A 72,089-nucleotide genomic window follows, 5' to 3' on the forward strand; every position below is an offset into this window, starting at 1 on the left:
CCACGTTGTGGGGAAGGGGATTATACCTGTTCATTACGAATGTTCAGAGTAAAGCTAGTAGGGAGACATCTTTTCATATGAGGTAGTATTCCGTGCATCACACATGTTCAGAATATAGTTAAAAGTAGAATGATACAGGACATGAATCAAAATTAGAATCATAGAATCGACAATGTCATTAGTTAGCACCCAACATATATGAGGTAGCAATCTGTGCATTACAAATGTTCAGTATATGTAATGTTCATATATGAGGTAGCAATCTGTGCATTACAAATGTTCAGAATATAGGTAGAAATATATACTGCAATAATAGGCAGAGATTCTTTCATAAATGAGGTAGCAATCAGAATATATACTGCAATAATAGGCAGAGATTCTTACAAAAGTGAGGTAGCAATCAGAATCAGTGCATTACAGAGGTTTAAAATACAGGTATCGGGATAGTGCTTTCATATATAGGGTAGCAATCTGCATTACAAGTATTCAGAATCTAGGTAGAATTATAATACTGTAACAATGGGCATTCTTTCATGTATGCGGTAGCAGTTAGAATCAGTGCATTACAGTAGTTTAACATACAGGTAGAGGAATAGTACTGCACTAATCAGCAAAACATCCTTTCACGAGATGTAGTAAACACCTAACTGGGCACAGCAGATAGTTGAGATTAGTCTACAAAGCTGGGTTCTTAGTGCCTGTTCAGCTAATGAAAATTAAAATGATGCCCACCCAAGAGAGACTAGTCAGAAATGGCCGCCGCAAAGCTGGGTTAGAAACAGTAGTCCTCCGTTACCTTCCCCTTCGTGAGTGCAGTGGAGGTGGGGAAATTAGTCCTCTGTCTGTTGCTGTTGCTACGAGCAGGGGGAAGGAATTTCACTTCCTCTCTAAACCAGCAATGCTCCAGCTTGCTGGATGGAATGCTTATCTCTGTGTGGGGGAGTTAATCTGTGGAGCCTCGTGGACAGAGGTACCGGTGAGGATTTATTATTACAGTTTTATGGCTCCAGCCATTTTAAACAAAGGTGGTATTTTAAGTTTTGCAGGCGGGAAGGAGAAAATAAATAAGTACCTTAAGTCTCTGTGTCCCTTTTGAGTCTGCCATCAGTATTTTTCCGGAGCATTGAATTAAACCATAACGTGTCTCAGACTCTTCCGAATGCCTAAATGTGAAAGTAGTGTGTAATTAATCCCCCAAAGCTTAGATCATGGCTCCAGGTCTTGTTAACGTGCGGGCAGTGCAGGTAATTAGCCGGCCTCCAGCAGAGCCGAGGGGGGCAGGCTCCGGTCTTCTGTTGCATCTGCTGCTTTTGTTGGTTGTTGGTCACCGTGCTGCCTTCAGTCGCTCACCTGGGGACCTCCTCCGGTCAGGTCTCTCCCCAGAGCCTGTGTTCTGTCTCCGGTGTTGCGGTGCGGGGGGGTGGGGGAATGCCAAGTCCCTTTTGCACACCCGGTGTCCTCCACCGTGGCCTGGTCGGGAGGGGGGGGGGAGGGGGCACTTGGCAATCCTCCGGCGTCGTTGTAGGTCGTTTGTTGTTGCGCAGCCGGCTTCACTCAGCCATCAGGGAAAAACACTCCCGAGTTTCAGCTGCGGTGGAGCGGGCGGGCGGAGCCGGCTCCGCAGGTTCACGGGCAGGCTCACGGAGCTTTAGCCGCCTCTACGAGGGGGTATGGAGGGCTACTCTCCTAAGCTCATATGCTGCCGAGTATGCCTCTAGGTCTCCAGTGCTGCTGAGGGGTGATTCTGCATTCGCGCCACTGTAAGGGGGGGGGGGGGCTCTCCCAGCCCTTCGGTGTCTTCGGGGGGGGGGGGGGGGCTCTCCCAGCCCTTCGGTGTCTTCGGGGGGAGGGGGGGACCTCTCCCAGCCCTTCGGTGTCTTCGAGCAGTCTCCCAGCACTTTCGCCGCCACTGCTGCCCGCCGGGGGTGCCCTCTTATGCCGCCTTGGCTCTCCCAGCCCTTCGGTGTCTTCGGGGGGGGGGGGGGACCTCTCCCAGCCCTTCGGTGTCTTCGAGCAGTCTCCCAGCGCTTTCGCCGCCACTGCTGCGCGCCGGGGGTGCCCTCTTATGCCGCCTTGGCTCTGAAGCTGGGCTGGAGGCAGGATGGTCCGCAGCGTCGGCTCGGCAGGCTCCCGGGGCGTAAGTCCGCTCACAGGGCTTTTCAGGCTCCAGATCCGGTCCGTAGGCGATCCCGTATACGTTCCGTTACTCTTTCTGCTTTCTTTCCGTCGTGTTGGTGGGTGCTAACCGGGATAAATCCCAACTGGGATCCCAAGCACTGGGAGCTCCTCACAGGAGCTCCTACCTGGCGGCCATATTGGTTGGTCTTTAAAGTTTGCATTGCTGGGTGGTGGTCTATATATGAAGAGGAAGGAACAAGTGACGGTTGGAGAGGGATGACATTTTATCAGAAAGTATTCAGTCGCCCATGGTGAGGTTTTCAATGAGTGTTATTTTAAAGGGATTTTTATATCAATACTTTTTTGTTGATTATGCGAAATTCAGGTCGGATGGCTTTGTGGTATGTGAGAGTAGTCTTTGTTAGGCCATGTTTCGGCTACTGAAGAGGGGGTGTGGTGTGGTTTAGAGAGTATAGCAAAAATGGTGAAGCACTTTTTACTGATGGATCTTGCATTGAAGAGTAAGCATTTAAATTGTTGCGTTTCTTTCCTCTTGATACAAGAGTGCTTTGAGGGCAATGTGCGGTCTAGAATGGCAGCATTAGGGATATTGTAGCACCCATGCAGTCTATTCCACCACAATTTATCAGCTCAAGCTGTTGGTTTACACATTCACTACTGTATGTTTACTACTGCTTCCCACCAGAAAAACATCATTTACTGCACGTAAGAGGGGAGGTATTTGTCTAACAGTTTCCTTTCCACTCTCTTCTGCTTCACGCCAGAATCTTCAGTTTGATCAGCAGGTCTTTTTACAAAGGGGGCTTAAATTCCACAGAAGGAAAAGTTAGAACACGGGGATAAATGAAAGAAGTAAAAGTAGAAGCAATGTAATAGAAAAATATAAATTTTATTTCTATGGCGATTTACAATAAGAATAACAAATGTTTTCTTAATTTTTATACAACATAATTAGCGCTCTGAAATATATAAAATGAGATCTCTTATATTAAAAAGCCATATTATTATAAAATGTAAATGAATGTTGGGAAAGAGAATCTTGTATTTGAATTAGGAAAAGTCCTATTTTCGACCAAAGGTGAACATAGTACACAGACAATAAAACAAATCGAACAGTTGAATTCACTTTTTTTCTTGCACATGTCTGACAGGAATGCACATGAAGAGATTTCCTGCTTTGTGACTTTGCCTGTTGAATCGTTTAGGAATTCCAGATACTGAAATTTTGCACACAAACCGTGTGCTCTAAAACATGTATGCTGCTGTATGGATTCAGAACTGATGATGTGTCCCATCCTGGACCATTTGCAATGAATCCTGAGAAAAGAACAGCTTTTTAAGCATTTTCGCATATTCAGTAGAGTGAATGTTTCTTTTTGCTTCGTAGATAGTTTAGCTTGTAATGTTCTGTAACAGGACATTCAGTTATAAATAATCATAAGAGAAGGCACTTCAGTCTCCTACTGGACTCTTATGAATACAGCAAAACACTAGAACAAACAGCTTTAACACGTCTGCCCTACAAATTTTGATTCCCGCAATTGCCTCCCCCAACAGCATCTTATATATTTAATCACAGCCCTTTCATGTTAGGGGTAGTGCGGAAATTATAAAAGGGGTACAGTCAGTATATGGAAGTACTGAACAGAATAAAAAATATGTGCAAACCGCTGATGTACTATAACGTTTTTGGTTCTTGGGACTGAAGATTTTAGAGGAGTTAATCGTATGGATGACAGCAATATCCAGATTTGCATGGCCAAGTGCAGTTGGCTACAGACACACAAAAAGGTAACAAATTGGAACCCCTCGTTTCCTAGTTACACATGGGTGTCAGATATAGGGTTAATACAGAGGGATCTACATAGCGATGTTTGGCCGAGTCAGGATTTCTACTTGAATGTCCAGTACCGTGATAACATAGGCTTATATCTCTTTAGTATGAGTAACAACACACTTTGAATTATGTGTACACCCGAGCACCTCTCCTTTGGTATATGCGACTGACCAGGTCTTATTAGAGGATCCCATTACAGCACTTATGGAGGAAGCAGTGCTTCTTTTGTAATATGCTTCATCATCATCAATACTACATCCAACAATTAATAGCCATAGTAAAACTTGACGTCCATAAATGATACAATGAAAACACTGATCTTGCAACTACATAATGGCCAGCACTGCTCTTACCAAATGACTGGGGCTACCAGTCTACAGGAAACTGAAAATCGCTAGTCCAGTGAGGTGGATCAAACGACAATCATAAATGCAGACTGGTTTACACAAGACCAGGCCTCAATAGAAGTCAGACGCTGTGTCTCATGACATGATCAATATTATGGGAGACAACCCGAAAGGCTAGGGGAGATCCACTCTTTCCTAACACATGTGCCATCTTGTCAAAGAGGACTTGCTTTCTTTGAAGAGCCATAGAAATAGAACATCACAGTGGAATACTCCCTGTAAGCACCCCATACATCATGATGTAACAGATAAAGGGATGGCATGGGTCTACAGGTTGCCTGTCTGCACTGCTCATCTTAATATCTCCCCACATCTCAGCAATGTAGTAGAAATATCTAAACAGGAACTGGCCTTCTCCAAGACTTTCAAGCTAGTGAATCGTTTTGCTTTAAGGCTGTTGTGAGTAACCTTGCTTTAGTCCTATGGGATTCTCAGAGGCACTGTTCTCCATACCACTCTGGAAATTTAGTGTGATCAATGTATCTCGTTATTCCATCATACTACGTTGGTGTAGCAACCTCGTATTTACCATCACATTTAAGGCATTTCACGGAGTGCGGTCATATGGCTGCCTTATGTCATGATTTGGAGTTTGGTGCCTTGTTCGTTTCTTTTCACAGTGGGATCATCCGACAGGCCTTTGCGCCGCTGCATGTATTTTAAAATCAAGACGGGGAAGAAACATCTAGGAGGGGGGGGTGGGTGGTACTGCATAGGAATCTTGCATGCCGATGTTGAGAAGAGGAAGTTAAGTGCTGATTTAATGGTCTTCTCAAATTTACTATTGATATAGATCAGGGGAAAGAAATAACTGAGGCCACAGTAATAAATTCTCAAAACACTTTTTTTACAAGGACTAACTTCATTTTTACCATTGTTATGGGAGACCAATAACCAGTAGTGGGCTAGCAGAAGAAAGACAAAAGGGTTGTGTTGCCAATGATAATACATTTCAGAAAGTGAACTCTGTGCCCTCTCCTTTCCAGCCCACCTCAATATTAAGCTATGGTGTTGTCTTTAACTAGGGTCTAGTTAGAAAGTGAATTTCAGCCATGGAATTAAAGCACTACTTTTGGGTTTCCGGTACTGTAACCTTAATAAAGAGTTCGGCTAAGTAACTACTGCCCATACGTCAATTGGGGAGCCAGACATAGGTCCATGGTATTGTAACAGGCATTGTGATTTCTACCAGGATTGAAGTGTTCCCGGCAGAACTAGATAGCAGCATTTTGGTACCATGTGCACTGCATGCGTTTTTGAGATGATGCCCCTGAGTAAAAAGAGTGATTGAGGTTCCAAAAAGCAAAACCCACGGATCCCATATTATTGGGTGCAGCGGGTTTGCTCCTCTGTCTGGCAATGAAGACACCATGATACTGCAGGTGGGTAGGCACGGCAAAACTACCAGTGTGAACGCCATCTGAAATGTGGATTTGCGGTACATTCTGGACACACATTGGTTCAAGAAAAAAGATAAGCTTGGGGCTATAAATAACCAGACGCTATTGGCATAAAGTGACTGAATCAAAGTCCATAAACTGGGTAGCATAAACTGAATAGGATTTTTTTCGTCTGCAGTAACTAGGGATGTAAACTACTAGGCCACTACCAGTGTGCCATTGTAGGTGTGGAAATGTGTACAAATGTGTGAATTCTTAGGAAAATTCTTCCCCTTAGCCCTTCGAAGCTGAAATTCTGAGGCAAATGGCTTGTAATCTTGGGGATACTGTCAGGCCATCACTAAGCTAAGACACTTTCAGTCAATAGTGGAAAAAGACACGTTCAACTTGAATGCCCATGTAAAATGAATGGATGTGGGTATGTCGATTGGTAGCTGTGACATACCGCTGGGGAAATAAAAACATTTTAAAAAAAAAAGAGTCTGAAGGTTTTTAAGAAGTAAAAACTGTCGGGCAGTCAACAAATGTTATCTACTCCAAACCAACTTTTAAGCCCTTATGCTTGGTTCTCTCTTCTTTGAAAGTTACTCATTCCAAAAAGATCATCTAGTTCTTATAAAGCACCATCTAGTTCTTATAAAGCACCATCTAGTTCTTATACAACACCATCTAGTCCTTATACAGCACCCATAAATAGTGGAGATCGACACACCGCATTTGCTGTTCGAGCTGTTCGATAGCAACGAATGAAGAGCAAGATGAATATGCATCCCTCTACAGACCATCCTGGAACGGTTTCCAGTTCTTGATCTCAATTGGAGTCCCACTTTCTGGTTCCTTTAAACAGGTTAGCCACCATTCACACCCGACAGCTCGGCCTGTCCTACACATGGTCCCTTCCAACCCTGAGAAGAAATATTTTTTTGCTGCAAATACCACAAGTGCTTGGCAAGACAACCACGTCGCCTTTGAGAAATGTTCTTCACTTGGCAGCAAAACGCCCTCTGTCCAAGGGCACTGGAAGTCCACATGCGTCTCCATTCTTACAGTTACCAACGGAGTTGGAAATAGCAGCTAAGACATCCCCTTCCATGGGGCACAGACTGTCTTCATTTCGCCAATCCATCCTGGCCATCAGCCTACTCTCTCCACTTTGCAAATTATTTTCTCCTCAAAGAGGGGCAGCACGGCATCTTCTTCTGAAATCTCCTGGAAAACAGCGTTGCACTCGAACTCTTGGCTTTCTTTCTTGAAGTAATATCTGCTCAGAAAAAAATAACATCAATTACTGAAACAGTCTTTCCTAGTCGTGCACACTAGACAAAGAAAAGAGGTGAGGGTGGAATATATGCAACTGAAGCAGGGTACGTTTAAAGAGGCCCCCCAATAGGATAGGACTTTGTGAAAATCCATTCCATTTTAATCCAGCTTCTTTCAGTCACCCACTAATAAAGGTACCTCATAAAGCCATCCCAATCATTTTGATTAAGCAATATTATGCACCGAGTTCTCTTCTCCAGTTGTCCTACTCACTTGTAGATGCCTTTTTTGCTGAGTAGATCCTTGAACTCCCGGAGAGTGAGGGTTGGTTCCTTTGTCCTGATCATATAAGGTATTCTCTCTCCACAGAAGTAGTAAACGATAGCAAGCCCTCCCTGTAGATGGCTTTCTGTGTTAACCTTCTTCGCCATTTTGTGCCTGCAAAAGATAAAAGAAGCAGATGGTTAAAATAGAGGTCAACTAAATTGGACAGTTTCTTATTCTGGGTATCCGCACCCGTTGTTCTCTGCCTATGTAAGTATAAAACAAGTGAGATGGTGCCTAAGAGTTACCTTAAAATATTATAGGTCAGATGTGAATAAGCGTTAGAAAAGAGATCCTACAATGATTAACAACAAGTTCACAAGGCTAACCATATACAGAATGTTGGGAATTTGTCTAGCACATTTCTAGGGTGCTACTGCACTTTCAGAATCTAGGCACACTTTGTGTTTGACAGAGACCTTTACACTGGAATGTAAATGACCTCCTGACACTGTATAGGTTTCTGTTTCATATTGTACAGAGGCCGACAAGAACCGGTCATGGGGCTGTTGGTTATGAGTTCAGTTAGTTGCTTCAAAAGGCTTGCCCATATATTTCCTTACGCACTTGTGCATGGTTGCCCTCTGCTCCCGTTAAGGTGGTTACTTTGGAAGTGGATTTCATACAATGTTGTGTACATGTGGACTCATCAAGGTATACTTACTCTTCGGAAATCTTGGCTGTAGAAATGCCAGATGATGGAAGGCTCTCCGGGACCTTTGGCCGCTCTCTTGTTAAAGTGGGCTGCACACACCTGAAATGGTTGCAGAGAGATTAATTATTGCAAGTGTATACAAGGCATTTCACCATTTAAAGTTATGATACTTCTAATCACCCCCCTCCTTCCACCCGGACCCCCACTCCCCCCCCCCCCCCCACCCCACCCCCAATCCGGTCTGGTACAGCTGGTCTTCTAAGTTGTCCCTGCGCACCATGCATTATGTTATCTGTAACAGCCAAAGAGGCCTCACATCCATACTCTTGCACTAAGAGTGGAATCAAAGGGATGCTTCCAGTAGGGGCACAGAACGACGTTTGGCCCCTCATGTCACAAAAAGCTATGTACACTTCAGCAACACAACAGCAAATACTGACAGAGTAGTACAGCAGGTTTATCTATGAAGACCGCCCTCAGTCAAAAGTTATAACTATTAGAAATGAAAAAAAAACGTACGCAGATTCAAAGCCAATGGGCTAAATTTAAAAGCTCCTTTGCTAAATCAGGTCTAACGTCTTCCGCTGGGCTGCCAAACCCACAGAACATCACCGTCTCTTTACTTGTACCACCTTGGCATCAACATTGCACTCTTGCACCACCCTTGCTCTCTGCTCATGTTTTTGTTTTCTTAACAGTGCCTCAAAAACCACACTGTTGCATCACCTAGGCAATGTTCAGTAAGTTGCCCCCTTGTGGCATCTTTAAATGGGAGATGTGAGCCACACCTCAACGGCAGAAGATATTTACATCTGGTATATCTTTCTGAACATTCGAATGTAAATATGTTTACAATCAGCGTCTTCCCCACCCTTAGCTCGAGACTTAATAGGCCCTCAGGTTCACGTTGACAACAAGAGGTATGTACCTGGGTTTCTGCATCTTGGGTGCCTTCTTCTCTTCCACTAGTCGACGCCGGGCCTCTTCTAGCTGGTCAAGGGTGTTTGGTGCGTTGAGGGGAGGCATGGAGGTATCCTGCAGGAAGAGGTGAGCTGGCTGGGACGCAGAGCGGTGGGATGCTTTCTTTACATCTGGGCAGTGGCTGAAAAGGAAAAACAAAAAAAGATAAAGCTCGATCATTATGACCTGCACAGAAGAAACCATAAACATCTCACTTCCATTATATTATTCGTCGTTGGCACATTTTCATGCTAAATGAATGTCATTCGAGCCTCCCGAGAGGGTTTTAGAGTAGGGGTGAAAATGCTGGAGAGCATCTATTCAGACTCCATGCTCTGCTCACCTTGCTGTTGTGTCCCGCTGGTGTTTCTTCACAATCTTGGCACTCTCCAGCACCCACTGCCAGACACTGTGATTGCGCCCCATGTCCTGCTCTGCGGACAGAGGCGTCGTCAGCCCCGTCGATGCCACAGGCTCTTCCGTCCTCTGCGGGAGGGCGCAGGTCTCCGTCTTCCGGCTTCCTTTACCACCCAGAGAGCTGAAAAAAGCAAAGCGCATTTAGGTGGCCATGCTTCTGGCAAGTACAGCTGCATTTCGGAACTACATAGATTTCTTAGGTGGCTCCATAGCGCAAACTAAACTGAACTGTCACTAGGCGCTGAAATCTCACCCTAAGGCCTAGGGCCTAGGCTATCAAACTCCTCCACTCAGACATCCACTTTGGAGCGTAGTATGTTTGGGCATCTTTCATGATGAAGTAGCAGTGTTTAGGCACTGCTTGTTGTAGCTTTTAAGTGGTATTAACAGCGGACTCTCTTTACTCCTGCTCGTGGGTACTCTATTTTTTCATGAGCCACGGGAAGATTGAAATAATGAATTAGCCTTGCCAGAACGAAGAACTGCGATCTACAGGTTGCATTGGCATTTCAGGAGCACGTATTTAACATTCTAAAATATACGGCTAAACAAAACACCTCCTGCACTGCGAAAACTTTACAGCGTCCATATTTGTAGTCTATTAATTACTAGCCGCATAGAAGAGGGTGGGTAAGGCCTGACGTGGTTGGAGTACAACAACAAAACCCAGACATAAAGCAGTTTTTTCTATGTGATAGGAATGTGAATGTACAAACGTAAAACTGTTAGTATGTGCATTATCAATATGTGGAATAAAATAAATGTATTTAACCCGTGTCCTCGAGCCCGACAAGCTTCAAATGTGTATGTCGTGCTTACTTTTTCAAGCACTTTATAGGATAATACAGGAGTTTAATCGCAAAATATTTAAAAATGTATATTATTATGCTGCCTCGCTGTTATAACCAATAACAAAGTAGAAGTGGGGTGCGTCATAATACCGATTTTAGAATAAGTCATGTCGCTCAAAAAACTCCCTGGGGACCCATTAGAACACTTCTTACACTTACCCGCCAGAGATCCGGCTATCCAAGGTGGAGGTTCCAGTTTCTGAACCCTGAGGCGCCTTTGTTCGAAAATGGCAGGCGGATGAGCCAGGCAACCGGAGGTGAACCCCTTGCCCTTTGACCTTCCTCTGGTTGAGGGGAGATTGGGAGCGCGGTGACAGGGTGGCCGGCGTCTTGAGCACCCGCGACAGGTGGTCGTCGAGAATGGACTGTGGGTCATCCTCGCAGGAGGCGGGAGGCAGCACTTCCGGCTTGGCGACTGGCACCTCATATTCATCTTTTTCTTCCTCCTATTGGTTCGACAAAAGCTGGTTAGTAACTGCATCACATCAAGGGGCTTCGCGCTTATCCACCAATCATATCATTGTATATACGTCGCCATCACACTTACTCCTCGCTAACCGTCTACCCATGCCATGTGACCACACGGCTCTCTCGGCGCTCGCGCTTCCATTACAGGCGCGCGCAGTGACGGCCCTCCCTACGCACTGCGATCCCAGCAGGCGCCTCGGTCTCAACAGGCTGTGACATGTCAACCAATGCTGCTGCCAGCGCTGCATGCCAGGGCTTCCAGTCTGTCGAGCTTTCTTGTTATTGGTGCCTCGTTCTGAAAATACTCTTAACCTCGCCCTTCTCTCACTCGTCTCTTTCACCACAGATCCAGTGTCCCATCTACCTGCCGGTAGTTCCTTCGAGTAACCCTTTACCCCTCTCTTTCGTATTTACACTACTGTACAAGTAGTGTTTCAGCACAATCCTCTGTAGGGTAATTATTCCCCCCCCCCCACCGACCCCTCTTTTTATTTATTGTGTTGCTTTAAATCATTGTACCTTAGAATTTTTCCCTACAACTGCCCCGGCCTCAATCCTTTGCAGTCCACGGTGCCCATAAGATACTCCATGTTTCCGGATCCCTCCAGACCACCCCCCCCTTGGCGGCTTTCTGTCTTTTCGACCTCTATAAACTGGCCTCTGATCTCCCCCTCTCACTTTCCTTTCCCCATCTTGGTGACGCAGTCCCACTCACCTCTTTCAACCTTTGCAATCGCTCCTCGAGCCTCTCCTCAGCCTCTCTCTGCTTCTTCACCCGCTCCAACGCTGCTGTCAACTTGGCAGCAAACTCCTCGGGGTTGGCCGGCAACATTTCTGCAGTGGGACGCTTGGTCCTCTGAGGAAAGTTAGGGGGGAGAAAAATTGGGTCAAGTCAGGGTGTCCTTGGAAGAAAGTAATCCATGACCACACAATGGAAAGCACAACAGAGTGTATAGTAACTGCCCAGAGTTCACAAGTTGGCTTCCACACATTGGTACTGCCAACAGTTTTCAGAGACTGGGTGCTATCACCAGTGCAACACCACTAAAGACATAGGGATTGCGACAAGATAAAACCAAAATTTAAAGGCATCATTATTGCTCAATTACCTACTAAACTCAAGGATGGTTATTTTGGGGGCGCTGTAGCACCCTTCCCACCCCTACTTCCGGCACCTATCCTTGCACACCTCTTCATGATTCAACAAAAAAAAAGGGGGAACACTTATATAGTTGGATCTGGTCAGGTAAAATAATATGTGGAAAGTGATGCACTATGCAACAGAGTAGGTGTGGGTTAAAAATTTAGAAATCGCCACCTACATCCCCAGTTGGGAAATTTACAATTACAGATCTCGTACCCAAGTTCAGTTCACCACAACCTCCGCTCCCCAACATCAGTCAGTGAGATACAAGGACCAGAGCCTGGAGTTGGAGGGGAAGACTATACATCAAGCCTCAAGTGTGCATATTGGACCCTTGCGAGCAAAGGTCGTCTCATGGACATGTAGTGAACATCCTGCAAAAGGGATCCCTCGTTAATCACCGCAGCAATCAACACTATTGAACAGCAACTCCATGACTCCACAGCACAAAAGTAAACATTGTAAATCAATACAAGGACTTAGATTTGGCTTTGCTTCGGATGGGATCTGACCAACTCTACACCAGTCCAGCTAGCTTCCAAGAAACTTGGATTCCCACCCTTGGGCAAGTGTCTCCAATTTACAAGTCAAAATGTTCTTATGCGAGTTTGTATGTTAAACTTTTAGCTAATAATCCCCACCACTGAACTTACAGGCACAAATGGGAGAGAAGTCTGCCCATTGGAACTGATGCTTCTGTGAATTTCTCGCTGTTGCTGCTTTTTGCTACGGTACGGCGGCACTCCATCTCTGCAAGAAAGCAAGCTTTGTATTTAATATAAATGTATAAAATACATGCATGGAATTTCACACCATAAATTGGCAAAGACCAGAAGGCACATGGAGAGTCAGAACCAATTATATGTGCCCATTTACCCAAGACAGAAAGACGTGACAACATCATACAATGCAGTAATAGATTCAGAGGGCAGGACAAGAGTAGACATGTCCATATGCATTGGTCACCTTTTATAAGACTTGGGGTAATGATAACGGGCGGGGCACCTAAGAGATGTCAATGAACAAAATGAGCAGGCTGAAGGAATACATGCAATACTATATATATTGGCAAGGAAAGACTATGCCACTTCACTCCCTCAAGATCAAAGGCCTCCTTGACCATTGGGTGCGTGAAGTGGTTGTTGGAGATGCAACCAGTGTTAATATAGGATGTTTATAAAGGCAGGAGAGGCCATTCAGCTCAAAGGGTTTTTTCTTGGGCAGGTAGAAATGCTGATGCAACCCTTGCTTATGGGTGCAAAGGAGGATAAACATGTTACCAGAGTGTATGCTTGAAAGGGTGCATATGCTACTTTTCTTTGCAGGCCCTACATTTAGAAGGCGGAGATACAGGCCTTCTTTATCAGTGGCTAGGACAGAGAGTAAAGGTACTAGCAGGAAGGGAGGTCAGAGAGGATATCCTACTAACAGGTGCAATATAGGATCTTCTTGTTAGGTGTGCAAGTGGATGGAGACTGTCGCAGGTGATTATTAAGTGGAGTATTTAGGCTAAGCAGTGCGGGGACCAACTCTGACATGGCAACTGGTAGAAGTTAACTTGAAGGGGATGGGTCTCGCTCCTTCTGTTAGAGATCTGTACTTACACACTCCCATCCGTTAAGGACATGCTGTCTTCTGTTAAGGCATCGCTTGAGATCTCGCTGTCGTTGATGCTGGCAGCTGGTGCATAATACTGAAAAGGGGGTTCTGTTCTTCGAGCGAAGCATCTGCAAGGAATACAAGATGGGGAGACCTTACAATGTGAATCTGGCAGTACTGCTTTTTTTTTTAAAGCAAGTCTGAGCAACAGTGAACATGAGCCTTCTTCCCGATTACCAGAGGAATACCCAGTTAGTTTTACTCTAGTTGCACACAACATCAATAACCCCAAAAAGAAAAAAAGAAACAATAACAGATTCAAAGAATACAGCCACTGTCGACAGACAGCAGGTTGAGCCTGCACTACCATTTCAACTCCTAAAGATTTTCAAGCTTTACAAAAACAAGTAGTATTTCCGAACCAACCACCAGATGAGGGACTAATGCATGACACGAGATGTAAACCAACACATGCTAGAACATAGCTACACATGTGGCTGTACTTCATGGTCCTGGCACCGGAACCCTCATGAGACCAAGCTACAGATTCTCTAGCGTTCTCAGAGATACTACTGGGTAATCGGAGATGCAACAGCTATCAAGCGTCGGTCCTTCTAAGATTAACTAAAGAACGCCGAAAAGAGTTGAACTGATCAAGACCAAATTACATTGTGGGGTATTCACCATCAGAATGCAAGTTGCGTTGTTCTTGTGAAGAGTGTTTACAGATTTTCTGTGAGCTAGAACATAGTCCGGCTCATAGATCACAATTGGCAACTTGTGGAAGTAAATATGCCAGGCAAGCAAATTATCTACAAGTGCTATTACATTTTGGTCGCACGAACAGTGGCATATTCCTGCTGGTTCCGATTTCACCTCCAGGGGTATTATACCGATTATTCCTACTATGTAATTCTGGAATTCGATGTATAAGATGCTGTAGTCTGCCACGCTGAACATGGTCTCCAAATAATTTGGAGCTTTCCTAACAGGTCAGTGGACTAATGCGCAGATGACATCACTTCCGATATCTTTGCTCACATCTGCCACAAGCGGATTTCAAAGAGTCGCACGGTTTGATGGTTTAGACACAGGAGTGGCAGGAAGTGCCTCTCGTTTCCTGAGGGAGCCTTTACAAAGAAACACACAGCGCTTTGGGCCTTTGTTCTGGTGCCTGGGCAGCACATGGGGGCAACTTCAAAGAAGCCACAGCCGTGCTCATGCAAGACAGATCCGTGGACATGCCTCTGCGTGCTAAGCAAATACTATATTCACCTTGAGCACCCTAACTCCTAAACGAGCCAACAATCATAATCAAACCACTGACCAGGGTTTGTAATAGTCTGCAGCGGAGTGAGAAGATAAGGGCTGATGCAACACTGTTTTAGGGTTTGCGGTGCAGGGGGGACACATGAAATAGGAATATTGAAAATAAAAATGTGAGACACCTCACTTAATCAACCAAGATGGCGAAACTGAATAGTCATTGTAGTGGAACAGGCCTCACATCACAGGTATATCCTATTAGTACAGGGGTGAATGACCGTCCATCTAGGATTCAGTCAATCCATCTCGATTCTGAATGAGTATCCATGGTAACAGTCAGAGCTATGTGGTTTAGTCATGTCACGTCCCTGCTTCAATGTCGGTCGTTTGTTCACAAAGACACACTTTCTCTGTCTTATTGTGGTCTAAAAGGGGGTCTCAGAAACCATCCATGTTTCCCTCAATGTGGTAACTAGGCACATTGTAAAAGGACTGGGGTACGTTACCACCTGTTAACTACAGCTGGCTAATAAGTTTCAGGTTCTGCCAAACATGTGACCCTGAAAAGACCTATAAGGGCACGTGACTGGTTCGACTCGGGTCCTAGTGTTGCGTCAGAGACTCTGGCCTGCTGGGAGATCTCCCAGGCCCCGATAAGACAGCCCTGCGCCTGTATTCAGTTACCCAGCCGCGAGTCCCACCCAAAACACGGGGTCTTGGACAGCAGAGGAGATGAACGGACGTACACCAGCCATGAAAGGGAAGCCTAGCGCCTCCCAAGCTCGGAGACTGTGCAGGATGATAAAAACAAGCTCGGCTCGGCCTGCTTTAATCTGCAAGCCGGCAAAGCAGGGGGTCACAGTGGAAGGAAAAAAATGAATAATGGGGAGGGGCGGGGGGGGGGGGGGGGGAGTTTGGACGAAGGACTAGACTTTGAGTCGCTGCACGTCTCCAGATGAAGAAAAGAGGCATCTCGCGCCGTAATCCAGCATAAGCCTTTCAAAAAAATGTGAAAAAAGGAATCCTTCCTGAAGAAACTGTGATTAAGAGATAAGGTGTCTTTGAAACCTCTCGTATTGTTGGCAGTGGTAGAGTGGGGAGAAAAGTCAGAAGTCTTTGTGCAGGCGGAGGGGGGGTTGCTCTCGCCAGCACATGCGGCTTTCTTTCACATCAAAGGACTGTTGTGTAGGAAGGAAGAGGGGATCTGAGTAGAGCTAACCTTTGACCCCCTACCCCCCTGAAAAAGGAGGGAGATGCCGAGGAATGCTTAAATGCTTATCCAAGTAGAACCTGGTGACGAGATGCGCAGTCGACTAAAAAAATAAGGCGTTTTGCGCCTAAATGGGAATTTGGATTTAAGATCATAGCAGCTTGCCGTTCGTGGCCTCCTTTATTCCACGCTATTGTTCGTGTGTTGAGTCGGTGCGTCTCGAGTAGAGAAGTATTGCTACCTAACGGTTGCAGGTTCAAACCGGGCCTGGGCGGAATGTATCTAGTTGGAGCACCACTTCATAGTTCTGAACCCACATAATATACCAAGTGTCCTCTGCCCTTTGTTATTTTTAAATATCCCGGTGGAGAATCCACAGGAAGACAGCGCTTGGCTGTAAATGCCCAGAGTGTTAGTCTACACGTAGCATTAGCCATCAATGCCCCAACTGTGCACGAATAAACACAAACAACTGCTACACGTCGCTTTTACATGATGTGGAACATCTTGGAGCTTGCCCGCTTGGGAAAAGTGGTTAATATCTTTGAAAGCCATTGGCCAGCTTTGCAAGTTGCCCTAATCTGTGTCCAACCATAGAGCGAAACAAATATTCATTCCCCATGACGACAAAGCAGCCACCACTCCACACCATTCAGTTTTATTGTGTCATTTACCCCCCCCCCCCACCCCCCCACCCCCAATTCAAGTTAATGAAGCACTGGGATGCCCTTGGGTAGCCATGCGCTATACAAGTGCGTATTCATTCATTCATTCATGACTGGCTAGTGAAAACAAGCTTACAGAAGGGGGTATATAAACTGGCCACAATATTACCGCATAGAAACGTATCACACGACAACCAACCTGGTCACCCATTTGAGGGCTTCTCCAAACCTCTGGTAGCCATTCCACTGAGCAAGAAGTGGATATTATCCACGTTTTCCCTGAATGAAGGATAACTTACTCAACACCAGGTGTCAAAGTGGGAATGCTGAAAACTAACTGATTTTAAAATGTGAATAGACAATTCCACCCTGGCTGGGAGGCTTGGGCGCAGCAACTCCAGAGGCCATAGTTTTAGTTCTGCTAAGGGGTTGAGAAGAACACAGTAAATGTATAAGATGGGTGCAGCCTCCCAACAAGATAGATTTTCTTTGAAGTCGTGTTTAAAACTCCCATGCTCTGTTTTAACTATTTACCAGAACCAGGGCCATTTCGCTGTTCAGACAGAGCAGAACTCTTGCACAACCCTCCGGTTAGATTTTGGAGTGTCTGACTGCACATGGTTAACATGTATGCCAGTAAGAATAGGTTTCTCCTATTCCTCATGGTTTTATCTGGATCTGGAACCTCAATGTTATTTTCTGTAATTGCATCTGATATCATCATGTGACATACAGCAACTGGTTATCATTCCAGGCAAAGTAGATTATGTCCAATGTTTTGGTGAGTGAGTGCATTTGGAAAGACATGCTTTTGTAGGCGTTCTAAAACCTCTCTAACATGAAGGTACACCCTCTTACCAACAAAAAAATAATTGGAGGGAAACTGCTTTCTAGGGGAAATAGCACACACTCGATTATGTGCATTATTTAAATGTCCTTGGATTTTGTTCTAATCTAACCTTTCGAGATGAAAAAAAAAGTGGCAGCCACTTTGTCTTTGAGTGCGCCTTTACATTGTAGGAGAGGTTTTGTTGACACCGTGTTCATTCAAAGGACCGCTCAGCTTGGACTCCTGCCACAGTGACCTGCCCTTGACCGAGAGCCATGAAAGTGCCGCCGGTGTGCTCAGCCCAAACCTGCAAAACGTTTATTGTTTTATTTGGCTGCGTGACCGATTACCGAAGGTTTATAACTCCATTTTACAGAGCTGCATCCCCGTGCGGCCCCTTTCATCTCCATGGAAAGGGCCCAGTGAAGGAGAAAACGCACACTGTTAAGCGAAGAGGGCTTTCTTGCAAGGTCCTGGACGCCCTGTACCCCTTCCCGGTATCTTTGCTATTGTTTTCTTTAGATGTAGCCGATAATTATACAACGTGTGGCAGTGGCAGCCACGCGCTGCCAGCAGACGGTGACGCACCGACGTCAAACGCCACTTGGCCGCTTGCAGGTCAGGAGGCGAGCCTTCAATGCAACATGGCGCCTTCCGTTCTCCTCCAACTTTTATATAAACTTTCACAGGCCTAAACTTAACTTCACTTTGATGGAAGTCAATGATGAGGTTAAATCCAAACATTTTTCAAATTATCCCTATTTTCATGCTTATAAATGTTGGCATGTATTTACCAGGCAAAACCCTGCCCTTGCTAAAGAAAAATGGAAGAGGCTATCAAGAGACGCAAAAGAGATTCCAAATTCGAAAACAACTAGAGTTAGTAGTGTTGGCCACCTGCGAGTGATCTGCTCCTGTAACCATTATATGCTGGCGATCCCATGCGTTACTCGCTTTTATTGTATAATAAACAAAATAATGTTTATGGTTACAGCACTCCATTTCACGCTCTACACAGACGGTGGGTGTATTGGTAAAACTACGGTATACATTTATATTTAACCCAGTGTTAACAGCAAGTAGCGTGTTACAAACTAAATGCACAGTAATTCATTAATACCCAGGAAACAAAACGTCATTATTGGACCCAATAGACCAATGGCGAATCAAAGGCACACTTTGAGTGATTCCCATTAGCGGAAGGCAAAATTCTAGAAGGCACCTGCCAAATGCCAGATTCAAAAGGACATAAAAAGAAACCGATTTAAGTCACTAACCAATGGTAAATCAGATGTACAAGGAACAAAAAGCAAAACATTGAAATGAATCTCATTTAATGAAATAAACTAGGTTTTAGAAAGAGCAGTAATCCGAAGAAGAGGCAGTTTCTTACCTTTGATTTTTGGGTGGGATCCGGGTAAAGGCACGACTCAGTTTCCCAATCCTTGCAGCTCCTCCATGGGAAGGGCTTCCAAATTCATCCTCCTCAGCCAACGTTGGAAGACATGACCCAGGTGTAGGGCTTTCAGGTGTTGGGCTATCTTCAGCAGCACGGGCATATTCCCGACAGATGTCCGATCGCATAAAGGAAGGGTAAGCCTCCACTTCCATGACCCTTTGGATTTCCTGCTGTGCCTGGTCAAACAGGCATGGATCCAGCTGCTGGCTGCGCACTCCCTCCTTGACTTGTGCTCGGGTAGTGGTCTTAAGGCGTCCAGAGACCGCTTGGCTATTTTGCACATACCAGCGATAGATAGCTTTAGCAGTTCTGGAGGTTTTCGGCTCCGATGGGTCCATACAACGGAAACCATTGCAGGCAAACCAAAAGCTGAGTAAGTCTCCTTGGCCCTCTCCTTCCAGGTACATTCGAAAGAGGGTTGCTCCATCCTGGTCCTCCAGCAACATATGGAGGGAGCGTCCCCACCGGGAAAGACGGGAGTCCAAAGCAAGACATCCTTCTGCCTCCCGAAGACATAGCCCCTTCATTCCTCCTTGAAGGTCATATCGGGTTTTATGTGGAGCAGGTTTTTCTACCTGTGAAAGAAAGTGCACTTGTTAGTAAGGTACAATGCATTGCTATGCGGAGTCACACAAAACTTGGGAACATGCCTGGGAATAACTCATCAGACTTCACCTCACTTTGCTGAAACAAAGTCTGTGGTGTGGTGCCCATGCACTCAGTGCCTTAAGACAGGTGGCCAGTCAAACAGCTCACACACATATGTATGATGAGTGTAGAGTACTTTTAAACACACCATATATAGTAAAATCACCCGTGCTCATGACAAGGATAAAGTGTAGGACGTCCATGATACCAGAGCACCTCAACTCCGGTCAAGGAGATTCCCAGAACTGTAAAGGGCGCCCAGACTTAAAAGTGTTGTTGGACCATACACATGTAGAAGCACATCTTAAGACTACTTTAGTCATCTGCTGGTGGTCTGTCACCCCTAGCACTTTCTTCCACTGGACAATTCTCAACTTTGCCACCAAAACCCTATAACTTTAAATGCAACTGCCAACTTCAGCTCATAATTATCAAGCAAGAGGTCTCTCCTGAAACCAGGCTCTCTCAAACTGATATTAGCTAGGAAGGCTAAAAATCAGGAACCCCGAAATACCTTTCAGATTCCCTATCATGCAACATTCCCACATGCACTTCCTAATATCCAACTACGGAGATCTCCTATACTGCAGCAAGACCTCCATGTGCTGTACCTAGATTTTAAAACTAAATTTTTTATTAACATTACTTCATGTTTACAGTTAATTTTTTATAAGCATGGCAATCACTCTCCCTATTATAATGAGTTATTATTTATATTTTTTGGGGATTTCACCATCCAACCTTAACTACCACATGACCTTTATCCTTTTCCGAGACAGTTTCGTATGGCTGCTCCTTTAAGAAACCTAAAAAAGTTCAACAAGCAGCATTTAAAGGACTGTCTATAGTGGTAGGTGGATTCACTCATTAAGACTGCCATAAATGCACCAGACACCCCTGCCACATGGGCTTCTTTTATCATATTGGAGTCCGATTCGTACACTGCCATTATGGCCTCCAAAACGATATCTCACAGTATTCAGCTAGATTTACCTTCGAGGGATTGAAACACTTCTACTGCTAATTATTCTGTGTGTCTTAGTATGGTATGTCAAGAAAGCTAAAGCCAAATTGAATGCTATGTCCTTTAGTTAATATCTTCAGAGTCTCACACATTTCAGTAGATACTGAATTATTTACACTATCTTTAACACAATGTCTCATATCCCAAAGTCAGTGTAAGGAGTGTCCAATGCATGCATACCTAAAAGTCTCACAGAATTTCTCTTCATAAGTAACTCTCTCTTATACATTTGTAAGCATATCACAGTTATTTAGTGTGTCACTTCCCCCAGCTGAGAAAAACTGCTTATCACCACCACCACAAATTCTCACCTGGAATTCTCTTGTCTCCTGGCCAGGCACTGGTGGTCGTAGGGAGGTTTCACGAAACACATGCCCGGCATCGGGCAAACACGCCAGCACCCCAGCAGAACTCATGGCTCCTTGCGCAGGTAGGCCTCGATTACCTGGAAAGAGATAAACAATACAAAGTTGAAGTCACATACCACGAATTGGAACTCAGTGGCTGAACAGTGTAGTTTAACTTCATAGCGTTGTACTTATTTGTCTGTACATGCAAGACTCAACAACTGTGCATGACTGATGAAATTCTCCCTGCTAACTAACCTAAAAGGTCTTCACAATCAAGACCTACCAACCTGCAGGTAACCACACAATGGAGTAAGGAATTTAACAAAGATGCCATAACTCTGCTCTTGTAGTCCATTTTAAGAATGTGATGTTTTTCCTACACGACCGAGGGCTTTATTTTGAAGTTTGCAATTGTGGGACACCAGTCAAAAAGCGGTGAGAATTAAGTCTAGACTGTTTAGGGTGTAAATAGGGTCTCTGAATAGGATAGGCGGGACATCTGCCACTTTTTGGGGACTGTCATCCACCAAAATTCAAATACGACCCTATCTACTAACAGTATGGTGTCACCGTGTTAGGGCAGTGTATTTCCATTCTACTTTTGAGCGTCTTACTCACAGCAGCCAATGAACACACTGCTTTCAGTCCTGGACCTCCCTTTTACAAAACATGATGCCGGATCAAGACTACAGCCTGAATAAACCACTAGTTTGTAAATTAAAGCCCGTGACTGAAAACAAGCTGACCCAGTTATACAAAGCCATATGGGAAACCTACAGAAAGACAGAGGAGCCCTAAAGTGCTAGGTGCCTGACCATCAGTGTCCGACGCTTCACGATCATCTCGTTAGCGCAGCATCCATTTTGAGTGTTTACTCAGTAATGGAAATCACAAACCACCACAATGCAGCAATAGCTACAGTTCTAAAAGTTCTCCTAGTTTAACAACTAGGTTTGATACGAGTCAATATGTCAAAATCAACTGGTCACGAGCCACTGACTACATAATCTAAACATTTCTTAGCAGCATAGATCACTTCTGGTGAAGGCCAATCACAAAAATACTCTTTGCCCATCCATTAACCCAATAGTGCCATTTCTTATGGCTGATTATGGGATACACACTCTGGATACCTCTATCAATGCAAAATCTTGTAGTATTTGTCTTTTGAAGCAGCAGTCACATTTCTACTGTCAGTGGGACTTGAGACAAGAAAACTGGCTTCCGCACAACGCTTTCTGAAGACCTTAAGGCCAAGGGGAATTAGCTGAATAAGTTGAAGATTGAAATTTCTTCATGAAGATAGCTATGAAAAGTTCAGATTTTGTCAATCTAGGTTTTGAAAAAGATAGCCTTTCAGTCAATGCTTTCATATGAGACTTTGTATTTTTTCTTTCTTATATTGCTACACCGAATAGATATGATACAGATCTGTTTGTGTGCCAAACTCCTGTGGATGCCTTCTGCTAGTAGCAGAGTTCACCTACATATTCAGAAATGTTACAGCATAAGACATTCCTGTCCAATTGGTACAGCTGAGGCCACACTGCCTGTTCATGTCTGTGCTACTATCGGTTCGTACATGGCCTACTCCACTGTGTATTCTTAAGCATTATTTTAATTAAGTTACTACCGGTGACCGACCCACTACTCTCTAGAAGGAGTTTCAAACCATCAAGTAAAGATGCACACCAACAAGTCTCTCATCAGTATCCTTGCTATCAAATCATACCTATATCCCCATCTGTACTTCTTCCTCTGAGGCATCCATTCTAGTTGTTATCTCTAGGTATGATCATCTGCATGGGCATCTTAACATAGCAAGAATTGCAGTTTGTGACGTTCTTCAATTCCCATGTCGTCTGAAGTCCACAATCTACGGATTTACATTTCTTGGTAAACCGGCATAACTGCAATTGCCACATGGTTGACGACCCTTAGGAGCAGGTGATCTACAGTTCGACTGAAGCAAGGGACTTGGATGGGGCATTTACGTCTAAGCACAAGGAAGTGGGGAAATGTTTGTTTGACCTGTGGTAATTCTCGTTGGTGTTCTTATTTCAGATTAGGATGTAAACCATTTGGTTGTATTGAAGCACGGTGCTGGTTGAACTATAGCCACAGGACAAAGCAACATTTTTATCCGGATCTACAATACATTGTTTCTCCTAAAAATAACACACTCTAGATAATAACGTACCTAACATTGTTGCCTTTAATACATACTAGTTACATTTCTCAGTAGACAGCAGGAGTTGCTACCTCTTCAACCAAGAAGTGTTATTATAGGCCAAATGCGGCAAGACAGCTGCACCCACAGATGTTGCATGTATGCCCCACACTTCATATGCATGGTGTGCGTTTGCCTTTGAGGTGTCACTGCCATCATATGAATGGTTATAGGACTTTAATTGCTGCAATAAGAATGGTATTTCATATATAAGAACTGTCCGCCAATTAGGTTTTTTCCTAGGTGATATTTAACAAATCTACAGGAAAGGGAAGGTATGAACATTGCCTAGCTTTCTTCACGCTGAGAATACGTGAGGAATCCTTTTTGAGCCCTGATGAATTCCTGAGACCAATGAACACCTACAGAGAGGCAGAAACTTGTTGGCAAACCAGAGAGATGCCATGGACATTGCACTCAATAACATCCACTAATTAGAATGTATAGTATTTTCTTCAATACCTAAGGTAACACCTAATAACGGTAATCCCTGTGTTATACCTTAAGGTAATTTTTTGATTATAACCGGAATTTTATCTAGAAGATTATTATATCTCAAGATCTCCCTCAACAACTGAGGTAGAGTCCGCCCTGGTAGTACCATCTTGTCAGGGTGAGGTGGCTGATGATAATGCTTGCAACATTACGTGGGTGAAGTCACCCAATCCAATATCTCAAACGTTTTAGGATTATGTGATCACCTAGGACAGAGAACAGTTAGGCAGATTGAGGATGCTTACAGTGCCCAGGTACACGCCACCGCCAAGCACTATGACGATGCACAATAATGGTGGTGTTAAATTGTAAACAAACATCAACAGGTACCTAAAACTATGACTCCATGTTTGCTCGCATCTTCCCGGTAGGTGCCACAACCCACTGATGTCCTTCCGGTGTGCAAGAATTGGAGAAGCAACGGAATGTGCCAAGCCGGAGGGGAACAAAGGTAACATGCTTATGTCAGGGGCAGAGGACATGACCGTATAATTAAAAATGTTGACAGTACGGATCCCTCTCGCCCTCAAGAAGACTTCAAAGTGCGCCGCAAAAAAATTAAACAAGTATTGCAGAAAGCTCCCGCTCCCTCCCCTGCGGTGATTGCATGTGCACTTGATGGTTCTTCGTTTGATCTCTTGCATGAAACTCCCAATCTCCCGTTTGGACTGTGGCCAGCCCAGTGATTAAATGTAATAATTTAATTACACAAATGGCTGCTCAATTGCAATCTGCACCTTAGCGCGGCGAGATGAAAGGCGTGAGTCAGCCGGGCCGGGCCTGGCACCAGGGCTGCGCAGGTTGCAACAGGCCTCGCCCGCCAGCAGGGCTCGGCGCGCGCCAGGCAGACTTCTACAAGCCCAGAACAAACTCCGGCTTCGTCGAGACCCTCAGTCCGCGTTGTCGATATCAGAGCCACGGATTCAGGACTTCTGGAACGATGATCAGACTGATAAATCGCACGGGCACACCCGTGTGTAGAAGCAGGGTGTGAATGCCCAATACGGCAATCTATAGAGTCCCACAGATCAGAGTATGGGCTGCTTTTTTGGTTGTTTGTGAACCTGTTTTGTAGCTGGGTAGGCAGGTATTACTGTTGATTTCTGGTACGTTGCCACATTCTCACACAAAATATGGCTAGATTCATTTACGGGTAGGGCTATTTTGTCTTTTACATCCTATAGGGGTCTAAAGATTTTGGAATGGTCGCCTCATCCATTATTGATCCTGGCATGTTTCCTCATAGGCATCTATACACACTAAAGTATGTGGATACCACTCTGGTGGACTCAACCAGTATTGGAAGTTCTGAGAGAAGTTATTACTGGATTTAAACAGGGATCCAGACCTATAATAAAAACAGGTCAGGCTATACATATCCTCAGTAATTACCTTTAGTTAGTCGGGTGTCTTGGATGTGGTTTAAGTCAGAATATTTTGGATGCCTGAATAAATGATCATCTACCTGAAGATTTAGTCAACATGTTTCGCCACATTACAAGCCTGTATGGGTCAATGAACTTCTTCAGGGCTCTTACACTCCCTATTATTTATGCTGGTGCCATGCACAATCATAAGGCCAGGGGTGCAGTTCCCTGTAGTAAGACATTTGTCAAGAGGTAAGTCACCCTTCTTAATCCCCTGTCTGTCGCAGTGCTGCTTCTCCTGTTCTCACCATGGTGCAGCAGGCCAGGAATGGACATCAAGAGAAGTATCCAACCAAGTATCCAACCAAATGTGGGACGTCCAGTTTTTAATGGAATAGGCCTCTGAAAGTAGTTTACCCTGATACACTTTGATAGCATCACACTGGAATGTGCTCTACTGGGTGGCAATAGAATGTTTTCTAAAGATTACTTTACCACCTTAAACATTAAATGTCAATTTAACATAAGTATGGGGAGTGGACCTGAGCACAAACACAGCACCCACACCGTTCGTCACCTGTATTAAATTTTATTGTTGGATAGTATTTTTGTATCCTTGCATGCACTTCTCTGTGTACACCTTCTGCCCAAAGATGCCTCCCTCACCAGGGAAACGTGATCTACAAAAGCAAGAACATGTGTTCCTTAGCCAGTTTTCCTAACCCTGCTGACACCAACTGCAGTGCATTCCACAAGGTGGATAATTCCCCATCGAAGTACTATATATTATTGGAAACCATACATCGACCTTTGACCCCCTAGTTGCATGGACAGTAGCCACTTACAACCTTTGGATTTTCTCTTGACTTGCTAACTGCTTGACTATAGCCATCAACCTTGATGCTATCCAGATGCCTCCTAGACTGAGGTATGTTTTCCATCGCCTGATGCGATAATTCAAATAGCATTGACCCTTAATACCTTTTCTGCCTTGAAGAAGTCCAATGTTTTACTGGACGAAAAACATTGGCTGAGGTTTTTATGAATATGACATGCCAACACTAAAGTAAGAAACGATTGGATCGTGCAAAAATTGTTATCAAACTCTGATATATTCTACTGTGAAATTGTACTTTTTTGTTTTTCATGTGATGCAGCTGATCTTGCTTTTGTATTAATGGCAATTTGTTCACATGAGCTTGCTTTGCTCCCTACCTCTCTTGGAAAAAATATTTTCTTGATTGGCTTACATGGGGGTGACAACATAAACATATTTTGAGAAACAGGAGGTAACAAACAGTATTGTTTGCATGTTAAGGCACAAAAATAAACGCACACATAAACCGGTACGATTTGCTGGCCCATTTCATTTCCTGCCTTTGCATACAAGTACTTGTGAGTCTGAGAGGAGACGGATTGCCACTAACCTGGCAAAGATTACCCAGTGAAATACTGTGTGCATATTAATGAATTGTTGTTAGTATTACCCCCTTCACATAGCTTGGCCTTGAATCTAGGCTACTTTTGTTCAGTTCTGAACTGGACTGAAAGAAACTTTGCACTCAGTTTCCTACCCCCACCTCCATCTTAAGACACTGGTCATAAAAACTTGACACTGTCGGAACAAATGACTTTGCAGGACTCCACGACTTTCTTCATTAGAAACCAGCGCGGTCATAGACGTTAAAACAAATAGACGCCCTCCGAATTTCTTCACCTTTTTCGTATCTTTCCAGAAACGTTTAAAGTGCCAATTATATACACGGAACTGCCCTCAAGGTGCTTGGGAGAAAATCAAAATGTGAATTTGCCTAGAACACGACTGGAAGGGTGAAGTTTGCTGTCCATAGGCATTCACTGCTGGGCTTTGTGGGCTGTCAACAGAGGTGCACATTGTAAATTGTCGATTGTGTGGCGAGAACAACTGGGCACTCTATATACTCTATTGGGGCACACATCGATTCAAGGTATCTGCTACAGAATTATGGGTGGACTGTTTTTTTATGCTGGAGGCCTTTTAAGATAGTCAGTGGGTTGAGCATCTGCAGCAAAGACCTGCAGGTCATCGAAAAGTCATTTATATCCCAACAACGCGTTTGTCTTTGGCTCTTTTTCAAGCCACAGAGTTGCGCAATAACAGATTACTGTTACGCCCCCAGACATTATCCATTGCGTTTTTTTATTTCTTAAGGATGAATCTTGTTCTGTACGACCGCCTGAAAGTAGCCAGCGGCCCTCAGCTATTTAAGAGGGAGCAGTCTTGCGGCCACTCGCTCGGGGACAAAGGCCCCAAGTTTATGGTGGGTGGGGGAACGGGGAGGGGTGGGGGTCCCTAATCCGCTACCCTTTGGAAACGCTGATAGAGGCGGTGTGTGCACACCTGCGTGTCACACCTCTGAATGTGCCAAGTCCCCACGGCTGAAAACTACAGCTGTCCTGAGAAGAGCCGGAATCACTTGGGGGAGGGGTGAGAAGTTGAAAGCAGATGGTAGAAGTGTTAGGAACTCCACTGGAAGTGATACATGTGAGGGCGCACGTTCAGAGCAGGCAGAGGCCCCAAAGGGACAACCCGTGACAAAGTTGAGGGCGTTATAAAGGGGCGTATTGGAGAACCAGGTGGCCGGGAGGGCAGAGGGCGCCACTGCGAGAAATACATCTTCACACTCGGCCACATTCCTGCGCCTGCTCCTGTGTTTGGCCCAACAGCCGCCTTTTGCAGAGCATGGCAAGGCCTTCCCTTTTAAAACCATGCTTCTAGGAGCACCCCTTGCTTTGGGTGGGCCTTTGGCCCAGAAGTATTGGATAGGGGGCTGTCACCATATGTGGCGTTTTCCCCTCAAAACATGGGTATAAGAGTACCTTTCCGGGCGCAATCCTTTCCCTACCATTGACTTTTGACATGAAGCACACACGGTCTCTTTGGTGAGAGTGCGACGCAACTAACAAGGTAGCATTCTACACGGTACCAGAAGAAAGACGTGGTCTAGTGGGGAGGGTACCAGACGAAAGGATGTGATCACTTCTTCTGGTCAGGTCCGGTCCACAAAAGACCCACAACTGTGACCAGGTCTAATCCCTTCAGGTCCTGGGACCAAAACTAGATTTGATGTTGGTCAGCTGGTAATTAGCAGGGACAGAAACTTCGTGTTAATGCCCTACGCCCCGCCCCTCCTTTACTGTTCACAGGAAGGGGGTCTGTGTAAAATGTAAGTAAGGATTAGGCAATGGCGCCCGCGTAGCATCACTTCCGAGGCAGGCCTGGGAGGGGGCTGGGCTTGCAGAGTTCGTAAGGGGCTGCGGCGTTTGCTGAGGTGGTGGGAGAGTTGCATGGTTATCAAAAGGCAATGAGTGCGGCAAAGATCCTTAAAAATGGTCGCGAAGTGCCCCGGTTTTGGGTTATCTTGTGAGGGAACTACATGTCCCTGGACTAGGGGGTCTAAATGCAACTCCGGGGGCAAACAAATACCTGGTGGATCGTGATAATCTAGTAAAAAAAACAAAAAAATCCAGCTTAAACGGATCAAAAGTTAATACAAACATGTCAACACGTGTTCACGTGCAACGGAAGGCCCTTTTAAAAAGTTAACTGGCCAACTTCTAGTGTTTTATCTCAGTATTCAACTGTTTACACTGGTACTAATGAGGTGAAATCTTTGCCCACGCATTACCATGTGAAAAAAAAATAATCAAGTAATACTATCAAAGTTATGCTGCATAATGTGCCCCTTTTTTTGCTGCTTAAATTAGTCAACCTTGCCGCATAATTGGGTGATCCTCTGCCGCATGTGGCACTAGGTATAGAAAGGTTATTAACAGTGACACACAGGAAACGACACATAACAAGGAGGCAGCCTTTGAACCCTGTGACAGGTCAGGCTATAATAATGTCAGACTTTGTCAACAAAAGTATGTCACCAGCCTTTCGTCTCTTTTAACATGCCCGAAAGGACCAAACTACGTTTGGAACAGCTTCCAGTTTTGAATAGGCCCCACTCACCCTTAAGATACTAGGTTGTATATTTCATTTCAACCTGTTTGGGAAGACTAGTCTTATACTCTGTGTCATAGGCAAAAAGATCAAACCATGATACCCAGCGCCCATGGGCTCCCCTATGCTGCCATTTATATTAAAGGAAGCAGTCAGTCTCCCTGCGTCTCCTTGGCATAAGACAACTCGCCAGAGTTGAAAATGTATTGCCAAAGACCCCCAAAAGGTGACCACTGAATATATTAAAATATGCCAAGGGAAACAAAAATCTCAATAAACCCTCGGAGTAAAGCATGCAAGTCCATCCGAGGCCACAACACACATCCTGTTATGTCAATGTCCACCCTCATGATGTACGAGACCCCACCCTCATGATGTACGAGACCCCATCTTACAACATCCCACTCATATCATGCACGAGACTACATCCCACCCTCGTGATGTGAGATACCTCAGCCTCCTCACGAGTCTGACTGTCCATGCTGCACAGCCCGGCCCCCCTCGTGTACGCGACCCAGCACCCTACACTTACCTACGGTCTTGTATGTGGCACTTAGTCCTACACTACACTTTAGAAACCACACTTTACCCTCCAATACCAGACGCTGCTTGTCTATGATAGTCCATCTTGAGCACCTGACCATCCTGCTGCACCACAGCCCATCTCTAACACCACAGCCTCCACGTGCACGAGTCCATGATAGTCCATCTTTAACATCCCTGCCTCCCGTGCATGAATCCACTATAGTCCATCCCAGCCTCCCCGTGCACGAGTCCACGATAGTCCATCCCAGCCTCCCCGTGCACGAGTCCACGATAGTCCATCCCAGCCCCCCCCTGCACGAGTCCACGATAGTCCATCCCAGCCTCCCGTGCATGAGTCCACAATAGTCCATCCCAGACTCCCCGTGCACGAGTCTACAATAGTCCTTCCCATCCTCCCCGTGCATGAGTCCACGATAGTCCATCCCAGCCTCCCCGTGCACGAGTCCCCGATAGTCCATCCCAGCCTCCCCATGCACGAGTCCACAATAGTCCATCCCAACCCCCCCCGTGCATGAGTCCACAATAGTCCATCCCAGCCTCCCCGTGCACGAGTCCAAGATAGTCCATCCCAGCCTCCCCATGCATGAGTCCACAATAGTCCTTTCCAGCCTCCCCATGCACAAATCTACGATAGTCCATCCCAGCATCCCCATGCACGAGTCCATGATAGTCCATCCCAGCCTCCCTGTGCACGAGTCCACAATAGTCCATCCCAGCCTCCCTGTGCACAAGTCCACAATAGTCCATCCCAGCCTCCCCGTGCATGAGTCCACAATAGTCTATCCCAGCCTCCCCGTGCAGGAGTCCACGATAGTCCATCCCAGCCTCCCCGTGCATAAATCCACGATAGTCCATCCCAGCCTCCCCGTGCACGAGTCCACAATAGTCCATCCCAGCCTCCCCGTGCATGAGTCCACAATAGTCCATCCCAGCCTCCCCGTGCAGGAGTCCAAGATAGTCCCTCCCAGCCTCCCCGTGCATGAGTCCACGATAGTCCATCCCAGCCTCCCCGTGCACGAGTCCACGATAGTCCATCCCAGCCTTTCCATGCACGAGTCCACAATAGTCCATCCCAACCCCCCGTGCATGAGTCCACAATAGTCCTTCCCATCCTCCCCGTGCATGAGTCCACAATAGTACTTTCCAGCCTCCCTGTGCATGAGTCCACAATAGTCCTTCTCATCCTCCCCGTGCATGAGTCCACAATAGTACTTTCCAGCCTCCCTGTGCATGAGTCCACAATAGTCCTTCCCATCCTCCCCGTGCACGAGTCCACAATAGTCCTTCCAATCCTCCCCGTGCATGAGTCCACAATAGTACTTTCCAGCCTCCCTGTGCATGAGTCCACAATAGTCCTTCCCATCCTCCCCGTGCATGAGTCCACAAAAGTCCTTTCCAGCCTCCCCGTGCATGAGTCCACGATAGTCCATCCCATGTATGAGTCCAGGATAATCCATCTTTACCATACCAGCCTCCCCGCACACCTGGGTGATCATCTCACAGCCGACTCACCTGGAACACGAGTGCCTAATGCCCCACGCCACCATCGTCGCGTACTCTAGTTGACACACCCTCTTCAAGTACAAACTCTTCCCCGCACCGCATCCCCGTCCTCGTGTGCATGAGGACTGTCCTACATCATACGCCCCATCAAGTACAAGACCTCGCCCTTCCATCCTTACACTACCCCTCCTGCCATAACACATCCTACAAAAGACGACCCTCGTCATGCGCATGACAGTGCGTCTGACAGCGCACGACGCTCGTCACGTACACGGCACTCCACGCTACAACACTTCACTTTCCCAGAGCAGAGCCCCCTCCCTTCCTCAGAGTGGACATGAGGTCACCTGACAGTACTGCTTCCCGCACCTGTAACTTGCCCACATCAGGATGCAGAGGTGCGCGGCTGGACCTGTAGGTGGTGAGAAGAAAAGCGCCCCCTTGTAGCCTTCCATCATAATGCTGCGGTGCTTCCCATGCGGGTTACGGGTTTGAATCTAGGTGGGACTGACTAGCCTTTCATCCACCGCGGCGATAAACAGAAAGCCTTTTACTATGGATTACATGCAGCGGTGAGTTGCATGAGTTCCCCGGCTGCGACAGGAAGCACAACCACACATTGCTAAAGATCGGCGCCTGGAGTTGGCCAAAACATTGGTAAACTTGGACCTCATCAAATTCAAAGTCTCTGTGCCTTGAAGAAATACAATGAGTGCCTCCCTGCACGTACACCATTTTTTGTCCAGAGCAGCCTCTAGTCATTTGTAAACACTACGAGTATCCATGACGGACAGACGGGTCAACGAGCCTGCCCCGGAGACCTGGCTGTAACCTGCAAGTCTCAATCACTGCGAACCAGGTCAGGCCCGTTCCGCTCAGCCTTTCATCCTGTCGATGATGATGAAATGAGATTCAACCATGAAAAAAAACACGCTGCTTTTAAATTGTAAGCAACACCACAAACAGCTGGTGACAGCCCTTACACTGGTTGAAAACAATAAACAGGCTTACATGACTTCAACGCTTTCTTTACATTTCAGAAACATTGTGAAAGTTGTGCATTATATCCTGCAATCTCGGCATAAAGAGATGCATCCAGTAACAACAATACATCTAAACATGTCACTGCATTTATTGCAACTGTGCGCTGTACTGGCGAACGCATAAGTAACTTTATACCATACACGTATTGTTTCTAAGCACTGTAATAAACGTAGAACAATAACACTTTTCACGAGCACTTTGATACATTGAAACCGGTTGCTAAAATTTCTAAGACAACACGAAACATTTATTCACACAAAATAGATCGTCTATAGTAATCAAACGGCAAGGCAGTTGAGGGCAGAACACAAAAGAGGATGTCTCCAAGCAAAAGACAAAAAAACACTTGGCTAAACCAAACCCGATGGCCACAGAATGCGAGAAAGAACAGAAAAAAAATCCCAACTCCCGTCGTAAACCATTCTTATGATCCGCATTGTCAGTGCACACTGCTAAATATAACCACATGTTCCAGCACTGGAGCAGAACAAATCAAAACCACTCCTCCACCAACTGCGTGCGAGTCAGGCACACACAGTAAAGTGAAGGCCTCTTGCAGCTGCAAATAAAGTTTTTTGGGGGAATGGGGGCTTTTAAGGGGGAGCACTTGGATTCTCCTGGTTTTAAACTGAGACGACGCGGGGCACCATAGTTTGTAAACGCACATAAGGCATGATGCATGTGTAAAAATAGTTCAGACATTCATCGATGAAAGAGAACTGAGGTTGCACAACTTTGTAACAACTTTTGTGAGGAGATAGAAACGAGTGAGTGTGTGTGTAGGGGGGGGGGGGGGCATGGAGGAATTGATCGAGGCCCAGGGACGGCTAAGGCGCCCAGGGAGGGCGAAGGCGCCCAGAGGGCGACGGCGCACAGGCAGTGTCGACGAAGGCATCGGGTGCCTGGCAGAGCTGTGCAGGGACAGAGCCCATTTCGGCGAACACGGGTCCGAGTGGGAGAGCCGGGTTCTTGGGGGCGGATGGTATTAACATGTCTATTTAGAAATCTTACCTTGATTCCAGCTCGGCGCTTTCCTCCTTTCTGTATTTTTCTTTCCACCACTCCTGTCTCGGAAAAGGAACGAAGCAACGGTTAAGGCAGCTCCTTCATAGCCCACTGGTCCCCAAAAATCCGGAGGGGCTTCTCCCAGCCTGCAATGGAACCATGATCCCGGAGAGCGAGCTGGATGCGAGCTTTGGGGCTCCAAAAAGGGAAGACGGCGGAAAATCCAAGCCTCTGCTGCCTGCTCTGCTTTCCACCTTCCTTGAGACTGGAGTGGGAAGGACTTGAAAACGCTTTCTTCCTCCTCCTCCTCCCCCTCGTTCCTCTGAACTTTTTTTTTTTAATCAAAACCAAAAAGCCTTTTTTTTTTCTCCACTCCCCCGGGGGACAAAGCCAGGAGAACAAAGGGGTGTTATAGCTTTAATGAAACATCACTGGGAAGCCTGCAGGGCTGGGTCCTGGCAGGGGAGAGACAGCCAGGCGGACAGAGAGGGGCGGGGAGACGAAAGAGAGGAGGGGCGCTAGCCCCCCGCCGATCCTCTTACCTTGGTCCAGTCCTGAAGCCGAGTGGGCTGGGGGCTCCTCTGCAGGGCGCTGTGGAGACTTTCGGCTCTCTACCTCCCTGCCAGGACCTGAGGTCTCTGAATTCCTTTCTTGGAGCCACGCTGCCCCCACCCCCTCTGGTTAAAGAAAAAAGGAGCCTTTGAAGCCGGCCTGGCCAATCAGCGGCGGGAGTCTCTGGGAAGCTATTCCTTTCATCCCATCTTCAAAGGGGGCCCTTCAATCATTTGTAACCCTTGAAGTGCTGGGGAGAGGGGAAGCTGGGCAGGGGAGGAGGGAGGGAATGGTATGTGGGACTTTGCAAGTTGCAAGAGCTGTTAACCCCGTGGCTGCCGGAGGCGAGCAGAGGCACAGCGTGGCTAGGGTGGAGCGGGTGACACAGAGAGGGGGAGATCATGTCACAGCGGCCTCCCCCACCACTCTAGGGCTGGAAAAGGCCCAGAGAGGACACGGAGCCCGTGCCGTGAGGCCCTCCCTAGCCCCCTCCTTTAAAAAAAACAAAAAACAACTCGCACTTTAAAATGGCAAACTAACCTTGCTCGGGAGGGGAGGAGGAGCCGGGGTGGGGGGTGTGGGCAGGCTAAGTCACCCTGAACTCCAAGAAGTTTTCCGTGGCCTGCCGGCTGCAGCCTCCCAGTGCTCGTTTCTCTCCCTCTCCAACAAACTGTCGGAAATTGTTACTTGCATGTACACTCGTGAGAGCGCGTGCAGTCACGGCGGATCTCCGTGACCGACGGAACAGCATCCAGATGTGTCTGTAATGGATATGTACCCAGCCAAGCTTCAAAAACAAAATGTCCCTTAAAAGTACTCCTTAAATAAGACTTCATTGCCGCCAAATTTCTGTAATTGAAATATACTTGTACCAAATCATCCAGAACAACTCTTGGTGGTTGAAATGCATTGAGAGATGGCAACACTTCAACCAGCCCCCACTGTCTTGTTCTCCCTGAAATATAATTTTGCAGGACTTTTTTAATCCCTCCCTTCAACTACCCACACGCCCTCAGAAACATCAGTTCCTAGGATGGAGAACAATACCTTATCTTAATGCCTCAACCCGTCCTATCAGAAGGACTAACCCCCACCTATAGGATACAGATATTCACGCTCTACTCTGTTCTTATGATCAACCGCATCACACCCCCTACACAGCGCAGTCAGAAATACTTCCTATTCACTCACTAATTCAGACCATCCCTACCAATACTCACAGAGTGCCTAAACATAATTCCAGAAGTATTGTTGAAAAAAATCCGGGGGATAACCTCACCTTTATTGAACATCTCATGGACATTGTTTTTACCAAATCAGAACGACAAAATACACAAATTTTCCTCGGAGACCTCAACCTCCATTGACTCAGCAGTCAATAGCCTCAAATCTTTCCGCTCACATCTCAACCTCACCCAAATTTGTTGCACCCCACCAATGACAAAGGATCAATTCTAGACTTAACATCTCCAAAGCATAAGCCACCCAGCTAGTAAAGAGCCTTCCCTGTGATTGGTCTGACCATCACATCATCACTTTCCTCTTCAATGAAGCAATAAAACCTTTTGCTACTCAACCACAGAGACCCAAAATTTGGAAAATAAATCAAAAAAATTTAGATGCAGATCTAGACACAAATTCCTGCTTTAACATCCTGCTGCCCACCGTAGGTCTAACAGATGTACAAGATCTGACTGATCACTACTTCTGTTCCATAAACGAGGTTCTAGACAAAGATGCTCCACTACAATGGAAAAAAAACCTCTACAATAGACTCCAAACCATGGTATAATGGCAAACTTAATGAGGACAGAATATCCCTGAGATTAATCGAACGAAGATGGAGGTTAACTCTTTCCTCAGGTCACCTCAAGTTGTTAAGAACAATGAGAAACTCCTACTACAGAAAGATTAGATAATCAAAGGCAATCTTTTTCAGTAATCAACTGGACCAAGCCAAAAACCGCCCCAAAAATTATTTTAACTATTCAAAACACAATCGAAGGGCATACCTCACCCTACCCCCAATCCAACTCAGATTCCATACCCAATTGTGAAGAATTTACCTCCTTCTTCATGCTGAAGACAGAAAACATTAAAGCAGACCTGCTCAACGACTTAACAACCCATTCTGGCATTCACATGGAAATCCCCCCCCCCCCTCAGGAGCCCTACTCATATGCACCTCTAAGTTTTACCTAAAAAACAATGCTTCTTGGGCCTCCTTCACCTCGTGCAGTGAAAATGCGATAGCGAAAATGCTCACTTCTCTGAACCCATCCAACCATTTCACTGACCCCCACCCTGCTAGCCATTTAAAATACTTCATTCCTCTGTTACTGCCTTTGTGGACTAAGATTATGAACACCTCTCTCCAGCAAAGAAGCATCCCGATAACCTTAAACCTGGGCAGGGTTTCCCCCATCCTAAAAAAGCCAACGTCCGATCCGGCGGACCTTAATAACTATTGCCCAATATCGAACATTCCTACGCTGGCCAAACTACTAGAAAAATGTGTTCACACACAGCTCAGCAAGTACATCGATCACTTCAACCTGCTAGATCAATATTAATCCGGCTTCCGCACTGGGCACAGCACTGAAACAGCCTTGACCCACATTATTGAGGACGCTCTAAAAATTCTTGATCAAAATGAAGCCTGTCTGTTAATGTTTCTCGACCTATCCTCAGCTTTTGATACCGTCAAGCATGACAACCGACTAAACCTCCTGAAGCACAGAATGGGGCTATCGGGTTCAGTCCTAAAATGGTTCACCTCATTCCTGCATAATAGATCACAAAGATTCAAGGCTAAGCAATCCTCATCCAATCCCGTCCTAGTCACGTTAGAAGTTCCAAAAGGATCTTTCCTCTCTCCTACTCTCTTTAACTTATTCATGGAACCACTCACCGACATCTTCAGCTCCTCGAATGTTCAATATCACATGTACACGGAGGATACACAAATCTACCTAAAAATCCACTCACCAGAAAGCATCAAATCGCTCAACATGACGCTTCAAAAAACCCAGACCTGGTTAGCTGAAAACCATCTGAAACTAAACACCCTCAAAACAGAATTCTCCTCATCGCTACCTCCAATCAATCGACCAGCATCAGTGTCTGGCTGAAACACCTCACAGCACTCAACTGCCAACCTCTTATCATTGACTCCGCTAAATCACTGGGAGTTACCCTCAACATAAACCTTAACAATCAGAAACACATCAGCAGCACAACAAAAGGAGCAACTTATCAAATGAATATCCTAAGAAAAGTCAAACCCTTCCTTCCCGCAAGTGACCGCAAACTTGCTGTTCAAGCTCTAGTACTCCCCAGAATTGAATATGGGAGTGCTACCCTTTGCGGGCTCCCCAGATTGACGACGGCCCCCCTAAGGGCCTCAATCAACTCGTCTGCCAGACTCATCACTGGCTCCAAAAGAAACTGCCACATCTCCCCAGACTTAAGAGCCCTCAATTGGTTACCTTTTGAAGCTATAGTTCAACTGAAAATCGCATGGATGACACACAAGGCTATTCACCACAATTCTCCGAGCTACCTGGCACAGAAACTGGTACCATCTTGTGGCAAATATACTCCAGAAGAGCTAATAACTTTCTACTAAAACCACAACGATTTTCTAAGAAGAAAACATACACTCAGGCCTTCTCTGAGATTGCCCCTAAGATTTGGAATGCACTACCTCCTGAAACCAGACGGAATCCCTCCACTCTATAGTTCAAAAAAGAAGTGAAAGCTATTCTCCTGTCCAAGTTTACATGAACTATGTTTACATGCTGTCATTCTTTGTATGATGTGCTCGGATCATAATTCTTTTTAATTTCTGTCTGTAATATGAGTTTTAATTGCTATATCTGCTTGTAAAGCTCTTTGATACCCGCAGGGGTCTTGTTCGAGCAATATAAAACCTTAAAAATAAATAAAGTAAATAACACCCAGGCTGTCAGAATACAGTGCAGAAGGAAGTGCCCCTTGGAGTGAATGCATCATGCAGTGCACACCTTCCCAGGGATGTGGGTGTGGGGTGGAAGGAGGTCTTCCTCAGAAGGGCAGACGTTCCTCAAATAGCTGGTGAAATACATTTTCCTAATTATCTGTTGTTTTTTTGTATAGTGAGACCATGACCCTGGACTCAAGGTGACAGCTCTTTATGCCATGGTACAGTGATGTATTATGAACATTATTGGCTGAGTTATCAGTTCACTAGTCCCACAGGTAAGAAAGAGAAATATTAGCATCAAGGAAACACTTAGGGCCAGATGTAGGTAAGTTCCATTTACCGATTCTAAAATACAGAATTTTACCGATTCAGTATTTCAGGATCGGTAAATGGGATGTAGGTAAGTATTCGGTAAAGTGTACCGAATCAGTAATATTCGGTAATTACCGATTTGGTAAATACTAAATCGGTAATTCCCATTCATTCCTATAGGCCTGGAGGCCCATAGGAATGAATAAGAATTACTGAATCGGTATATACCGATTCAGTAATGGGGGAACACATTCAACGGTGGCAGGGTGTCACATTGACACCCTGTTACACCCCTGAATAGTGCATGGGTGCACATGTGGCACACATACATGCCCTAAGGGCATGTATGTCTGCCACATGGCACTTTTGAAAAAGCACAAATTTGCTTTTTCAAAGGTTTTCGATATTTACCATCAACTTTTAATTGGTGGTAAATACCGAATCCTTAACCATGCAATGCACTCATTTGAGTGCTCCCTACATATCAGATTCGGTAATTTACTGATTCGGTATTTTAAGGAATCAGTAATTTACAGATTCCTTAAATTACTGATTCAGTAAATTACCAAATCTGAAATGTAGCCACATACATCTCAATAGCCTAATACCAGTCAGTAACGGTTGAAATTCGGTAATTTCGGCAGTTACCGACCGGTTTTGGGCTACCTACATCTGGCCCTTAACCTTTACCTGATTCAGGCACTGACCTGTTTAGATGATATTTCTAAGAAAGTTCTCTGTTCCAAGTCTCACTTACAAGCCGAGATTGAACTTGCGCATCTGATATTTCGGGGAAGCATTGTCTGAGGGTGGAGGTGTTTTTCAATTCGGGTGTGTCAGCCTGAGGAGTGCTTAGTTTATTAAGAATGTGTTTCCACTGGAGAGTTGACGTGTCAGATATATATGCACGATTCTAATTTTGAGATTTAGAAAGGCAAAGTACACCCTCAGAGGCTAAGCAGAGTGTTTTTAAAAGACTAATACATCTGCTTTATGGGTTAAACTGTGTTGTGGAAACTGTTGTAATTTTTCCAGCCCCAGCTGTCTGAATTTGTGTCCTAGTTTCCCTTGTACTCTGCTTAGGACTGCATGGGCAAATCCTTAGGGGCTATACTCCCGCCACCCCGATTTTTAAAGTTAAAAAGACAAAGCACACCTTCAGAGGCTAAGCAGAGGGTGTTTAAGAGACTGCTGCAGCTGCTTTTTGGTTTCAACTGTATTTGAAAAGTGTATCCAGCACTCATTTTTGATTAGGAAAAAGCGATTAAGTGGGCAAATAGCAGCAAGAGGCTCACATTTGGGGCTTACCTGCAGGGTTAAAACCTGGACCTGCAAAGTGTGGATTGAGCCTGTCTGTCTCCAAGGAGATTCTGGTCTCAGAAGCAGCTTCCCAGCCCCCGGGCCATCAGCCAGTCCTTAAGGTCACATGCCCCTTACATACATTTCTTATTGGTCGTTACACTTCTGCACTGATTGGTTCCTATATCTGGGATTCCTATTGGACTTAGGGCTTAGGGTTAGGGTTCTGATTGGCTGATAGGTTTGGGAGTCTGATTGGCTCCTGAGGCTAGGTTTTCTATTGGGCTTAGGGTTAGGGTTTTGATTAGTTGCTAGGACTGTGATTGGTTGTAGGGACCTGGTCTCCTATTAATCCTAGGGTTTACGCCTAGAGTTGTGATTGGTTAGGGTTAGGACTAGACTTCTCATAGGCCGAAGGTGTCACCAGATCACCAGTGCTATTTAAGCTTGGGGCTCAGTGCGTCTTATGGGCTAAGGGCAAAGAAGACAGGGGCCATTGCCTGTTTGGGACAGGTCGGGCCTAGGACCAGAAGTGCTGCCCTTTTTCCATTCACTAGCGCAAACCTAACCCATCCTCAAACATATTAACACATTAACACACTACCAGCAAATGCACTCGACTCATGTACTACATACAAACCTTAACCACATTTAATTGTCTCATAAACCACCACAAAACTATACAACCCACAAATAAACACCCTTTTAGCCCACCTACCACACAATGGCACCTCTACTCTCCCACAAAACACCACTCTGTCCTATACCACTAACAAATTCACACATCACCAACACAACACAAAGCCACATTCTACATAATTTTAATCCTTCCAGACACACACTCCCTCTTCATACAAACCCCCATCTCTACCCTCTACTTGCCCCTAACGGACCCCTTTCTGTCACCACTAAACCTATACTCAGTCCTAAATCAATTCATACACTAACACCATTGTCCTCTTTTTACCAATAACACAACAAAATAATCCTCACACTACTCTACACATATTACCTCTTCCAGCCATCAATACTAACACAAACACTCATAACATACACTCTTTTCCAAAACACATCACAGGGATGTGAATTTCCTGTAGCCCAATGCCAGAAACATATTGTTTGTGGTCAAGGGCAACACATTTTCTTGTGTATTTTGTTCTTGAGACAAGTAGGCCCAACCCCTGAAGCATAAACCCTTTGGCTTCCAGTTTGCAGTACCACATGATGGATCAAGGAAGAGCGCTGTCTGCAGTTAAGGTAATATCTGTGTCCATACATTAATACTGTTTAAACTTGTCATTATGGTTCATTAATTAAAAGTCTTTAATATTAGGGTGAACACTCTAAGAAAATGTTGCAAGCTCTGATACCACGACTCACAAAGTGGTTCCAGTATCAAAATGTGTACACACGTTTTCAAACTTTAGCAATATGAGGCTATGTATAATGCCCCCAGAATGCCCTATGATTTGATGCAAATATTTGCAGAAGTTTGAAAGTAAGATTGATGATTCTTTGCTTTCAAAATAAAAATTTCATTAAAAAATGTAAGTAGGAAAAAAAACATTTTGCGAAACTACTGCATAATGTTAGGTACCATTTCTTTGCAGCATCATTTAGTAACATGTGCTGATGCATGCTAGTATTTCCCATGAATATCCATAATGGAAAATCAGTGTAACCAGTTTAAATAGGATTATGGGAAACAAAAATAAACAAGCATTGGCAAAGCCAGTAGGTCTGAAATTGGTGAATAGCTTTTTAGTTTTGTCAATGTGTGACTTGTTTTGGCATGGCTTCTGTAAAACCTTATTAGTGTGGGAGCTGCTGGGTCTTCACCACTAAAATAAACATTGGCAAAAACAAAAATTGTTTTTGGTCTCAAAAATCACACACTGCCACATTAGTTACTGGAACTGAACAAAACTACTTTGTGTGCTGATATCCTCCTTGTGAAAGAGTGGAATGCTCTTATTCACAGTGAACCCAGCCGATACAGAGAGAGAGAGAGAGAGAGAGAGAGAGAGAGAGAGAGAGACAGGGACAGACTGTTAGTAAACACAAATGGTCACGTGTTTGCAAGTTCTCTTTCCCTCCAACCACTTTTTTAAATTTCCAACATTTATAAGTATGGTAAAGATTAGAGAAGAGGTGTGGAAAACTCTTAAAACATGCAAGTTAATAGGTTTGCACAGACTGAAAAGGGCATTCTAACACTGGAACTATTGCTTACCACTACCTTTAGCCCCAGTATGTAGATCTGTGGAAACATGGCAGCATAAGGGGATTGCAAGTATTCAAACACTACTATGGTATGAGTGCTGGCATAAACAGAAAGGCTATATCAGAGCTCTTATATAATGAGATTGCTGCCGTAATTTGTTTCCGCCCTACATAGCACCAAAGGGACAAGTGAATCTTGTTACAGGACAAGTAGATTTATGAAGCAATCTGCCCCATGGGCAAGAAGTATTTTATTAAATTCCACACCCCTGACATCACCACCCCCTTTGCCATTCAACTTCCATCACAAAATAGAAACATACACCCACGCCCACTCTCCTGACTACACAAATAATACACATCCTAAACCATCTTTACTGCCAATCTTTCTCGCTTACACATCACCGTACACGAGTACACCAACACAACGATTCTCATTGAAATGCCTCTCATCCATTGCAAAATTCAGTCTTACATCATGACTCACTTGCTGCACCACCACCCATAACTCACACCTCTCCCACCTAAACAGACTCAAACAAAATAAACAACATGCCACTCTTCACAACTTCGCATCTCCATGTCTGTTATATGACAAGGCTACTCTACAGAAACAGCATCTCACCAACTCACTCTAAAACACCATCTACACCACCTATACTCGCACACCCATTCAAAATACCTTCTAAGCCTGCTGGACGAGGAATACAATATAGAAATCAATACGATTGATATCCTCATAGGGCTAATACCAACAATAATGACACACCTGCTACAGGTTTAAAAAATACTCCTCACTCTTCTACTAAACAAAGTCACACCATCACCAAAGCACAATCTCTAAAATGCATACTAATGAATGCTCGCTTACTCGCTAAAAACAGGCATCACATCTAAGACTTACTCACTGACACACAACCTGACTTACTCTTCATAACTGAATCATGGTTGGGAGATGACTTGACTCCATTGTTGCTTTAAAAAATCCCTTTAAGTTATCAAACTATCAACAAAATCGCAAAAGATGAGGTGGACTAGCTGTTATATTCAAGTTAATAATACATCTCACTAAGGCTGCCAACTTTTCCATACCATATTGTGAGGCCCTCTTCACCAATGCAACCCACCACCAACTTCTTCCTGGAACTTTCTTCTGCTTTACAGACCACCCCCTAGCAGTGCAACATTTCCAGGTTAATCTCTAGACTCAGTTTCACACCTGATTACACTACACTCCAACCTATGCATTCTGGGTGACCTCAGCATTTGGTGTGACAAACCCAGTATGCCCCATCCAAAAACCCTCATCACTGGCCTTGACACGCTGAACCTACATCAGATCGTCGAGAAACCCACACACGTCTCTGGACACATCCTAGATGTCGTTTTTTGCAAATCCATAATTAGTTTCCTTTCAAACGATTACTCCAGTCACATGGTCAGACTACCATTTGCTAGCTTTCTAACATAAAACACCACAAAGCAAAACACCTAAAACCACCATATATGCTTCCACCTATCGACCATGGAACAAACTCAATTTTGAATATTAAGAAACACAACTAACATCCAACACAGATCTAGCTAGACACAATAAATTCACTTAAAAACGGTATGAGTGGCTACACAAAGCTTTTGATATCCTAATACCACCCAGAATAACAAAACAGGAGATAAGAAAATAGGCAACTTGGAGAAATACAGAACTGACAGAGATAAAACAGCAAATTAGAAAGCTACAACGCACCTGGCTCAAAACAAAGAGCAATCAAGACAAACTTCTCCTGCAGAAACAATAGACTATACAAGTCAGCTATCAAAAAAGCTATAAAAAAAGGTACCTTTTAGACAGAATTTGAAATGCTAAATGTGCAAATAAAGAATTGTACAACATTTTCACAGATTTTTGTAAACCTTAATGCATAGAAATAACTCATCCCATAACTCAAGAATCCACGGACAAACTTGGCAAATCATTACACAACCAAAGCAAATATGTTGGACTCCAACATAAAAAAGGAAAAAAAACCAGTATCAACCTATTTCCCAAAACACCCTCCAAGAGTAGGCTAACCCAGACTCTCCAGTCCTTCAAGCAAATATAACAAAGTGAATTTATGGATCTGGACAAAGCAAGCAGACCTGCCGGCGGCCCTTCTGACCCATGTTCACCACAAATATTCAAGAACATTCCTCTAACTACCTCTGCTGCCACACAAGTAAGAAGAATCATCAATAATTCCTCAATCAAACCACTTACCCGCTTGATGACTTCAAAACCGTGGTTAAGTATTTTTTTACTTCCTGCTTGCTAGCATTCAGAAATTTCACCTGTCTTCACAGAAGGCAGATCTCAGTGCTGTTGCCCTGCTACTCAACAGCTTCAGAAGATCAGAGCACATAACCCCAGTTCTGGTGACACTGCAGTGCCTTCAATCAAACAATCAATCATGGAATTGTAAGCGCAGTACTCACCCATAAGGGTCTCAAGGAGGTCAGCTCCGCTCAGTCGAAGAGACAGTACATACATTTGCCCTTTATATATTAAATGGTCACAATCTCAGGGTGAGAGGTGAAAGTTATAAGAACAAAAAAAGTTTGGTATTATTGCAATTCTTGCAGGATGAAGTTACTTGAGAGCGGTGTGTAGTGATGAGAGTGAACTCAGGGAAGTTGAAAGGGAGTTTGAGTCAAGAGGACACAGTAGATGGAAGGAAGAATTCTTACTGACGTGTATGGAAGGTTTGGAGTGGCTAAAGTTATAAATGGCCAAAGGAAAGTTGCAAGAGGAAATCTAATGAATTAGGATCTCAAAGAGGGATGTTGGTTACAAGATATTGATTGCATTGAACACTACAAACAACAGCTTTGAATGGGGCTCTGATTTTGTCTTGAGACAGTTATTTTGATGACAATAGTTCAAGGGACGGGTGTATGCCAACTTGCAAAAATGAATAGTTTGTGGGACAGGGGAATGCCAACTTACAAAAATGGCTTACAATGAACGGGATGGAGATCCCTTGAGATGTTGACTTCCTTACAACATGGTGGTAGTTGGGAAGGCCTGACTGAATAGGTTGAGGCAGGTGTTGAAACAGTAGGGGACATGTTCTGTGAGGGCGCACTTGAAAAATTCCAAGGAGAATTTGATCCTCCCGCGGGGGATTTTCTCCTATATAAAGCGGTGACAGGGGCATTCCATGCACACTGGTAAACGGCCTGTCAGAACCACACCAGAACCACATCTACACAACACTTTTCACTATATTTTAAGGGCAGTGGGCACAGTTAAGGCAGTCACCCTATGGAGCGATATGCAGCGACACAATACAACCTCTGGAGACTCTTAGACCCGATGGGAGACAGATCTGGGAATCCCCATACCAAAAAGAGACTGGGGCAATATCTTGGCGAGAGTACCTAAAGTCTCCAGAGACGCACAATTCAAGTTAATTACTTGTCTCTTCATAGGGCATACCTGACCCCAGACCAAATCACCAAGTATTTCCACATGGTGGGAGTGGCCTGCCTGCGAGGTGTGGCCATAGGTGCAGAGTTTAAACACATAGGGCTAGATGTAGGTAATTGCAAATTACCGATTCTAAAATACCGAATTTTACCGATGCAGTATTTTAGAATCTGTAATTGCAATGAAGATAAAAATTCGGTAAAAAATACTGAATCGGTAAGATTCGGTATTTACCGAATCGGTAAGATTCGGTATTTACCAAATCGGTATTTACCGATTCTGTATTTGCCATTGATTCCTATGGGCTTGGAAGCCCATAGGACTGAATGTCAATTACCGAATCGGTAATTACCGATTCGGGAAATTCCGAAAAAGTCAAGGGTGGCAGGGTGTCACTTTGACACCCTGTTGCACCCCTGATTAGTGCTTGTGTGCCATGTGGCACACATATATGCCTTTAGGTCATGTATGTGTGCCACATACATGCCCTGTGTAAATGCACATATTTGCATTTACATAGGAATTTCTTATTTACCACCAACTAATAGTTGGTGATAAATAACAAATCCTTAAAGCCCTATAGCACTGTTTACAGTGCTACCTACATTACAAAATACAGATTCGGTAATTTTACTGAATCGGTAAATTTACCGTATCGGTAAAATTACTGATTCGGTAAAATTACTGAATCTGTATTTTTTCATTCCCTACATCTCAGTATACAAATACCGGTCGGTAACGGCCGAAAATCGGTATTTTCGGCCGTTACTGACCGGTATTTGGATACCTACATCTGGCCCATAGTTTGGGAATGTCCTTCTTTGGTACATTACTGGGAGGAGGTCACAACACTGGTGGCAGACACGGTTTCCAGGAAAGTCCCCTGTACTATGGGTTACTGTATTCTGTGTACTGACAATATCAGGATAAAAGTCCAGCAATAAGCTTACCCTCACTACCCTTCCTTCTCAAAATGGTATTGACTCATGTTAGGGTGAGGGGGAACTTTTGCACTAAAATGATTACTTAGTTAATATTGTTATTTAAAAGAAAAAAGATGACGATTACACTGTAACAATAAGGCCTATAAGGCAAGTGTGCCCACAGGATCCTCACCAGCTTTTCATCCTACCTACAGACAGTAGGTGCAAAAGGAATGCCGTTACCCACGGTATCGTGGAATGTCTCCCAGAGCCATTGCAGCGTAGATTGCAGCTTACAGGAGGCGTTTGAGACAGGTCTCTCAACATCATCGGGGCTTTGAGGCAGACATACAGGCACAGAGAAGGTAGCATCCCTAATCATGAATCAATCCAGTAACCTCATGGCTGTGGCCATATTGCCTAGTAACTTGGTGAATGCAATCTAGACAAAACAGGCATTTGAGTAAGTTTCACTCCACCACTACCCCACGATGTGTGCTGGTGAGCACTCTGCCAGCCATATTTGATGAGGACTGTTACCTTCATATAAGTAGTAAACACGTAGACATGTAATGCTATACCTAATGATTTGTCCTGCTAGTTTTGCGTAACATATTTCGATTCTGTAACTACTACACATATTTTCTTTGTTAACCTTCTGGAAACAGTTCCTCTGTAAATGCTTACATGTATTGAGACAAATTACTGGCCATATGTAAACTGCTTGTGTGTAGTATTATTTGTACTGATGTTACGTACTCTAGTAACCATTTGGGTCATGTTTGAGCTATATAAAACTACGAAAATAATATAATAAATAAATATACAGACTTGGAAATAAGTTGAATATGATTTGATGTTAACTTTGCATTTGAAACTTTGAGCCTAAATGGTAATCTGTATGCAATACTTGTGGGCACAGGTTACTGAGCCCCACAAACACCGCTCTTCAATTAATCGCCCCATCATCTCTCCCTAACTAAATGCAGTAACCACCGTAACTAGCGCACCACAGGCACCCATCTCCCTCTCCTTCTAGCTCATATCCTAACTCTACCCTCTTTCTGCCATTGTCACATCTCCCCTGACCTCCTAGCTTGAGCTTCTAGTCTCTCTGGTTCTTCTATCTAAGAGGACGGTCTAACTGTGACAAGTAGTTTCTCATCTCTCATCCTCATTATTCACACTCAAGTACTGCTCTCCCCATAATCCTCAGCCTAGTGCTAATTCCTTGAAGAACAACGCCTGGGTTGTCAATCTTCTTAAAAGCAACAGCAAACCTAGGCCCAACAGAACAATTCCCACATTGGATGATGATGATCTTAGTCAACTTACTGCATTCTATGGGAACTTTAATGTAACAAACAAACCCACGCATACCCAGGCTCAAGACAGTGCCACCAACTCAACTATCCAGAAACGCATACCTTGCTGATCATTCCCTCCGACCAGGATTAACGGACTTCCCAACCTCATTTAGGTTTCCACTGAACACCCAAACTGTCCTGTATCTAAGACTACTCACTCAACTCTACTATGCATGCTATATAATTGCAGATCCTCAGTAATACACTGCCTGAAGAGTTCAGGCACATTTGTGAACCACAGCCTTGATAGCCTGGTCCTCACAGAACATTGGCTGAATGATGTTTCATACAATGTCCAAGTCAATCTTCGGCCTCCTAATAATTACATTTTCTGTTGGGACCATGAAATAAGACAAGGTGGTGGTGCAGCTGTAACTCATAAGAGCATGCCTAGCTGCAAATTACTTCCCACACTTAATTTTCCTTCCTTCCATGTCTATCTCTTGAAATCAGTGCCCACAAGATCTCCAATCTCAAAATAAATATCATACACCACCCTCCTGGCAAAAAAAACACATTATTCGAGGAATGCATTGAATTTATATAATATGCTTGGAGGCCTTAATCTCCTTTGGAGCCTTCAGCTTTCATTGGTGTGAAGTGAAGAACCGTTTATACCCACTTACTGGGTCTCGGCGGCAGGGGAACCGCCCAAGTCTTCCATACCCTCCTTATATAGACAAGCATTTGCAATGCAATAGGTCTCGCATTATGAAAGTTTGAGTTATTGGTCTTGTAAATGACAATTTTTTTATTTATGTGTTGGTTTTGAAAGAAGCTAAATTAATAGCTTTGTCATTTACAATGCCAATAGTTATAACTTTCGCAAATGTGACACCTATAGCTTTTGTAATGCACCATGTTTTGTATTTACGTGACTTAGATGTATTGATATTACAAATAACCACAGCTTTTAATTTTTAAAAATAATTAATACTTAAATTAAAGTGATTGTAATTTATAATCAAATATGAAGGTGAGCAACCCAATATACCCTTGCGGGCTCGGGCAAAGTAAATTCAAAAGAGAGTTGGCCAGCACGGGGTTTTGTTGATTAGCTAATTTACAGCATTATAGGGACCTGTATTACATCATAAGGGTACCTGGATCTGAAATAAATCAATGGCTGTTTTGGATTTGTTAATTTCTTGAAAAAAGTCCAGTAAAATCAGAACAACACAGTGTTACCACACTAACACTATATATACATTAAATGAAAGAACGAAAAGACCAGGGTTTTGTGTTGTTTGAAAGGTATTATTCAAATCAGGCAGGGTACACACATAGATATTATTTAGATATTCAAGGTATTGGTAGTATCATCCTTAAAAATATCTAAACATTAAGTCCAAACTGCTCAAACATAAATACAGTGATTTCAACCCAATAATCAGAAGAAAATCAAAGAAAGGTAAAAACACAAAATATGCAGAGATGGACTGAAGTAGTCGACGTTTCGGTCTTTTTGAAGATTTTCACAAGACCATCATCAGGACAGAAAGGTTATATATACAATTGATGACCCTTTAGATTTCTTGAATGTACGTCTATAAGTATTTAAGACGACCGCAACACTTTAAATCGTGGCGTTGATTCAGGGCAGACACTGATTCTCAATATCCCAAATATCACTCTTAATTTACATAGGAATGCTGTCTGAGATTTCATCAGAGAATCCAGAATGAGTCGTTTCCCAAAACACTTGTAAATTTCTAATTAGGGTTTTCAAAGGTGGCCGCATCCGAGAGAACTTCGAGCAGGTCCGGTAAGCCTTACCTGCCGGACCTGCTCGAAGTGCTCTAGGATGCGGCCACCTTTGAAAACCCTAATTAGAAATTTACAAGTGTTTTGGGAAACGACTCATTCTGGATTCTCTGATGAAATCTCAGACAGCATTCCTATGTAAATTAAGAGTGATATTTGGGCAATTGAGAATCAGTGTCTGCCCTGAATCAACGCCACGATTTAAAGTGTTGCGGTCGTCTTAAATACTTATAGACGTACATTCAAGAAATCTAAAGGGTCATCAATTGTATATATAACCTTTCTGTCCTGATGATGGTCTTGTGAAAATCTTCAAAAAGACCGAAACGTCGACTACTTCAGTCCATCTCTGCATATTTTGTGTTTTTACCTTTCTTTGATTTTCTTCTGATTATTGGGTTGAAATCACTGTATTTATGTTTGAGCAGTTTGGACTTAATGTTTAGATATTTTTAAGGATGATACTACCAATACCTTGAATATCTAAATAATATCTATGTGTGTACCCTGCCTGATTTGAATAATACCTTTCAAACAACACAAAACCCTGGTCTTTTCGTTCTTTCATTTAATGCATATATAGTGTTAGTGTGGTAACACTGTGTTGTTCTGATTTTACTGGACTTTTTTCAAGAAATTAACAAATCCAAAACAGCCATTGATTTATTTCAGATCCGGGTACCCTTATGATGTAATACAGGTCCCTATAATGCTGTAAATTAGCTAATCAACAAAACCCCTTGCTGGCCAACTCTCTTTTGAATGTAATTTATAATGGCAATAGTTTAAACTTTTGTAAATAACGTTAGTGAAGATTATTTTTAGTGTATTTTATTGTGACGAAAATCCAAGAACAGAAGTGAAATATTAACATCTTTTTGTGACATTTGTAATACAGCTTGAAACATTGAGAGAACATATTTGACCCAGTTGTTGTTGAATTGTTGCACAGATTGATGCTGTGATGGTGCAGAGTGATGTTGTGGTGGCGACGAGTGATGCTGTGGCGTTCAGTGATGCTGTGGTAGCGCATAGTGATGTTGTGGTGCCCCTGAGTGATGCTGTGGAGGCCGTGAGTGATGCTGTGGAGGTGCTGAGTGGTGTTGTGGTGGTGCTGAGTGGTGCTGTGGTGGTGCTGAGTGGTGCTGTGGTGGTGCTGAGTGGTGCTGTGGTGGTGCTGAGTGATAATGTGGTGGTGCTGAGTGATAATGTGGTGGTGCTGAGTGATACTGGGGTGGTGCTGAGTGATACTGGGGTGGTACTGAGTGATGAGGGTGAGGGTGTGTGGGGTGTGAGGGGTGAGGGTGAGTGAGGGTTGTGAGGGTGAGTGAGGGTGAGGGGTGTGAGGGGTGTGAGGGGTGTGAGAGGGTGTGAGGGAGGGTGAGGAGGTGTGTGAGGGTAAGGGGTGTGGGGGTGTGAGGGTGTGGGGGTGTGAGGAAGGGTGAGGGGATGTGAGGGTGAGGGGATGTGAGGGTGAGGGGTTGTGAGGATGAGGGGGTGAGAGGGTGTGTGAGGGTAAGAGGGTGAGTGAGGGTGAGAGGGTAAATGAGGGTGAGAGGGTGGGTGAGGGTGAGTGGGTGAGAGGGGGTGTGAGGGTGAGTGAGGGTAAGGGGGGTGAGGGGATGTGAGGGCGAGGAGGTGTGAGGGTGAGGGGGTGTGAGGGTGAAGATGAGGGGGTGAGAGGGTGTGTGAGGGTGAGAGAGTGTATGAGGGTGAGAGAGTGTGTGAGGGTGAGAGGGTAAGAGGGTGTATGAGGGTGAGAGGGTGTGTGAGGGTGAGAGGGTAAGTGAGGGTGAGAGGGTGTGTGAGGGTGAGAGGGTAAGTGAGGGTGAGAGGGTGTGTGAGGGGTGAGAGGTTGTGTGAGGGTGAGTGGGTGTGTTAGGGGTGAGTGGGTGTGTGAGGGTGAGAGGGGGTGTGAGGGTGAGAGGATGAGGGTGTGTGTGAGGATGAGGGTGTGTGTGAGGGTGAGGGTGTGTGTGAGGGTGAGGTGGTGTGTGAGGGTGAAGGGGTGTGTGAGGGTGAGGGGGTGTGTGAGGGTGAGAGTGTGTGTGAGGGTGAGGGTGAGGGGATATGAGGGTGAGGGGGTATGAGGGTGAGGGGGTATGAGGGTGAGAGCGTTCTGAGGGTGAGGGTGTGAGGGTGAGGGTGTGAGGGTGGGGAGGTGTGTGAGGGTGAGGGGATGAGGTTGAGGGGGTGTGAGGGTGAGGGTGTGTGAGGGGGTGAGGGTGAGTGAGAGTGAGAGGGTTGTGAGTGTGAGGGGGAAGGTGAGGGTGTGAGGGTGAGTGAGTGTCTAGAGGCAAAGCATAGTGGATGTAGCATTGCAGCTAGCAAGTCAAGTGTTTTCATTTGAGTGCCCTGTGCAGGGAGCATCGCTGGAGTACAATGTCTTGCAACTTAGTTAACATGGTATGTCCTGGGATCGGCTTGACTGGTCATACTGATTCATTATAATAAAAAACACACTCGGGAGAAAAACTTAAAAGTGATGTTGGCTTCCGTACATGGTGTAGTACGCTCGGCTGGGTGAGATCTTGCTTAGCTCGGTTGTAAAAGAAATAAACCCTGGTTGCGCTCTATGGAATGCTGTAAAACTAGGAGGCATGGGGAAAATGTTATCGGCTTGACTGTGCATTAGTGAAAGCAAAATGCTCGAGGGCATGCTACATAACTGGGAGGCTTAAGGAAAGTATCATTGTGATCGTATTGTTATAACTAGGAGTGAGGGAAACAAAATCAACTTGAAACTTAGAAGGACAAGCTCTCGGCATTGCGTGGCGGGAGGGTGGGGGGCGGGGGAGCAGGGTAGCGGCGTTCCTTTGAAGTCGGAAGGATGGGAGGGAATGAGCATATGGGGTGTGAGCGATAACGCAAGTAAGAAATGTACAGTCTCTGTGTTACAGAGAAGAAGTGGCAATGTATATGTCCTCGGTAAACTAAGTTTTGGCAAGAAGGAGACTCACTGGGGTGGACGTTAAAGATGTGGGGCAGCGCATGACCAGTCAAGCTGATCCCAGGACGTACCATGTTAACTAAGTTGCAGGACATTGTATGCCATCCATGCTCCCTGAACGGATTTAGGATCTAATCACCCGCCTTGTTACTGCATGCTCACGAGATACTGACTACCAGCTGAGCCCATGCCAGCATACCCATGCGGCCTACAGGTTCCTCTGTCTACAAAGGACTATAGTGCAGAGGTCCACCAAGAGTAGCCTTCGCCACGCAATTTTTCAATAACAACATTTTTTAAATACTACGTTTTTGGACGCACACCGCGACCTGCCAGCTAGTGCAAGAAAACCCCTTTTCCTGAACAAACCCACTTGTTGTTTTATTCATAAACTTTTTTTGTTGCCTTTCTAGCAACACACATCGAGACAGTAGTAACCCCGTTTCCACAGTGATTTTAGACTCTGCCAGGTTGACTCCATAAGCAACACATCGTGGGAAATACCGATTCATTATAATAATAAAAAACACACTTGGAGAAAAACTTAAAAGTGATGTTGGCTTCCGTATATGGTGTAGTACGCTCGGCTGGGTGAGTGCTTGCTTAGCTCGGTTGTAAAAGAAATAAACTCTAGTTGCGCTCGATGGAATGCTGTAAAACTAGGAGGCATGGGGAAAATGTTATCAGCTTGACTGTGCATAAGTGAAAACGAAATGCTCGAGGGCATGCTACATAACTGGGAGGCTTAAGGAAATTATCATCGTGATCGTATCGTTATAACTAGGAGTGAGGGAAACAAAATCTTGGAGAAAAACTTAAAAGTGATGTTGGCTTCCGTACATGGTGTAGTACGCTTGGCTGGGTGAGAGCTTGCTTAGCTCGGTTGTAAAAGAAATAAACCCTGGTTGCGCTCAATGGAATGCTGTAAAACTAGGAGGCATGGGGTAAATGTTATCAGCTTGACTGTGCATAAGTGAAAACGAAATGCTCGAGGGCATGCTACATAACTGGGAGGCTTAAGGAAAGTATCATTGTGATCGTATCGTTATAACTAGGAGTGAGGGAAACAAACTCAACCTGAAACTTAGAAGAACAAGCTCTCGGCATTGCTGTGGCAGGTGTGGGCGGAAAGCGGGGATTAAAAACAAAAATAGGAGAGGCACGCAATAAAGAATCACATAGCAAACAAGCACAGTATCGCTACAAGTACAGCAGCCATCCACTTATACAAACAGAACACCAGTAGGCAGTTAGCCAGAAGGGTCACAAGTTTAAATAGCAAAAGCTCAAGCAGCAATATCGAGAGGTGGTGGGGGCAGGGTTAAGTGGTAGGGAGAGGCGGCTGGGCAGGCTGCGATGGGCTGGTGGGAGGAGAAATGCGAGTAAGTCACGGCCTGGCGGCCAAAGTGAAGTGAATAATTAGAGGAGGAAAAATACCAGAGGCTGGCCGAGCGCACGCTGGGGAAGCCTTTGATGTGGCCTGGCGGCCGTGGAGAAATGCTGCTGGCAGTGGGAGGGTGATTGATGGGAAGGGCAGTGCTGGGGAAGCCTTTGATGTGGCCTGGCGGCCGTGGAGAAATGCTGCTGGCAGTGGGAGGGCTGGGCATGCTCGTCCACAAGGAGTCTCGTGACTCTCGTGCACTGTCCAAGATCCTAGGAAAGGAATGTTTTGGATTGACAACATTAGGTTCGAGTAAACTCGACCTAAAAAAGGAGACACAGGAGCCTTCGTCTGCAGGAGGAACCAAGTTTTATTCGAATAGCCCGGGCTATGGAGTAGAGTCCCAAGCTTGTCGGAGACAAGACAGAGGCGGCTGCTGTTTTACTCTGCAGCTTACAGGCCTTATATACACATTTCCCACCTTAAGAAACCACTTGGGTGGGGGCCTGGCGCCCCGAGTCAAAATGCAGTTACACCATTCTTTGTTCAGGCAGGACGGGGGCAGCAACAGATGGTACAAAAGATTACGAACAGGTCTTGCAAAACAGGATATGTACGTGAGAGAACAGACAGATCTTGAACAACAGGATATGTGAAAGAAACAAGTTCTGGGACGGTGGCGTGACCAAGTCTTGCGAAACAGGATGGATGTGTGCTAGGGTGGTGAGGCCAATTCTTTGTTCCCTTTTTCGAAATTGCCTCAACCACAAGGAGCAGGAAGGGCAGGTTGGTCGTGACAGTTAGAATTTCATCAGACATCAGCAGAAACGACCAGGAGGGTCGCGCAGAGGTGTTTGACACGAAATGGCAATGCAAAAATAATGGAGTCCTGACACAAAATAAATGCTGACAAGAAGGACACTTTTCCTCAGACCCTCTTTTTGCCATTGAGTGGCAAATACTTCTAGGAAACGTCGATATTCATGAGATCATCTGTTTCTTGTTGGGCATCATCTTCATATTGTTGTCCTGAATGTTAGAGGGCTGAGGCTTGAGAGCCTGAGCACACGTTGCACAGAGCATTGGCAGGCACTGAATGCAGAAACAGCAGGAGACTAGGGCAGCCACTCCCAAGGCAAGGAAGATGAGGATGCTCCATCCCCATTGGGAAAGGAGGCACCAGATCCAGCCTGTGAGGGACCAGTTGCCTTCATCCTGATGAATTTCAGTGGAAAGGTGATGCAGACGTTGGATGGCATCATATACTGTGGGTGCGTGATCTGGAATATACACACAGCAGCTGGAGCCAATCAATTTACCCACACCACCATGATCAGCGAGGATGATGTCAGGGACCATACGATTTTGAAGTGTTACAAGGCGGTTTGCCTGCAGCTCTGCAGTGATGTTGGAGAGGGCACCAGCTGTTTCTGTGAGGGTGGTCTCAAGGACCCTGGTCAGTCCTCGTATAGCCCAACTGTTTGCGATGAGGCCCCAGAATGGGAGGAAATCCTTAAAGAAGTTCCCGGCTTCTTGGCCTACTGTATCCTCAGCGGCGCAAAGTGCCCTTCATCAACAGGTGGTAATCTCCATGGGTAGAATACGTTGGTGGAAGGAGGAAGGTCAGATAGTAGGTACCAGACCAGTTACGGGGGAGCCAAGTGTAGGCTGCTGTGCCACAGACAAAATAAGTGTTCGGGGACGCCACCAACTTTGGAGGAGACATAGAGTTTAAAGGTTTAATGATGTCACAGATACTAGCACCACCTTTCTTAGTTTCCAAGCCATGGATGCAGACAAGGCCCCGCACATTTATATCATTCAGAGTGTTTCGTACATCAGGTAGTAGCCTTCTGGCATGAAATTTGGTAAATGTTTGTCGAGAAGTTGAGTTAAATACCACCATCTCACCAAGTTCATCCGTTGGTAATAGCAATGTTGATGAGCCAGTCGGGCAAAAAGGGGTGTTGGTATTGCCAGACCTGTTTCGCCAGAATTCATTTCGAAATATTCCAAGGACAGAATTGGCAGTACCATTGATAGTATAGGTCTCCTGCATCAACATCCACCATGCAAGACAGGACCCAGAAATGGAAAAAATATAAGGAAAGAATGGGACAGGTTATGTCATAGCATGAGGCATCAGTACACATATCCAACAGTTGGAAGTATTTATGATCAGCTGATGATGATTTAACATCTGGACAAAGGTGTTATTGAAAAATTCTGCTCGGCGGGGTAATTCGTGGGCGGGTAACGTGAAATACTGATGCTCTGCAGGAGTCGGGGTAGGAGTTGGTGGGGTAACAGGATAGTAGATCAGTAACATCCAACCGATGATAGACAAGATGATTGGGACAAACAGCGTCATTATGGGGGCCACGAAGCACTTGCCATGTAGGAGACTGACATATCGTTTCTGGACTTGGGTGTATTGGACGGCTGCAATTGTACTAAGCCAGGGACCTGTAGCGGCTGTCTGTGATTGGTGGTTGCTTCACTGAATGCAGGTTCCAAGAGCCCTAGGGGCGTACCTTAGTCTGACATACCAGCACCGGTCTTAGCCGGGAGATCACAGCCCTACAATGCAAGTTATATCGGGTAGAAGTAGGATCAGTATGATCAGGGAATAATTGTTCCTGATGCTGAGCAGAGTGAGGGGAGTGTTCCACCTTTCCCTTTATTATACTGTCTCTCTCTGCTTCTGCAGATGTGAAATGTAATCTAGCATCGCTGAATGGAACAAACGTCTGGACTATTTCTGTCTCTGAGTCTCCTCGTCCTTCTCTCACCCACTGATCATCGGGGAGAGGCAGAGGCACTCATCTGCAGTGCGTCGCGTGGATCCAGTTCTTCCGACCTTCAACTTTCACGGCAGTGCGGGTGGCCAGTAACACCTGACGGGGCTGTGTCCAGCGGGGCTCGAGGCTATTAGTACGTTGAAAGTTGCGAATCAAAACCCAGTCGCCAGGTTGGATAACGTGTCCTGGGCCCTCGCTTTTATCAGGTATGGCCTCATGCACCTGGTGGTAAAGAGTACGAAAGGTGTTAGTCAAACTGTACAGATAGTCAGTCAACAGAGGATATTCAACATCAGACAGTTTCTGGGGCCGTACATAGGCATGCCTCCCGAACACAATTTCATGAGGAGATAGTCTTATCCTGGTATGGGCCGTTGTCCTGACAGACAGCAGAGCCAGGGGCAGAGCATCAACCCAAGTGACACCTGTCTCGGCTACAATCTTAGCCATTTTAGTCTTTAGGATGCCACTGTGCACCTCCACTAGACCTGCTGACTGGGGGTGGTTAGCTGCATGAAATTTTTGTTTAACACCCAGTGCTGAACAGACATACTCCATTATTTGAGCCGTAAAGTGTGTCCTGTTGTCACTCCAGACCAAACAGGGCAAACCAAATTGTGGGAAGTATTCTTTCAATAGTATTTTGGCAGTAGTGATAGCGGTGCAGTCTTTGACAGGGTAGGCCTCCACCCATCGGCTGAAGGTACAGACCACCACCAGGACGTATTTTAAATTGTTACATCTGTCCATCTGGATATAATCCATCTGCAGGGCTTCGAAAGAAAAGGTAGGGGGGATAATCCTCCTCCAGGGGTCACTGTACCCTTTCCCAGGTTGTACATAAGGCAAATCATGCATGTTTTGACCATCCTCTCAGCATATGCTGGTATCTTTGAGTTATACCAGGTGGGTTCCAGCAACTTACATATCCCTTTCGCACTAATGTGAGCAGGGCCATGGGCCCTTGTTACTACCGGTAGCACATGACTGGCAACATCCATTGTCTCTCCATAGTGATCCCTTTACCGCTAAATGCTCCGTCCACATCCTCAGCTCCTCAGGGGTAGCACGGGACTGAATATCGATCACACTCTGTACTGTATCTTCAACCATACCCCCCCTTCCACCCACCTGGCAGGACCTCCCACATACATTCCTTCCTTTTTCTTAAGAGCTGGCTGTCTGGCTGTCTGGTCAGCAAGGGCATTGCCTTTTTCCAACATCATCTGTCACTTTCTTATGCGCTTTGCATTTTATAATAGCTACCTTTCTGCGAAATGTCAGGGAGTCTGATAATCGGTGAATTAGGGGAACATGTTGAATTTTCGTCCCATGTGAGGTAAGGAAATTCCTTTCTTTCCACAGTCTCCCAAAGTTATGAGCCACCCCAAAGGCATACTGACTTTCAGGGTAGATATTAACCGTTATTCCTTTGCTTAACTCACAGGCTCTCGTGAGGGCCACTAATTCTGCAGCCTGAGCAGAACACTGCGGAATCTGAGCTGTTTCTACTACTTGCTCCAATGTCGTGAGGGCGTAGGAGGCTGATGTGTTACCATCTTGCCCTCTGAGACATGATCCGTCCACATACAGTGTACCTTCTGGGTCTGCTATCGGGGTAACCTGTAAGTCAACCCGCCCCTTCGTCGTCTCCTCCTCTGAGCTCAATATACAGTCATGTGGATCTAATCAGGCATCCTGAGTATCCAGTGGGAGTAAGGTGGCAGGATTCAGTACAGTGCATCTCTTGATGTTAATGTGGCTGGAAAAGAGTGTCAATTCATATCCTGTGAGTCGTACGCTAGTGAGGTACTGCGTTTTGCTGTTATTAAGGAGGGTATCCACAGAATGGGGAACCATCAGAGTCAAGGGGGAGTTCATGACGATCCCAGCACTCTGACAGACCATGAGTGCGGCCGCAGCTGTCGCCCGTAGGCATCCTGGGAGAGCCCTCGGAATAGGATCTAATGTGGCTGAAAAAAAGGCACATGGCCAATGGTGACCTCCGAATATCTGGGTCAAGACAGCGCATGCACAGCCGTCTGTCTCATGTACAAAAAGAAAAAATTGTTTGTTATAATCAGGAGTACCAAGGACTGGCGCAGTACACAGAGCTCCTTTTAAATCCTGGAAGGCCTGCGTATGCTCTCTAGTCCATGGAAAGGAACTGTCTGATATGTCTTTAGTGGTGAGAGCAAGAAGAGGTTTGATGGCCGAAAAATTGGAAATCCACTGTCTGCAGTATGAGGTTAGACCTATGGCGAGGCAAGGTGGCGTAACAAACAGTGGGTAGCCTATTTACATGTCGGGCGGAATTTGCAGTAATGAGGAGGTCATCAACATACTGCAGCAGTGTGGAATTATCAGGGAGTCCCAAGGAATCTAGTTGACTTTTGAGAGCTTGACTATAGATACTGGGGCTCTCAGTGAAGCCTTGAGGGTCGCGGCAAAATCTAAAGCTCCACCCACCAAGGTAGAAACCAAAAAAATGTCTGCTGTCAGTATGTATAGGAATACTGAAAAAGGCATTCTTCAGGTCTATGACAGAAAAGTGCGTGGTGTCAGAAGGGACCATCGTCAAGAGGGCTGTAATGTCGGGGATAACAGGGTATTGGGAGATTTTTATTTTGTTAAGGTCTCTTAGGTCAATCACGAATCTGTACATTTTAGGGGAGAGAGCATCTCCATTGGTCTTTTTAAGAACCGGAATAATGGGACTGTTACAGATATTGCCACGTCTCTCCTCCACTACGCCCTTATCCATCAATTCAGACATTATAGTTAAAAGGGCCGCTTCTCCTTCCGCGGGCAGTCGATACTGTCGAAGGCGGGGAAGGAAGGCTGGGCTCAGTACGTACCACATGAGGGGGTATATTGAGACAGCCGACATCAGTGTCTGATGATGCCCAGAGGGAGGAAGGTAAAGACTGCAATTCTGGTGGGAGGGGAACGGACAGATACATATAGGAGGCTGTGGTGGGGCAAATTGTTAGGGATACACCTTGGGGACTACATGATATGATTGCATACAGAGCTTTCAGTAAATCCAGGCCTAATACGTTTTCACTGCAAACTGCTGTGAGGAACAAGGGAGCGTCAACATGTGCGGGGCCAATATCGAGAGGGAGGGGTTCAGAGACAGGGCTGGTCACGGGTGTTCATGCAAAACCCACGGAGACATTCATGTTGCCAGAAAGGGGTACCTCCGGGACTGACAGACGTGCAATAGAAGACCTGGTGGCCCCAGAATCCAGAAGAAAATTCTGATCATTCCCCACAACTGACATTTGAACATACGGGCCCCTTTTATCCACTGGAATTTGCTCTCTAGTAATACCCCTTTCCTGGATTGCCTATGCCTGATAGAACCCTGTCTCATCAACTACATCATAATCATCATTGTAATAAGTGCGTGTTGCTTCATATCCCTCAAACCTATTGGCCGGGCGTTACCGGATTGTTATTGTTATTGTTATTTGGGTTTTGTATAGCGCTGAATCACCGGCAGGTCTCTAGGCGCTTATGACAAATACAATAAGAGATGGGTAGATGGAAAGAAAAAATGCCAGCATAACACCGGCCTAAATAGAACAGAAAGCTTCCTTAAATAAGAGCGTTTTCAGAGATTTCCTGAAGGAAAGAAGATTGGTTTCTCTGCGGAGCGGCTCCGGCAGTCTATTCCACATCTGTGGTAGTTGGACAGAAAGGGATTTACCACCCTTTGTAGCCATTTTAAAACGCGGGCACGACAACAATTGGGAATTAAAAGATCTCAGTACCCTTGTCGGCTTATAGATGTTAAGTCGTTCTTTTATATAGGCAGGCGCGTTCCCATAGATTGCCTTATGGACGATACATAGGCTTTTAAATTCCACCCTTTGCTTCACAGGGAGCCAATGCAATTTATGTAACAAAGGGGAGGCATGCGTCTGTCTGAGTGATCTGAAAATTAGCCGTGCTGCATCGTTCAAAACGACCTGCAGGCTATTGATCAGGTTTTTTGGCAGACCTAGATATAGTGCATTTCCGTAATCAATCCTTGAGACTATAGTTGCCGAAACAATGGTTCAGAGCATATTCAAGGAAAGTATAGGAACTAGCTTGCGTAATTGCCTGATCAGATTGGTACAGGTTCCAACAACAGAGGATACTTGGTTAGTCATCGTTAGCTCATGGTCGATTTTTATACCAAGGCTCTTTACATTAGGGCAAGGTTTTGGGGTGAGACCAAGTTCTTTGGGGCAAAACAGATCACTCCATGGCGAGCTGGCGGTTGATACTACCAGGACCTCTGTCTTTTCAGGGTTTAACTTGAGTAGATTTGCTGTCATCCAGCTCACCGTAAACCTGAGTATATTCTGGGCCTTGGTCTGAGCCGATGTCGTATTATCTATACTCAGCAACAGCTGGGTGTCGTCAGCATAGTTAAAGACTCTGCAGCCCATGTTTACCAGGGAATCTATCAGTGGTTGTAGATAGAGGTTAAAAAGAAGTGGTGATAGTGCCGACCCTTGCGGGACTCCACACTCAAGCACACCCACTTCTGACATGCAATCCACTAATTGAATTCTCTGAGTCCTCCCTGATAGAAAGGACTTCAGCCAATGAAAGGCCAGGTCCTCGATCCCAAATGCAGCCAGTCTGTCCAAGAGCAAGGCATGGCTGACAGTATCAAATGCCGCTGAAAGATCTAAGAGTATCAGGGCACCTGGTTTTTTACTGTCAGCCATGCCTCTAAGCTCGTCCAGCACCTAGAGCATAACTAACTCGGTGCTGTGATGTGCACGGAACCCTGACCGACGCTCCTGGAGAAGATTATGTGACTCCAGGAATGAAGACAGGGATTTTAGCACATGCTGTTCCAAAATTGTGGACAGAAAAGGCAGCTGGGATATTGGCCTCTAGTTTTTCAGGCAGGCCGGGTCAGCCCCTGTTTTTTTTATCAAGGGCTTAACACGGGCCTCCTTAAAACTAGCTGGTAAAAGGCCTATGTCTAGCGAGTTGTTTAAGAGGCAGATGATATGATCTTCTAACACAGGAAGCGCCAGACGGAAAATTCCGGGAGGACAGGGGTCTGCGGGAGAACCTGACTTAGTTGTGTTCATGAGCTGACCAAGAATTGCGGAATCTATTGCTGGAAACCTAGTGATGGTAAAATTCGGAGGAGCCGGGGAGATTTGAGGTGGGGGGGGGGTATTAAGACTGTTCTTCTTAATGTCAGACAAAATTGTTGCCACTTTCTCAAGGAAATAACCTTGGAAGGTATCACAGTCTATAGTTATTTCCACATTTTCCTCTTTCTTGCACAATTCTTTTAAAATTTTAAAAGTCTCTTTCTGTACGTTGGCTGCATTGTTTATGCGAGCTTCAAAGTTTTCCCCTTTTGCTGATATTATAATTTTTTTATAGACATTCAGTGATGTTTTATAGCGTTCACGGTCTATGCTATCTTTTGTCTTCCTCCAACCTCTCTCAAGATGGCGGAGTTTTCTTTTATGCTCCCTCAGGAGCGGGGTAAACCAAGGGGCTATTTTCCCGGCATCTTTTATTTTCTGTACCTTTTCCGGAGCTATCTGATCGATAGCTTGTTTAAGGCTTACCACTATAGAATTGTAGCCCTGGTCTAGGTCACCATCGAGGTGCAATAATTGGGTATGTTTGGGGAGGACGTCTGTTAAAGTCTTTGAAACAATTTTTTTCCAAGGACGCACTTTTTTGGTTTTGAAAGATGGTTTAATCAAGGCGGTGTCCAAGAGAATATCACAACGAAGTAGGTGATGATCAGACCAGATACAGGGTTCAATACTCGTGAGGGCTACATCTGAGACAGAGGTCCAGATTAAATCAAGGGTATGACCCTTAATATGTGTTGGGGCTTCCACAAGTTGTTCTAGACCCAGCGAAGACATTGAGGTCTGTAGCTGACGAGTTAATGGATCTTTGTTTGTGCTATCCCAATGGACATTAAAATCTCCTGTCATCAGGACTTTTTTGTATCGTGTACAGATATCCGATACAATAGGGGGAAAAAAACCCATTAAACACTGAGGTGCAGTGTGGTGGACGATAAACAGTAAGGACAGTGAGACACGAATTGTTCAGGGTGAAATTTACACCAAGTATGTCAGCTGAGTTTATTGTTTCTGCTAAGATTTTGGCAGCTGTTAAATGTTTTTTGAAAATAATTGCCACTCCACCACCTCGGGCATTATCAGGACGGTTGTACCAGATCATATCGTAGCTGCTTGGGAGAGCGGCTATAATATCGGGGGAGGAGTTATCGCCTAACCATGTTTCAGTAAGGGTTAATATGTCAATGGATTCATCCTGTAGGAGGGTAAAAATTTCTAGGTGATGTTTCTGAAATGACCTCGTATTCAGGCTGGCTAGTTTTAAGAGGGGCAGATGGGGCAGGACCTTACCGCAAGGAGATCGTAAGATATTAGTTTCCTTTAGTATAGACAACGTCGTGTGGCTTAAAGGCTGCTCACCTAAGTCAAGTGGCAGTAGTTCTCCGGTAGAGTATAGGAGCCGTGTAGCAGGAGTCCTGGTCCCTGGGCCCGGTCGAGCACGGACGGGCACAGACGGGCAGGACTCTGGCACGACTCCGGCGCAGGTCCGGCGCGTCCGCTGTACGCCTCCGCTGCGCGGAGACATGACCTTTCCTTTATGAGCGCTACTAGAGCGCGTCACCCGCCCGGCCCACACTCAATATTGCCACCAAACCCAGGGATACCGACTCTCGTCGTCAATACTCAGCCGAGAGCGGTCCGCGGGCGGAGGGACTGGGGAGTGGGGAAACAACTAGGGGGCTCCAAAGGGAGCAACAGAAGATCTCTCTAACCTATTCAGTCAGGCCGAAGATTCTGAATATTAAAAGCGTGCAAGGTACACAGTGCAAAGTTTAAAAGCGTGCAAGGTACACAGTACGAAGTACAATTAGAGTTAAAAGAATGCCAGAGATCAGCGGTAGAGTCCTCCTGGCTTCCGCCTCAGGAGGTGAAATGCAGTTGTCAATTAGCACTCACGCCGGTGAATCAGGCTCCTTATGAGCGCTACTAGAGCGCGTCACCCGCCCGGCCCACACTCAATATGGCCGCCAAACCCAGGGATACCGACTCTCTGCGTCAATACTCAGCAGAGAGTGGTTCGCGGGCGGAGGGAGTGGGGAAACATAGGATAGGGGCACCATCCCTGGATCTATGCTCTTTGTCCTGCGAACGGGGTGGGCCATGATCCCTAGTTGGCCTCCCCTCCCTAGGAGCACGAGGACGAGTCTTCCCTGCTCGGATGCTTTCAGCTAATACGGGGCACTCATCTATCCAATGGCCGTACCCTTTACAATAAGCACACTGATCTGTTTGGAGGGCTCCCGTGCGTTGTGGGCCTGAGTGGGTAGACTGGCGAGCCCACGGAGGGGGTTGGGGCTGTGGTCTGAAATTACTGTGGGCAACGGGACCCTGGGGAGGGTAAGCCTGCTATAGAAGTACCTTAGTCTTAAGATCCCTAGCCCTCTTACTTTCCTTTTCTCTATCTTCATTCTCCCTATTCTCGTGATACTGTGCCATAGCCAAGATACCAGTCATATTCTGGGCAGACCATGTACTCTCAACCTTCTTGAGCCTGGCGGAAATCTCAGGAAGCAAGTTGCTGACAAACATATCGACAAATACTGGGCTAGAGCCTGGAATCCGGGGGTCCAAGCCACTATGTCCCTTGTATTCTGTATCAAAACGGGAAAAGAAGTCAGCCACACTTTCATCCTTTAGTTGCCTACAGGCATTTATCTTATCCCAGTTAATGACTGTTTCTGGCAAAAAAAAAAAAGTGTTAATTTATTACTGGGCAAAGTCAGGATGGCAGCTTCTGGCTTAGTCCCCCCTGCCCTTGCGTCTTCCATAGCTTCCAGATTAGACCATTTACCTCCCAGCTCTACTTCATGGTCAGTATGTCGAATCTTATCATAAATTTTAATAGGAACAACCGTACCAAAGAGCAAGCCGATGTCTTCAAGAATAAGTGTACAAGCAGATATGATCTGGTCTAATTCTTTTTGAAAGGCAGCCAGATTTTTTCGAGGATCTGGTAATTGCCCTTTCAACTGCATTACCTCTGACCTTTTCCAAGGGACATGAACCCATAGCCTCCGCCAGTGGGCTTCAACAGGCCCTCGGCCATTATTTTGGGCATCGGTGAGTGCGTTAACAAAGACAGGGGCCGACTCACTCATTGGCATAGCTGTCTCTAGAGGGGGTTTAGGGAAGGCGGTCATATCATGGTAAGCTATCAAAGCATGTAATGATATCAAAAGGAGACCAGCTAGAGGTTGGGTTAATCTGACATTAATATTATTAATTACATAGCGACTCAGTATCGTTTTGCCAAGTGGCAGTGGCACCTGTTGGGTGTCTTTAGAAAGCCCTCACCCACCAACCTAGTTGGTGGCATGCTTCATCATCGGGCCCACCCAGTGACACCTAGCGTGTCCCGGGTGTGCTTCGACGCCTGATTACAGCGGAGCAGGTATGTCACTGTGTGTGCGGTGTAGGGTGTTTAGGTATGTGAAGTTAAAACGGCTTGGCGGATGGTCCCTGGGGTGAGGATACTTTATTAAAAGGGCCTCCGTCAGCGGTTAAAATAAGGCTGTGGGACGTTAGAGGCGGGTTACGACCTCCTACGTCCTTAGAGTGTCAACATGTTTCAGCCAGTGCCTTATACTAATCTGGCTTTCTTCAGGACAATAAAATATGTGTGAGTTAAAATAGGGGTTGTGTAGTGTAGTCTATGTGTCTACACGCCCTAAAGTGTATCTAACTGTGAGAGGGGGGATTCCCTTCTCAAGATCACCTGTACATTTAACATTGAGGACAGGTACAAGACAAACATGGGAGAGAAAGAGTCACTAGAAGGTAATGATCATATATTATGACAGCCGACTTAAATAGCGAATAGTGCAGGCTATGAGCGGCTCAAGTGTAATGATACTGGTGGTATCATTAATGTGGAATCGCACTAGAACTCGAGGGTGAAGTGATTAAAACAGCGGTAAAAATTACTGCAGTGAATGGTGAAGAATTGTGGCGCAAGGACCATGTCTTACGCTTTCAAGGCTTGTTTTTGCTCCAAGGTTATTGAAGTGGCAAGGTGTGGCCCTAGTAGGGAGAAAGAGGTAGGACCACTGGGGTTAGGGGACCTGTGGGAGAAAATTTGGGAAGCGCTTACCTATTGTAGTGATGTACTGCATACTCACAGGATTTCTGGCCAGCACCAGCGTGGGACCTGTTGTGCCTCCTTCGCAGAACCGGTAGTGAATGGCTGCTGTTGCCGGTTTATATACTGTCATAGATTGAATAATTGAGGGCACCTGGGGGAAGAGCAATGGTAGAAAGACTCGCTAGGCGGGTCTAGATAGCGCTCAGGTGTGTTTCTTATTGGCGCGCTGATGCGCGGTATAGTGCCCGGTCTGAAGCGCCTGTGTGGGCGTGTGAGGCTGCCGGGTGCTGGGACGGCCGTGAGTAGCGCATGCGCGGCCGGGAAGTGGTCCGCGCATGCGTAGAAGGCAGTGATCGGCGCATGCGCGGCCGAGAAGTGGTCCGCGCATGCGCCGTAGTGTGTATACCGGTGCGCGAATGGGAGGGTATCCCCGTTCGCACTACCGCTCCGTGACCTGCTGCACTGGCTTATAATAAGTGACAGGGGCAGTATAATATGGCATTATGAATAGCGCTTATGGCCCTGGGTGCTAGTATATGTAAATTAAAATACTGCTCTGTTACCTGCTGCACTGGCTCATGAAAGGTGACGGGGCAGTTTAATGTGGCATTATGAATAGCGCTTAAGGCCCTGGGTGTTCTCAGGTGCTAGTATATGTAAATGGAACACTGTGTGTGACCTATTGCCGTGGCTCCTTGCTGGTGACTGGGGCGAATAACATGGCAAGAGGAATAGCGCTTGAGACACCAGGTTGTTCTCAAGTGTTAGGTTAGCACAGTGTAATGTGGTAGCGCCTTGCCGGGGGGTGATAAAGACCGTCATAGGGTCAGGGAGTTCCAGGGGATAGCATCATTAAGCCCATCCGTGGCTGTGGACAGACGGTATATCCATCTTTGTTCTTTGTTTAATAGTTTTTTGTCATTGTTGATGGGGCTGACTGGTATTTGCTCAATGACTGTCCAGGTGAAGTCATTGGGGGTGTGACAGTGGGTGATGAAGTGGTTTGTCAACTTGCTAATATTTTTCTTGCATCGCATTGTGCTGCGGTGCTCCGTGATCCTGGTCCTCACTTTGCGAGTGGTCATGCCCACATATCTGAGTCCACATCTGCAGGTCAGTAAGTAAATCACATTCTGTGAGTTGCAATTAGTGTGGCTCCTTTGGGACCATACTTTATTCGGTTCCAGGTTCAGGGTTTTGGTGTGGGATGTCAGGTGACAGACACTGCAGTCATTGCATGGGTAGTGTCCGGTTACTTTGGGCATTCCCCACGCATTGAGGATGGTATTGTCGGGTTTAGGTAGTGGTTTGGGTCTGGTACTGACTAGTTGGTCTCTGAGGTTATGGCACCTTTTGTAGGCGAACCTGGGGGGTTCCCATTTCCTTTGTCCTGAATTGATGATTCTCCAGTGCTTTTTTATAATTTTAGCCACTTCATTGGAGGCAGTATTGAAAGTAGTCACACATGTAGTAGGTTGTGTGTCGCTTTCTTTGGTGACGTCTTCAAGTAGTGCGTCACGGTTCTGGTTTCTTGCCCTCTTCTGGGTTTTCTTGATGATCGCCTTAGGGTAACCGCGGTTTTCTAGTTTTTGGGCTAGGTCCGCTGATTGTGTTTTGTAGTCGTTTACATCCGAGCAGTTCCTTCTAATGCGGAGAAACTGGCCAAAGGGTAAGTTTTCTTTTAGGGGCCGGGGATGGAAGCTGTTGAAATGCAGCAGTGAGTTTCTTGCCGTGGGTTTGTAATATGTTGTTGTTGTCAAGGTTCCGCCTTTAGCTGTTATTTGTAGGTCCAAGAAAGCGAGTTGCTGGTTACTGGCTGTGCAGGTGAACTTAAGGTATGGGTCTCTGTTGTTGAGCCATTGCAGGAAGTTGTCTAGTTCAGGTCGTTGCCCGTTCCAGATGACTAATATATCATCGATATATCGGTGCCATTTTTGTATGTGGTTCTTGAACGGGTTGGCTTCCGTGTTTATGTGTGTGCTCTCAAAGTGGTGGACGTAAAGTCCAGCTACACTCGGCGCGAAAACACTGCCCATTGAGGTTCCGTTGGTTTGTAGGTAAAAGGTGCCCTCATATTCAAAGTAGTTTTCTTTTAGGGCAAGGGCTGCACAATTCATGACAAAACTCCTGGGTGTCTGGTATGGCCAGGGGGATTCTTCCAGGATATCATGTAGGACCTGTAAGGTGGCGTCTTGTGGGAGGCTGGTGTATAAGCTTTCCACATCCAGTCCTACCAGTAGCTGTGTCTCGGGGTCAAAGGAGATGTTATCGATGACCTGTAAAAGGTGTTTGGTGTCCCTAATGTAAGTGGGGTTTTTTTGTACCAGGGGGTTTAGGTAGAAGTCACAATATCTTGAGAGTGGCTCTAGAACGGAGTTGATGCCCGATACAATTGGTCTGCCCGGTGGTGGAATTACCCCTTTATGTACCTTAGGTACTGTGTAGAAGTATGGGGTTCTGGTGTTATCCGGGCAGAGATATTCGGCCTCCTGTTTGGAGATGTGTTCGTCATCTGCTGCCCTTTTGACAAGGTTGTGCACTGTATTGCGTAGTTGTTCTGTGGGGTCCTGCTCCAGTCTGCGGTAGTTCCGGCTGTCGCTGAGTAATCTCCGACATTCCGCATCGTAGTCTGTTTTGTCCAATAGCACGATGCCACCCCCTTTGTCTGCTGGTTTGATTACCAGAGTGGGGTTATTTTGCAGGCGTTGTATCGTCTGTCTATCTTCCCATGACATGTTATTGTAGTGGTTGGTCGGGGTGAGTTTTTCAATGTCATTGTAAACCGCTTGCTCGAAGGTCGTTATTTCTGCTGGCACGGTGGATGGTGGAGGGACAAAGGTGGATTTCACTCTGAGTCCTGTGGTGTTGGGGTTCTCATCTGGTTGGAGGGCATCTTGGTTTGCCTTTTCAAAAAAGGACTTCAGTTTCAATTTCCTGAAGAATTGAGCTAATTCCGCTTGTAATTTAAACTTGTCCAGTCGTGTGGTCGGTACAAAAGACAGGCCTCTCTCCAGTGCTGCAATCTCTTTGCAGGATAGTGGGGTGCTGGACAGGTTGAATACCAATGAAGGCTGGCTAGTAGGATTGTCTACCTGCTTGTTCCCGGAGTTGCTTCCCTCGCCTTCTGGCGTGTGTTGGAACTCACCGGGTTTTCGTCTTCCCAGTGTACCTGTGCGTTGTTGTGTTGGGTTGTTCTTCTGCGGCCCCGGGGTCTCTGGCCCCGTCCTAAAAAAGGAAAGGTGTTGCCCTGGTTGCCCGCAAAAAACGGCATTGGCCCCTGGGGGTACATGTTTGGGAAACCGAAGTAGGGGTTTTGCATATGGCCTAAGTTAGGTGGGAAACCCAAAAATTGGTTTGGTTGTCCTCCTCGCCAGTGGTTGGGCCATCGTTGTCCTCTTCGTCCTCTGCCTCCTCGTTTTTGTGATCCGCTGCTGGAGTCACTGGAGACGGAGCTGCGTCCCCTGAGGAGTTGGGTGTGTTGGTTTCCTTGGCTGGAGGGGTGTAGTTCTCCTCTGAGTATGGGTATACTTTGGCATAGGAGAATTTTTTGAGGTCTTTCTCAAATTTTTTGAATTTCGCCTGGGTCAGGTAGTCTTTGTACTCGTTTATCTCCCGGTTCTGGTCATCAAGTTTCTTTTTGAAAGATGTTATAGTGGCTTTAAAATGTCTTTCTGTCTCTTCTATCTCAATGGATAGGATGTCTGACAAACGTTTGGCGGTTTTTAAGATGAGAATCATCCAGTCTCTGGTGCAGTGCCATGCGATCTGTGCCCAGTCCTTCCTGAACGTAGGGTCGTCAAGGAAGATCCTGGGTGCATTAGATACCAGTAGCCCCCTTGGTGCAGAGTTGGTTCGAAGGTATTGGGCTAGTATTGTACCGTGGAGGATGGTGCGTATCCTGTTGCGCTTCTTTTCTGTTAAGGTCTCGCAGTCCGTGGTCTGTGCGATTGTGTTAGAGATGTTAAAATCAGTTTGGAATGACGGGTCAGACAGTATGTCTGTCAAGTCACTCTCAGAGAAAGTCAGTCCATGGTTTTCGGCCATGGTCGTGTGTTCTCTCACAGCTGTGCGCTGCCAATAATTGCGAGAATCAAGAGGGAGAGAGAGGACCAGAAAGCTAGTCCAGATCCCCGGTTTATATGTATGGATATCAAAAGGAGACTAGCTAGAGGTTGGGTTAATCTGACATTAACATTATTAATTACATAGCGACTCAGTATCGTTTTGCCAAGTGGCAGTGGCACCTGTTGGGTGTCTTTAGAAAGCCCTCACCCACCAACCTAGTTGGTGGCATGCTTCATCATCGGGCCCACCCAGTGACACCTAGCGTGTCCCGGGTGTGCTTCGACGCCTGATTACAGCGGAGCAGGTATGTCACTGTGTGTGCGGTGTAGGGTGTTTAGGTATGTGAAGTTAAAACGGCTTGGCGGATGGTCCCTGGGGTGAGGATACTTTGTTAAAAGGGCCTCCGTCAGCGGTTAAAATAAGGCTGTGGGACGTTAGAGGCGGGTTACGACCTCCTACGTCCTTAGAGTGTCAACATGTTTCAGCCAGTGCCTTATACTAATCTGGCTTTCTTCAGGACAATAAAATATGTGTGAGTTAATATAGGGGTTGTGTAGTGTAGTCTATGTGTCTACACGCCCTAAAGTGTATCTAACTGTGAGAGGGGGGATTCCCTTCTCAAGATCACCTGTACATTTAACATTGAGGACAGGTACAAGACAAACATGGGAGAGAAAGAGTCACTAGAAGGTAATGATCATATATTATGACAGCCGACTTAAATAGCGAATAGTGCAGGCTATGAGCGGCTCAAGTGTAATGATACTGGTGGTATCATTAATGTGGAATCGCACTAGAACTCGAGGGTGAAGTGATTAAAACAGCGGTAAAAATTACTACAGTGAATGGTGAAGAATTGTGGCGCAAGGACCATGTCTTACGCTTTCAAGGCTTGTTTTTGCTCCAAGGTTATTGAAGTGGCAAGGTGTGGCCCTAGTAGGGAGAAAGAGGTAGGGCCACTGGGGTTAGGGGACCTGTGGGAGAAAATTTGGGAAGCGCTTACCTATTGTAGTGATGTACTGCATACTCACAGGATTTCTGGCCAGCACCAGCGTGGGACCTGTTGTGCCTCCTTCGCAGAACCGGTAGTGAATGGCTGCTGTTGCCGGTTTATATACTGTCATAGATTGAATAATTGAGGGCACCTGGGGGAAGAGCAATGGTAGAAAGACTCGCTAGGCGGGTCTAGATAGCGCTCAGGTGTGTTTCTTATTGGCGCGCTGATGCGCGGTATAGTGCCCGGTCTGAAGCGCCTGTGTGGGCGTGTGAGGCTGCCGGGTGCTGGGACGGCCGTGAGTAGCGCATGCGCGGCCGGGAAGTGGTCCGCGCATGCGTAGAAGGCAGTGATCGGCAAATGCGCGGCCGAGAAGTGGTCCGCGCATGCGCCGTAGTGTGTATACCGGTGCGCGAATGGGAGGGTATCCCCGTTCGCGCTACCGCTCCGTGACCTGCTGCACTGGCTCATAATAAGTGACAGGGGCAGTATAATATGGCATTATGAATAGCGCTTATGGCCCTGGGTGCTAGTATATGTAAATTAAAATAGCGCTCTGTTACCTGCTGCACTGGCTCATGAAAGGTGACTGGGGCAGTTTAATGTGGCATTATGAATAGCGCTTAAGGCCCTGGGTGTTCTCAGGTGCTAGTATATGTAAATGGAACACTGTGTGTGACCTATTGCCGTGGCTCCTTGCTGGTGACTGGGGCGAATAACATGGCAAGAGGAATAGCGCTTGAGACACCAGGTTGTTCTCAAGTGTTAGGTTAGCACAGTGTAATGTGGTAGCGCCTTGCCGGGGGGTGATAAAGACCGTCATAGGGTCAGGGAGTTCCAGGGGATAGCATCATTAAGCCCATCCGTGGCTGTGGACAGACGGTATATCCATCTTTGTTCTTTGTTTAATAGTTTTTTGTCATTGTTGATGGGGCTGACTGGTATTTGCTCAATGACTGTCCAGGTATGTGTATGTATGTATTGGCATTTATATAGCGCACTACTTACCCGTAGGGTCCCAAGGCGCTTCGACCGCTGCGAAACCCTTCCTGGCTTCCCTGAGAGATGGTCCCTTAATGGGTATCTCCAGGGTGAGACCAGGCATCCCCAGCGGTCTGGTGGGGCCGTTAGTGAAGATGAGGCAAGCTAATGCCCAGAGTTGCCGAGTGTGATCGCTGATCAGAGTGGGCACCGAGGCGAGAGAATTATCGAGTCCGCTGACCCTGGTCCAGAAACCTGCCGCGCCGGGAATCGAACCCTGGTCCCAGGCCGTCCTCTGCTCTCGGGTCTGCCGCCTCTAACCAGTGAGCCACACTACTTCACTAAGGTGAAGTCATTGGGGGTGTGACAGTGGGTGATGAAGTGGTTTGTCAACTTGCTAATATTTTTCTTGCATCGCATTGTGCTGCGGTGCTCCGTGATCCTGGTCCTCACTTTGCGAGTGGTCATGCCCACATATCTGAGTCCACATCTGCAGGTCAGTAAGTAAATCACATTCTGTGAGTTGCAATTAGTGTGGCTCCTTTGGGACCATACTTTATTCGGTTCCAGGTTCAGGGTTTTGGTGTGGGATGTCAGGTGACAGACACTGCAGTCATTGCATGGGTAGTGTCCGGTTACTTTGGGCATTCCCCACGCATTGAGGATGGTATTGTCGGGTTTAGGTGGTGGTTTGGGTCTGGTACTGACTAGTTGGTCTCTGAGGTTATGGCACCTTTTGTA

The 72,089-nt window shown here is 45.8% G+C and overlaps 1 protein-coding gene across 2 annotated transcripts; it reads right to left on the reverse strand.

The window, feature by feature from the left end:
• Window positions 1-3,009: 3,009 nt before the first annotated feature.
• On the reverse strand, window positions 3,010-33,707 carry LOC147701752 (axin-related protein-like). Of its 2 annotated transcripts, none has more exons than XM_086930368.1 (12): window positions 33,097-33,532; window positions 20,874-21,007; window positions 18,825-19,465; window positions 13,467-13,589; window positions 12,516-12,612; window positions 11,434-11,574; window positions 10,410-10,696; window positions 9,326-9,520; window positions 8,951-9,124; window positions 8,032-8,121; window positions 7,317-7,481; window positions 3,010-7,044 (listed from the first exon to the last, which is right to left on the reverse strand). In XM_086930368.1, the coding sequence occupies exons 2-12, from the start codon at window positions 20,976-20,978 to the stop codon at window positions 6,918-6,920; spliced, it is 2,145 nt and encodes a 714-aa protein (XP_086786494.1). In that variant the 5' UTR covers window positions 20,979-21,007; window positions 33,097-33,532; the 3' UTR covers window positions 3,010-6,917. The 2 variants fall into 2 exon arrangements, with proteins under 2 accessions (XP_086786494.1, XP_086786495.1); XM_086930369.1 differs by lacking the exon at window positions 33,097-33,532 and adding an exon at window positions 33,633-33,707 and having other exon boundaries at window positions 6,778-7,044.
• Between the last annotated feature and the right edge of the window lie 38,382 nt (window positions 33,708-72,089).

This window comes from Lissotriton vulgaris, chromosome 7 (assembly GCF_964263255.1).
Source record: "Lissotriton vulgaris chromosome 7, aLisVul1.2, whole genome shotgun sequence".
In the NCBI taxonomy this organism is placed as follows: Eukaryota; Metazoa; Chordata; class Amphibia; order Caudata; family Salamandridae; genus Lissotriton; species Lissotriton vulgaris.

Excerpts from the sequence above, each read along its gene's own strand:
- LOC147701752 (XM_086930368.1), bottom strand. The coding sequence starts at position 20,978 with ATGAGTTCTGCTGGGGTGCTGGCGTGTTTGCCCGATGCCGGGCATGTG. Across the intron at positions 19,466-20,873 it reads AGGAGACAAGAGAATTCCAG|GTAGAAAAACCTGCTCCACA; the intron begins GTGAGAATTTGT and ends TTTCTTTCACAG. Across the intron at positions 7,482-8,031 it reads ACAGCCAAGATTTCCGAAGA|GCACAAAATGGCGAAGAAGG; the intron begins GTAAGTATACCT and ends TATCTTTTGCAG.